This window comes from Electrona antarctica, assembly GCF_951216825.1.
Source record: "Electrona antarctica genome assembly, chromosome: 14".
Classification (NCBI taxonomy): Eukaryota; Metazoa; Chordata; class Actinopteri; order Myctophiformes; family Myctophidae; genus Electrona; species Electrona antarctica.
In genome coordinates, this window is record NC_136795.1 from 28,277,906 (window position 1) to 28,349,107 (window position 71,202).

Below are 71,202 nucleotides of genomic sequence, written 5' to 3' on the forward strand. Positions count from 1 at the left end.
ACAGCTGTGAATGCTGGACCCTGAAGCCAAGCCTGCAGAAGTCCCTTGACGGGTGCTACATGGTACCATAATGCTGCGTGCAGTACTTAACATCAGCAAGACTGTATACATGTTACTAACAAAACTCTGTATGAGGGAATGCCAAGGGTGAGCCAGAAAATAGCAGCCAAGAGAATGAGACTAGCAGGACACTGCCAGCCAGCAAACTGGCTGGCAGTGTCGAGGACGACGAGGACGTCCCACACTAACATACGTGGATGTACTCAAGATCGATGCAGGAGCTCAAACTATAACGAACTGGCCATATGTATGGAGAACCGGGATGACTGGAAGCGACGATGGAGGGCTCATCTGAGGACGACCTAGAGAGAGAGAGGAGTTAAGCACTTCTGTGCTGGTTAATATTCAGCATATCTCACCTGCCCTTATTCACTTTCATTATTATTATTTTTGCTATATTTTCAACAAATCAAATGACAAAGTATAAAATAGGGCTTAAGTGGTTAATGAGTGGCGTAGTCTTTACCTCATACTCACTCATTTGCACAGGTGTGTTGGCAAACTACAAAATACTGTATAGGTAAGACATTCATAGTTTTATTTTTTAATTGTTCATTTAATCAAAGTTGTTATTGTTATGCCCATTTCAAAGTCAGATTGTGTGCTCTCAGAGGATCAGTTGTTTTTCACATGGACTAAAGGACTAACCACATGAGCTCACACTAAAGGAATGGATCAGTGGATAGCAATAGAGGGAGATGTTTTCTTCAATTACAATTACTTGTGACTTGCTTTCTAACATAATTTATGAACTGTTTTGGTTGTTTTGCAACAACCATGTGGGGCTATGGTCTGACATAGCCACTTAACAATTTCACCACAGAATCTTATCCGTGTGAGCCAAAGAATAAGAGGACTCTGGTAATTTGGCTGTTTCATCAATTAATATCGTAAATTGTGCATTTCTAGGTCTGATTTATATTCTCCTTTGTAAAAGCGTTAAAGGGATTAAAGCATGTTCTGAAGGGAATGGAAAATATTTCTAACTCTTAACCCATACATAGATCTGCTATTTTTGAAAAATTGTGAAAATGTGGCACAAATCTTTGAATATATATTGTTTCAGAGCGAACATTTTTAACTCAAATCTTTGCTTCTGGGGGGCCCCTGGAACAACATAATTTGAGATGGGGGTACTTGACATGAAAAAGGTTGAGCACCACTGATATAGAAACATAGGTTTTTCAGAAAACTGTCATGACATTTTGGATATTGTCAATACTCAAATTAGCACAGAGAATAAAACAGCTCATTAAAGCAAGTTTAAAATTACATTTTAGAGACTTATTCCCAAAGAATCCTTCAAGGTTCATGTTGAGTTTGCTCCAACAAATTCCAGATTCGAGAAAATTGAGGGGGGGCAGCTCCAAAAGTGGTCTTTGGTATACCACTCTACAAAATCTATGGAACATTATCTGAAATCCCAGTTGAAGAGAAGTTTGTACATGAAAATTGTGTGTTTGTGTGCGTGCGTGCAAGCGTGCGTGCGTGCGTGCGTGCGTTTGTGTGTGAAATATTTAATGTCATTGACAATGAATGGACAATGTTGAGTGTTTGTGTAAACGCAAACATTGCATAACACAAACATTGAAGACGATGGTGAGGACGCAAATTCTGATTGGCCGGAATGAGATGATAAGAGCACCCCTCACTTCACACGGGTGTGATTTTCCATTTATTTTTTAGCGGTGCTACCAGCTCCAACATTTGACCGCGTGTCTTTGGGTGTCTATTTATTATAACTCTGCACCCTGTGACATCATATGGGATCATGTAGGTCTATATACATCATCATCATGATAAAAGGCACCGCTCACTTCACAAGTTCACATGGGTGTGATTTTTATTATTTAATTTACTATTTTTTGTTTTGTTTCATTTTTTTTGTTGGCGAGCCCAGTGAGTCATTGTTGTTGTTTTTGAGTGGCGCTAGCCCCTCCTATGCCCTGCAGCTTTGTGTGTCTGTGTGTACCATGGACATTATTTGATTGGTTGAGCATGGAATGTGATGTATGATGATGTATGATGATAAAAGCGCCCCTCACTTCACACGTGCGATTCTTTAATATATAGATTTTCCTCTTTTTTGAGTGGTGCAAACCACTCCAACAACTGGCTTTGTACCCGTGTTTGTTCGTACCAAAAAAATGAGAATGGTTGCTATGGTTAGCAACCAAAAAAACGAGCATGGTTGCTATGGTTAGTATGTGACGTCACAATAAATGTAACAATAAATGTGTAGTTGCACCACTCAGTTCACACAGGTGCGATTTTTTCTTTTTGTGTGCTCTTAGTGTGTGTGCACAAATTTGTCCTACACAAACATTACATTTACAATAAATTGATTTGACATCATAGTGTAAACAAACATTGCATAACACAACCATTGATATGTTGTATATAGGAGGCTTTCAACTCTCAACTGTGAGTAAGAAGTTGATGATACACCGGAAGACATATTTTCATATCATAATACCGCATCAGGGAGAAAGGGAGACAGAGAGACAGTGATTGTGCACTCTGTAGCTCTCGCCATGTTCCAGTTTAGGGTGAATTGGATAGTAAGGTTGAAGCCAATTAAAGGGAAACATTACAACACTCAATATTTGTTGAGGCCAATTAAAGGGAAACATTACAACACTCAATATATGTCATATTGATGACACCATGCAGTCTTGACCAGGCTTCAGAGCAGGGTTGGAATAGTGAGGCCTCATTGGCCTGGCAGCATGCTAAACTACATTTTGAATCCCACAATGTAAAGCAGTGGTTGACATGTTTCTCCAGTCACTGCTGAACTCTCCACCCACACAAGCATGGATGGAGTGTGTAGGACAGTGGTTTTCAAAGTGGGGTCCCAGGACCCCCAGTGTGGTCCTTAGGGGGTTCTATGGTCCTGCAAAATTATTGCTACTTTGGAACCAAATGGAGACGCTTGTTTTGCTTTCTTTATATCAGTAATTGTCTTGTACTGTTCATTGTTGTTGTTTTTTGTATATTTGTATTGTCATTTGTGTGTAAAAAGGAAAATAAATATATTGTTGAAAAAAAAAATGGAGACGCTTAAGGGATCTGTAACTCCAAGGGCGTACAAAATGGTTTCAAACACTTTCAGAGTTAAATGACCACTTCACCACTTTTCAACATCTCTTCATATAATTGTTCCTCACTAATGTTCATGATAAAACACCACCATTTTTTCCTACTCAGTCTGTGTCTCATAGGAGGGCTTTGGGCAGTTCGGACACACGTCCACCAGTGACATCATCATTAGGCAGATTTTTTTTAAAACAAGATTTGTTTTAAAATATATTTAGATTTTTATTATCGTGAGAACGATGGCTTCAAGTTTTGCATTGCAACTTTTCAGGAAAAGAAAGCCTGCCGTTTCTATTAGCTTGGATTCACCATTGATGATGTCACTGGTGGACGGGTTTCTGAACTGCCCACAGCCCTCCTATGAGACACAGACTGAGTAGGAAAACAATGTGGTATTTTATCATGAACATTAGTTAGGACCAATTATAGGAAAATAAGTTGAAAAGTGGTGAAGTGGTCAAATGGGGGTCCATGGCCTAATGCATATCAAACTGGAAAATAATTGTGAACTACTGGTGCATGGCACTACAAATCTCAGACTGGAATGCGTTCGTCACTGATAACGAACTCCACGGTCTCCTCCTCACAGTCATCCATGTCGCCATACAGTTCGGTGTCCACACCTTCTCTCAGTTTGAGGCGGAGGTCCCTCTGTTCCCAGTACACCTGACTGACCTTCTGGCGGTACAGCCGATACTTCTCCACCATGGCCCTGCGCCTGTCCACCAGCTCCTTGGAAGCCTTGGACTGGCTCAGACGATCCTTCTGCTCAAATACCTTGGAAAACCTCTTCATGTCCTTGCTGATAGCCTTGATCTGTTCATCGCTCAACAGGGTGGCCGGCCGTGGTCTCCAGAGCAGCTGACAGAAGCGCTCCTTGTTGTTCTTCTGGAGCAGGCGGCCCTGGGACGTCCACAGCCAGTAGGCGTTGTCCACCTTGTGTCTCCACCAGGACACGGAGGTGACGACGTAGCGGCCCGTGGGATCCCACTCCACGTCGGTCGCAGCGTAGTGCTCTGCCGTGTTCATCATAGTGCAGTCCGACGTGTCGAGGAAGGCCAGGGCCCCGTTCATACTCTTGAGGCCTTGATACTCCTCGTCTTCTTCCTTCTTCCTGAGCCCAGCCAGGACCAAGAACCGTCCCTGAGGGCTCCAGAAGATACTGTTGACCTGCTGATTCTCAAACGTTTTTATGAGCTCGATCTTGCCGTTGTTTTTGATGTGGTAGATGGAAGCGTTGTATCGACCGGGAGACTCTGCGTGGACGACCGCAAACCTGCTGCCGTTGGGCTCCAATGCAAACGCTACAACACTCTCCTTCATTTCTACCACATCAACCGGGGCCAGCTTGTCTCTCATTCTGAAGATCTCGAAGTTAGTGACCACACCCTGGGCTCCCTTGGGGGTCCTGCCCACTTTCACACAGAGGTAGTCTCCGTTCCTCTGCCAGTGCATTTCGCAGGTGACCAAGTTGAACAATAAGTTGTGATGCCTGATCTCCTGACGTGAGGGGATCTGCATCAGGGTTGTTCTGGCCGAGATGTGTTTGTCCTCTGGTACCCAGAACGCAACGATGTTGTCACGAGGAGACCATGAGAAGTCCTTGATTCCAATGATCTTGAGACTTTTCTTATCAAGCAGGTCCATAGACGGAGTCTCATAGATGCTCAATTCATCCTGTGTCATCCTGGTAAAAAACATCCCATCGTGGCTCCATTTGAAGATGGGCCAGTGTGTACAGCTCTCGCAGTGGAATCCCTTGTTCTGACCAGATTTAATATCCCAGATGATGACGATGTGTTTGTGGGTCTGTGGGTCCTCTTTAGTGTCCATTGGCGGACTGTAGGTAACCAGGTACCTCTCACAGGGGGAGAAGTGGGTGCGGGAGACTCCCTGGTGGTTCAACCTCTGAATTAACTCAAGCTTCTCACTGCCCCACAATGCGATACCTTTCTGGTGGAAGGTCTGCAGGTAGGTTCCTTTAGGAGACCAGTGCATGTAGGTATCCCTCCACTCTTTCCTCTCCATAACTAGGATTGGCTCTGTGGCGTTGTTGGAGAAGACGGCCGCCTTCTGTCCTGATTCGTACATCACACTGTACTGATCGCAACAGTCTGGATCTAAGAGCCAGTGGTGCAGGCTACCGACGTCTTTGAAGGGCTTCTCCTCTGGAGGCTCCCAGTCATCACTCATGTTCATGCACCTGTCAAAACCGCTAACCGTGGTGACCCTGAGCGTGTGCTGTTTGTCCAGTTGGTAGCCGTCTCCTCTCTGCACCGCCTTCAAGGCCTGAGCAGGAGTAGCGTACTCCATAAAGGCATAACCTTTGGTCATGCCATCCGCCTCGGGATAGAACTCGGTGGTGATGTCGCCGAACTCGGTGAAGATCTTGTGAATGTAACTTTTGAGCTTATCCAGGCGCTCTGGGCCCACCTGGGGAACATTGTCCACCATCACACAGATGCCATTGACTTCCAGGGGCGTGCCCTGCAGTAGGTCACTCAGAAGTTCATCTTCAATGTCGTCCACAAAGTCCTCTGGGTCACTGAAGGAGGGTTCCCCCTCGTACACGGCCATCATATCTTGCATTTCAACACAGTTTTTGGGAGATAAAGCTGTTATTCAAAGTGATTCGGGGTCTGCAGCAGTTTTGGCACAATTGCAGACTTGCAGAAAAGTGTGCTCTTAAATACCCACTCTCTCCACTGAGGCGTGGCCTATATTTTACATCTGTCATTCTGATGTCATGTGATGTCAGAATGTAAAAAATCACACCCGTGTGAACTGAGTGGTGTAAGGTCTTATATAGACTGATCAACTGTGTTCTGGCGTAATGTCTGACGTAATGAAATCACACCCGTGTGAACTGGGTGACCATAGCAACCATGCTCATTTTTTGGTACGAACAGACACGTAAACTAACAAAGCCAGTTGTAGGAGTGGTTTACACCACTCAAAAAGAAATCTTAGCAAATAATCACATGCTGGAATGTAATAACCATAATAGTATTGCCGGAAATCCAAACAAGTTATAACAGGGATGCAATTAAGATCTTTGGATTTAATATGGACTAGTGAACTGGTTCTAACATAAGATCTGAGGACCACCAGGGGACCAAATGGACCCTTGAAGGATCAGTAACTCTGTCTCTGAGAGTGTACAAATGGAATCAAATGGACCCGTTCCATTTGTACACTCTCAGAGTTTAATTAACTAGAGCGGTGAGGACTGGCCAACTTGGAACGATACAAGTTGGAAATGAATGCCCCACCCAGTTATGTCTGTGTCCCTTTTATGACCATATATGGAGTTCTTTGTCAGGCATGCCCAAATATGGAGTCTATGCAGATGTCAGAATGACCCGTTCCACCCATCTGTTTGTGTCCCTTTTATGACCATATATGGATTCCTATAGCCTATGGGCTATATCTTTATTCCTATAGCCTATGGGCTAGATCTTTATTCCTATAGCCTATGGGCTAGATCTTGTGCCACCCCTTAACCCTTATCCCTAAACTCATTTGCCATTTTTTACTAATTTAAAAAACCTTTTAAAATAGTTCAACAAGCTCCCAACAAGTAGATGTAGATCGGCTAGTTGAACTATTTTAAAATGATTTTCAAAATAGTAAAAAATGGCAAATAAGTTTAGGGATAAGGGATAAGGGCGGCGCAAGATGGAGCCCTATATGTAGTTCTATGTCAGGCATGCCCAAATATTGAGTGTTGTGATGTCAGAACAGGCCAGCTCCATATATGGACCCTGGGCCTGTCCAGAGCCCGGGCAAATGCCTTTTTTGGCGGTTCCGGACAACCATAAGTCCGCCTGACTCGACACCGGGCACTGCACTCCCTGTGGGGATGTGGAACGTGTGTGTCGAATTTGAAGTCGGTGGGGCGAACGGTTCTCGACTCGAGTTACGTGCATTACAGACGTACACAGACATGCAGAGACGTGGTGCATTTATAGATAAGATTTGATTTTACAGCGTACTCTGTCTTGGGGTCTCAGAGATAACAAATGGTATCAAATAGGTGTTCATGTTCTAATGCATATCGACACTGTCAGGTGTATTAAAAACCTTGTATGTCCAAAACTGTTACTTTTCAGAAAATGAAACAAAGAACCTGAGATCCAATGGATCAGTCCATGTAGTTATTGTTATGTAGTCATATAACATACACTTTTACTTAAAATATTTTCCAATAAGTTGACACGTGCACTTGTAGATCTGCTATTTTTTACTACTTTTGTGTGACACTACAGTATGGCATTAATTTATTGCAGAAAAACAAACAAACTAACATTGAGAAAAAACAAAGTTGAAATATGGAGATACATAGTTTCTGACCGACAACAACAAAATACACAAATGTCTGTTTCTGAATTAATATTGATGGCAATATGTGCCCATATACTGATGACATCAGGATCTCCATATATGGGCATAAAGGGACAAGGACCTTTATTTAATCAGGGAAGACCATTGAGAGCATGTTCTCTCTTTTGCAAGGACACCCTCCGTACAACATGATCACAATATATAGGCTACAAAAACAACAAAACAATTTTACATAAAGTGCAATCATTTCCACATAATTTAATTAGATTGATATTTGCGACCGTATTTACTATGAAAACCTGCATTTCCGTGTGTTAGAAAATGTCTTTATAATGCCAGTAAAGACTGCAACTTGTTCCTGTTCGCAGATGACTCAGCACTGCTGGTCTCGGACAGGGACAAACTGCAGGTTGAAAATGCCCTCAGCTCTGAACTCGGTAGAATCTGCACCTGGCTCGCTGATAACAAACTATCTTTACACCTGGGAAAAACTGAATCCATTCTCTTTGGCTCTAATAGTAATCTCAGCAAGGCAAATGGCTTCTTGGTTAAAGTGGGTGACAATGTTATCACACGTAAAGATGAAATTACCTACCTAGGTTCCATCCTGGAGGCTAATCTTTCCGGTGATAAAATGGCCACCAACGTAATCAAAAAGGTCAACCATAGAACAAGATTCCTTTACAGGATCTCCTCACTGGTCAACAAAAACACCTTGAAGACCTTAACAGGAGCCCTTGTACAGGGTTTCTTTGACTATGCATGCACCTCCTGGTACCACAGCACCTCAAAGGCCCTTAAAACCAGGCTCCAGACTTCCCAAAACAAACTGGTCAGGCTCCTACTTGACCTTGCCCCCCGAACCCACCTCACCCCTGCCCACTTCGACAGGCTGGAATGGCTTAGGGTCGACGACAGAGTACAGCATCTTGCAATGGGTCTGGTCCACAAGATTCGATACACCACCAAGATACCCATGTACCTGTCTAGATACTTCCTTAATGTTAACGAAGTCCACACCCACAACACCAGAGGGAGTGCAACGAACCATGTACAACCCAGATTCGGCACAAACAAGGGACTAAATTATTTTCGCTCCTATGCCACCAAAATGTGGAACGCCCTACCAACTGTCATTAAGACATGCGAATCCCTTGACTCTTTCAAAACCGCTCTCAAAGGGCACCTATGGACGGCTGCAATTCGAAACTGGCCCCTGTAAAATCGGAATCCCTCAAACACGAACGCAAGGACAACACTAGAGACGGTCGCGGCCACACAGCCAACTCAAGGTATGGCCACTGAGCCAACTTGGGGACCCAACGCAGCTCCTCCAAGGAAAACAAACAAATTAACGGAGCTGAACGTGAATCCCCCCCACCGCCCACCCCTTTTTCCCCCTCACTGTATATGTTTCTTTTCCCTTTTTACCTCCTTTATGATGAATTCCTGTTCTGTCTATAGAAGTGTCTATTTGTACGTCTCTAAATGTTTTGATGATTTGAACATGGTGGACCCTATTGGAAACAAGTGTAATGCTTAATTGTGAGTTTGTGCTTGAAATGTACTGTAATTCTGCAAACTGTTAATAAATTCTTCAATCAATCAATCAATCAAAGCCTTATACTAAATATTATGTAAAATCTGAGACTACTACGCCCCCTGGTGTAAACTTTGAAAAAAGGCAGTTACGCCACAGTGATTATTCTACATTTTTGGCCAATCGTAAAAAAATAAATTTAAAAAAAGCGTGCGGGCGTCTGAAATAACTAAGCGATCTACAAGCTCACAAACCGAGCTTGTAGATCAGCTATTTTTGGCGCGCGACACCGACGTACGACGAAGCGTCGGGCTTACTTTCCGTAGGCGGGACCTTATATATACAGGCCCAATCCCAATTGCCTCCCTCAAGCCCTGAGCCCTGAACCCTCATTGACTTTAGTGACGTCAGCTGTAAGTGCTTGAGGGTGAGAGGCTGCGAGGGCTCCACATTGTTGTGAAGAAATGGGACAGCACTTTGAAGATGAGTCCGCCATTCATGACACTTTGCATCACTTTATTCACAGCCAGTGCCTACCTACATGCTTTGCCTATTTAGTATTTATACATGTCTATCACGTCTATTTTAGAATTTAAGCTGATCGTTTTATTATTAGTTTCATAAATACACTTTCCTGTGTGATAGGGGTTGTAATATTAATATATAATAATATTCATTATAAATTGCATTTCCATATTATTTTACTTTGCTCATTTCTCATCATGTTTCCCTTATTATTATTATTGTTATTAAATATATAGCATATCCTTCCATTCCGTCTCCCTTTGAGAACAGTGAGAAAGCACTATTGTGTTTGTTGACATTCTAACTGCGATACATAACTAATTTGCATACTTAAATGATTGACGTTCGGAGGATCCCCCTCATTCCCCTGGTAACGCTATGAACTGTGGGTAATTTATTTGCCAAAGTCAGCTAAAGTCAGCATCGATGCTGACTTTGGCAAAGGGCACATAAAGGGGCGGGGCTGAGCCCTCACTGACTTACCGATTTCAAATGGGACATCCCTCAAGCCCTCGCAGACTTCACATGAACGCGCAGCTAACTCAGTGAGGGCTCATTGAGTCAGCAAGGGAGCGGATTGGGATTGGGCCAGATGGGCGGGACCAATCTGGACCGGCGAGGTTGTGGTTCCTGGGTCAAAGTTTGTGAAGAAAGAAACGTCCATGCTGTTCTTCACGTGTTGTTGTTTTGTAAATAAAGTGTCAATGTATTAAAGAATAACATGGGGAAGAATAGGACTAAACCCAACGCGCCGCCAGGAGAACAAGTAGCTGGCAAAGCCGGACAACAACATCATAGGTAAGGTTTGGACGAGGAATAAAATGAGGTAATATAAGCCTGCTGCTAGCGCTATGTCGCTGTTTAGGTTGACACCACCACACACAACCACCACAGAGCTTACCCATTAATGTCAGCCTACCCAACACCAACATGACTTCAACTCACGTTTGGCATTACAAGCTAATTGTGTCTCCCTTTTGCTAATACGTTATGGGATGATCACGTTAACTACTAGCCATAAGAGGGTCTTCAGGGTAGCCGCAAGCATAGATGCTGATTGATAGCATATAAGTGCGGACGGTCCTGTGGCTATAGCTGCTTGATTTATCGATTGAATACTTTATTAACAGCTTGCAAAAAGGTACAGTGAGTACAGTGGTACGATTATACAAATACTAAAAGTATAATACAAAATGCCCTAAAGGGCTTGTTTGTTTCCATTGTGGTCCTGTGTAGTAACTATTCAATTCATTGATTGAAATATTTATTAACAGTTTGCAGAATTACAGTACATTTCAAGCACAACTCAATACAAAGACTATTAGTGTTAACTGTGAGTTTACAAGAGGGTCCACCTTGTTCAATTCATCAAAACATTTAGAGACGTACGAATAGACACTTCTATATAGACAAAGAACAGGACAGGAATTCATCATAACGGAGGTAAAAAGGGAAATGAAACATATACAGTGAGGGGGAAAAGGGGTGGGTGGGTGGTTTGGGGGGGATTCAGATTTTACGTGGGCCAGTTTTGAATTGCAGTGCCCCTTGAGAGCGGTTTTGAAGGAGTCAAGGGATTCACATGTCTTAATGACTGTTGGTAGGGCGTTCCACATTTTGGTGGCATAGGAGCGAAAATAATTTAGTCCCTTGTTTGTGCCGAATCTGCATTGCACATGGTTTGTTGCACTCCCTCAAGACATTTAAAGGCATACAATACTATGTAAGACATCTCATTCACTAGTAGCACTATCAATACAAAATTTTGTTATGGTCATTGCAGCTTTTCCCTCAATGTCGAGCAATGATCTGGTACAGTACTACCCACTTATAAAACAAACATGGGTAAATTCTCCTTCTACAGCACTGCCACCCAAGCGTCCAATGCCCTGACCCCCTCCGTCAAAAAATGCAGTGCACTTGCAACTTTTTAAAACAGGCCTGAAATGGTCACTTCTCCCTTAAACAGGTGATTCCCCCCCCTTCCTTTTTCTACATATAGTGTTTTCTTTTTTCTAATGATATTGAATTTAGTTGTTATTTTTCATGTCATGTCTATGAATTGATTACGTGTACAGGTAGGGCCTAAAAGGAAACAAGACTGCAAGGACCTTTTTTGTGCTATCCTTTTTAGACTAAGTGTTTCACTGTACTCTGTTGCTGTTTATACATTCTGCCTAATGAACTATTCAATCAGTCAATCTTTGGATGATTGTGTGCACACAGCAGAGACGGTAAACCAAAGCGCGATGGGAAACCCAGAAGGGCAGAGGACCACATCAATGCCATCCCCTTCAGGCTCCGTGAGATCATCAAGAGCAAGGAAAGAATGAACATGGGAAAGAAGTCAAGGAAGAAAGAAGGTCAGAGCAGCGGAACTAGAAGGGTTGGGATCCGGAACCCTCATCTCTTGTTGGCGTGCAACAGTTAATCGAACAAATCACTTTAATCGATTATAACAAATAATCAATGATTTTATAAACAAATCAATTCATAATCAAACCCTATTCTGAGCATGTCATTATAAAGGACATTCAAAATAGTGAATATAGCTGCTCTACAAGCTGACAACGCATTGTGATGTGACACGTTGTTAGCAACAGTTAGCATGTACCATAGATCAGCAATGTTTGCACAACACTGGTGTAATGTAGTAGTATAATATAGTGTTGAGTGGTTAACCATAACCCTATCTATCTACTGTATTGTACGGAGTCGCTCAGGGCACTATGCTAGTGTTTTTCTGTTATTGTGGGGAAATCTTTTGCTGAAAATTGCCGATCGACAAGCTCGTTATAATAACGCGTCGCGCTGCCACTCGTAAGCTTGTCGATCAGCTATGTTCTGCGAAAGCTTTCCCCACCATAAGGATGCTGGGGTTTAAGTGGTTAATCGATTTGTTAATAATAATATAATAAAATTATATTAAAAAGACGCCTCCTGATAATTTGAATAATTGAAAAGGTAATCGATAGAATTATTGCTATGAAAATAACCCATAGTTATAGCCCTAGTCAGAGCAGAACTATGTACTGTATCTATCTGCCCAAACTCATCTCTTGTCGGCTCCATCCTTCATGCAGCCGCCCTCGCCAAAGCAAAAGCAGCATCATCCTCCCTGGCCGGAGACATCCAAGTTCCACATTTCAAAAGAGGACAAAAGGAGACGGAGAGAGCGTACGTGCGGCGCATGGAGACCGAATCACAACATGTGCTCTTCCTCACAAAGAACCAGCTGGACCGGAAGCCTGAGCTGGAAGAGGAGAAACAAGAGAACCCTGCATACAAGGCCAAGTCTGAGAAACGAAAGGGGTGAGTGCTGTAATACTAGTAGTTTTATCACAATTTATTTCAAACTTTTTCCACGGTTACAATTACTGAATGATTATCTTTGTGTGTGTGTGTGTGAAAATAATGTCATTCCCTTAAATACATTCCATGCTAGCCCACTAGTGGGGAGTGTTGTGCAGGTGCCAGAGAAAATGGAAAAATAAAAGGACAAATAAGCATGCGCGCATGCACATCGTGTGCACATCAGATTAAAAAAGTACAAAAAATACAAACTAAAACGTTCTTGGCACTCTTTGTGTGTTAAATATACATTTGTTTGATTTATAGTATTCAAGTATCATGTATGTTCTCCACGTGTCCCCTAGCTCGGCCTAGGGTAGATATCTTCACAAAATACATGCAATAGTCCTGGTCTCTAAACTGCCTCCCCCTGGCCAGCCGGGGCACCTGATGGAGGGAAAAAGGAACTGGTTGGAATAATGTGTTCCTTTCAAGTGCTATGTCCAACCGGGAAAACTGCCTCTGTCAGGTGAAATGAAGCGGCTTGGATTCTCATGCATTGAAGGAAACATGAGGTCAGTCTGTTGCTCTCCCCAGGTTGGCAGAGGGAGTGTAGTGCCCAGGATTACACTAGACAATTGACAAAATTACAATTACAAAAATCATGGGATAAAAACTAAAAACGAAAAGGTATCAAATCAGGCTTAACTGTAACTACAGTGACTTCTCTTTTACAAAGGTATGGCTCCGTTATATTTATCATTTGGTTCTCTTCTGTCTTGTTACAGCCATGATAAAGTGAGACTGCAGAAGTTTAAGGAGAGGAAACAAGGCAAGCAAGATGACAAGCTGGAAAAAGAGATGCGTATAGGTAATAATAGTTTTGTTTTATTGAACTGTCCTGTACAATGTGTATACACAGTATATAACTGTCTTTCATTCATATATACATAGGGTTCAGACATTTTCTTACCAGTAAGAAATTTTACTGGTAATTTACCGGCCAGTAAATTGGCTATATCTGTAATATACATGCACAGCGTGTGTAAAGCAGAAATGCATGTGTGCAAAAATGCATGTTTAGACTACCGCGACAAAGGCAAGCTAGTTGTCTCTCTTTGTGTGATTGTTGTGTCAGTAAGCCTTTCACTAATACATATTCAGTCAGTCCGACAGTGTGCTGATAAAAAAAACATTAAATGGTTGCTTGTTAATATACATTTTCATATTTTTGAAGGAGCCGAGATAGCCAAGATAGAAGATTTATGTAATTTCTATTATATAATATCATTTAAATTGTACTGGGCCAGTGGAGGGTGCCAGCTAACCAATTCTCTGATATACATACTGTTGCGAAGGCTCTCAAATGGATCTCCATATATGGGGATAAAAGGCTGTCACTTGGATCTCCACATATGATGATGATTTATGGCCCATATGTGGAGATAATGGAAATATCCAATGCTGACATCGGATTGATGTGGGAACCCCATATAGGGATGTACACGTGTGTCATCGTCATATGCGATTGGATAGCATTGTCATTATGACACACATATAACTAAAAAGTATAAAAGGATTACAGTCAGAGACTTAAGGGGGCAGAATATCTTCTAATATCTTTGGCCTGAGTCAGTTGGATAGGACGGAATATCTGGCCAAGCAAATTATAGAGCTTTTCATTGGAGGTTTCCACATCCCGGTTAAGTTCGTATCGAACACCACTGTCGTGGGTCCTAACTAAATAACCAGCACTGGTTCGAGCTATTTTACATGGTCCATTCGAGAACGGATTAGGGCGTACGGCAGTAACAGGATGTCGGAGGCCTTAGAGGATGGTGGTGGGACGGATTCCCCAGGAGCCAGGAGGTCACAACACCAGGTGGTATAGCTTGTGGAGCAGGTGAGTTTCAACAATCATCATTTGGGCCCAGGGCCTACGGGCTCTGGACGTTTGCCTCCAGAGTCTATGGGCTCTGGAGGTCCTGGGCATCAGTTGGTTAGATGCCAGGGACCCGAAGTGGTGGGACACACTTCGAGGTTCTGGACATCGGTTGGTTAGATGCCGGGGACCCGAAGTGGTGGGACACACTTCGAGGTTCTGGACATCGGTTGGTTAGATGACGGGGACCCGAAGTGGTGGGACACACTTCGAGGTTCTGGACATCGGTTGGTTAGATGCCGGGGACCCGAAGTGGTGGGACACACTTCGAGGTTCTGGACATCGGTTGGTTAGATGCCGGGGACCCGAAGTGGTGGGACACACTTCGAGGTTCTGGACATCGGTTGGTTAGATGCCGGGGACCCGAAGTGGTGGGACACACTTCGAGGTTCTGGACATCGGTTGGTTAGATGCCAGGGATCCGAAGTGGTGGGACACACTTCGCCTTCGGAGCAGGTGGGCTCCGGAGGTTCTGGGCATCAGTTGGTTGGATGCCAGGGATCCGAAGTGGTGGGACACACTTCGCCTTCGGAGCAGGTGGGCTCCGGAGGTTCTGGGCATCAGTTGGTTGGATGCCAGGGACCCGACGTTGTGGGATTTCCATGTCCAGCAGAGATTGAAGGACCCGGCGTAGGACAGGAGAGTTCATCTTCAAAACGGCATGGGAATTGATTCTTGGGACAGCAGAGCAGGCTCGGACATCAAGACTACGATGGATATACCACCGATGGCGGAATCTACCGAGGAGCAGAAGATACAGCAGTCGAAGAGGAGCAGGAAGATACAGCAGCCGACGAGGAGCAGGAAGAAACAGCATCCGACGAGGGTCCAGCTCACCAGGAAGACACAGCATCCGACGAGGGTCCAGCTCACCAGGAAGACACAGCATCCGACGAGGGTCCAGCTCACCAGGAAGACACAGCATCCAACGAGGGTCCAGCTCACCAGGAAGACACAGCACAGCATCCGACGAGGGTCCAGCTCACCAGGAAGACACAGCATCCAACGAGGATCCAGCTCACCAGGAAGACACAAGCATCCGACGAGGGTCTCGTTCACCAGCAAGATACAACACCCGACGAGGGTCTCGTTCACCAGGAAGATACAACATCCGACGAGGGTCTCGTTCACCAGCAAGATACAACATCCGACGAGGGTCTCGTTCACCAGGAAGACACAGTTGGTGAAGGTCTGGCGAGACGCTTGGATGCCCTCAATGGGGTGGCCTGAATGGCTGACGTTGGCAATGTGGCGATATCATGAGAGCATTGTCTGAACAGCATGATGATGCAAGGGCATCGGAGCTATATCAACCCTCCCATAGATGTTGGAGCAGTCGGAGGACGGAAGCGGAACGCTCTGGTGGATATCATGAGAGCATTGTCTGGACAGCATGATGATGCAAGGGCATCGGAGCTATATCAACCTTCCCATAGATGTTGGAGCAGTCGGAAGACGGCAGAGGCTTTGTTCACCGATAGGATATCGAGATGAAAGTGCAAGCTGACAGACCAGAAGTCCAGGTTCATAGGGACCGAAGTAGTCCAGCAAGGAGGCTGGACGGTCACTCTTGCAGAAATGACCATGAGCATAACCGGAGACGAACAGTCATCATGCATGGTACGGTAGTAGCACCCCAAGGGCCAGGTACGCTCTTGATGCAGTGGCTCGAAGAGCCAGGTACGTCTTCGATGGGGTGGCCCAAGGGCCAGGTACGATCTTGATGCGGTGGCTCGAAGAGCCAGGTACGCCTTCGATGGGGTGGCCCAAGGGTCAGGTACGCTTTCGATGGGGTGGCCCAAGGGCCAGGTACGCTTGCGATGGGCGAACTGTTCAAGCCTTCTTGATATTTTACATATTTCCATGGGAAATCTGGGGGTGGCTGTTGCGAAGGCTCTCAAATGGATCTCCATATATGGGGATAAAAGGCTGTCACTTGGATCTCCACATATGATGATGATTTATGGCCCATATGTGGAGATAATGGAAATATCCAATGCTGACATCGGATTGATGTGGGAACCCCATATAGGGATGTACACGTGTGTCATCGTCATATGCGATTGGATAGCATTGTCATTATGACACACATATAACTAAAAAGTATAAAAGGATTACAGTCAGAGACTTAAGGGGGCAGAATATCTTCTAATATCTTTGGCCTGAGTCAGTTGGATAGGACGGAATATCTGGCCAAGCAAATTATAGAGCTTTTCATTGGAGGTTTCCACATCCCGGTTAAGTTCGTATCGAACACCACTGTCGTGGGTCCTAACTAAATAACCAGCACTGGTTCGAGCTATTTTACACATACAGTATTGTGTATACAGTATATATAAAGTGTAGTGTATCCTCAATTCTTGAATCTGAGAAAACAATCCACAGCAACAGCTTTTGACAGCCGCATCCCATGTTTGACATGGTGAGTTCCTCCTGCAGCAAGGTCGCTTGCGGTGGCTGTTCAGCGCACTGTGGCACTTTATTTAATTTAACCTTAATGTAGTACTGCAAATAAAGACTGACTATAAGTGACTATTAATATACAGTACATTCTTCTGCCTCTACTGATAGATGACGTTGCCTTTGGTGAAGTTGCAATGGCCCCGCCCTCTCTGACTGTCAAACCCAGATGGGCTCCAGTTAAAGGCCAGGTTAGTATTCCACAGGAGGACTGTATAACACAGTTAATTTAACCCATTAATACAGATAAAGCATTTGTTTTATTTCTGAGGTCTCTTTCTTTTCCGCCTGTCGATCACTAGAATGCACCAAAGGCCCTGCTCCTCAACTCTCTCCTGGGCCATACAATGTCCTCCACAGCCAAGGCTTCCATGGCCAGACAGCGGATGTTGGAGGAGGAGCGGGTGCGAGTGGTGGAGGCCTATCGTCACCTGAAGAAACTCAAGCAGCAGCAGCAGCAGCAGCAGCAGCAGCAGCAGCAGGGGGCAAAGGCTGCAGGTGTGGAGAAGCTAAAGAACCTGTGAAGAGCCTTGTTTCATTGAGCCCCTGTTCATTGTTCATTTAAATCTTGGATACATTTTAATGTGTAACCTTAAAGGAGTAAAGTAGTATATACCCCCCAAAAGACTTATTTTCTATCAATTACACCCCATGTAGCCTTGAATTCATGATTTGTATGCATTCCAGTATCCGGTAGGGTAGGAGACTCAATTCAACTCAATTCTTGGCATGAGAAAACATATGTTTACATTGTCATGTCATGTGTCAAAATATAATAAAAATAGTTGAAAATGGGTTGAGTATAGTGTATATACTCAAAGAGTCTCCTACTGAGTCTCCTAATGACCGACGATGACCGGTCATCAAATTGTTGGACAAAAACAAAAATAAATGCCATGAACTCGAGGCTTCATGCGGTGTGTAATTGATAGAAAATAAGTCATTTTTTGGGTGAACTACTCCTAACTACTGCCCACCATTGTTAATGACTGTCTTATCAACTCTTTAAATGGGAACTGATACATCACATGAACTCTGAAAAGAGCAGCTTACTACTTGTGTTGTTATTGTACATGCACACCCAATGCCTGTCAAAGGCAGCTGAGCACTGGTGTTTGCTCAACTTTGCTGTGTATTTTCCCATTTGTGTTGCTTTAAGTTCAGTCACAGGAAACATCAGGAAAACTGTTGACTAACAACATTTGCACCAGAAGGGAGAGAGATCATATCTGGTCACCACCAGGCTTCAAGGCTTAAGTTGAAACACAACAGGACTTTCTGTTGTCAACTTTTGCCTGTAATGTACATTGTTGACCCACTAGGTGGCAGTCCAATAGAAAGATAAATGTATACCCTTTATAGTTTATGGTATTTGTATGGAAAGCTGTACTGGATAAAACCTATTGACTTCATTACATTGATTATTATGAATATTTATCAATAACTTCCAATGTGACTGTGTTCTCTTTTTCTTTTTATAACTTCATTGTCTGGTGCTAAAGTTCTAATAGGGGCCTTCTGAATTCACTCCATTGTTGGGTGCTTTGTCTAAAAAGCAGTTTCTCTCTTGTATACAGTATACATTTGGGCATCACATTTCTGTTAGCTATTAGCCAGAGTAAACTAAGTCACATACGGCTTAAATACAAAACTCTTATTAGAGCTTGGCACTGCTATTTACATTTGTAATCCTTTAAAAGGCTGAACCTCTCTACTCATTCCAGGCATGAATGAAGGCTTTGTTTGACTATCGACTGCATGGCCAAACAATGCTGTGAACCAAAGTCATTTCAGGTTGTTTGGAATTATTCTGAAATGTTTTGTTTTTTGGTTCCAAATGTTCTGGAATTGAATTATTGAATTGATTATTAGCCTTTAATAATGTGTGTCTTGCTGGTTTATTTCTTTGAAGAATTAATTTCAATATAATAGTTTTACAGCTGAATCACTCTGGCGTCTATTTGACCAACTTGTGACTACGATGACATATTTGTATGTCCAAGATTGTGTACATACTGCGTTGCCAAAGTGACGAGGAAGTGCAGCGACTGGGAACAGATGCTTGGGATCAGTAGGGACGCCTCTTCTGAGCCCAACCACTCCATTGGTCAAATAACGACCATGTGCACAAGACAGCTATGCGTGTTATATATTGATTTTAAGTTGTCTTGTGAATTTGTGAGTGAGTGTTTTCATGGGCCAGGAACAAATTCCTCTCATCACATGATTTTTAAACATTCACTGTGTGTAGGTGGAATGCTACCTCAAGAGGAAATTGATCAGTTACCTATTGATGATATAGTGAGTGACTGATGGTATGGGAAGGGTTGTAATGGGTGTACAAATTGTAAACAGATGGACCCACCAGGTTCCATTTGTTTACATTTGTACACAGAGTAAAATCAACACTCAGGATTTTACTGTGTAGCTGCTGATGATGGGACAGTGTGTCCTCGGTCTGCTGCCAGGCAGCCAATGCTCACCCACAGGATTTGTGTGTGTGTGTGTGTGTGTGTGTGATGACAAATTACATGTGAATAATTTTCCCTGTAGAGCATGCAAGGCAGATAAGCAGAGGACCGTCAATGCCCAACACTTATCTTGTGTTCTCCTTTCATGGTAGTTAATGTGTTGAATATATTGGACAAGAGAACATCAATATCATAGAAGTATTTCCAAATCTTACTATAGTTAGCCAACCACAATACTGTGCTATATATACACATACTAGCACTGTGCCGGCCAGTTCTCAATAATAGAATATGTCAATGTGGGTGTGTGTGCACTTTTTTTATTTGCAGCCCACACAGCTTATGTAACCAAAGTGTATATATCCATCAGTTGCTGCCACTGCTATTTAATTTCAATAACTAAATAGTACAAAGTCTACACTGTCGTCCTGGTGTGGCTGAGGCCATTAGAAACCCACACATGGACTCATTGGTTGCACTGGCAATGATCAATGATTTTTATTGGTTGAGTCTAAAACCAAACAGCAACATTAAAAGACACTTTGTGTCATTAGGGCTGGGCAATTAACAGAAAATCTATCAAAACTGACATTTGGAATCAATAGGTTAATAGGATCATTACTTTTTTGCCCGTAACATTTTATATAACAAATCGACTATAATGCATTTTGATAATCTACTAAATGATCACTTCACCCTGTATTATATTTTGTTGTACAATGTCAATGTAAAAAAATTGAGAAAATAGCCGATCTGCAAGCCCACAATGCATCGCATTGAGCTTGTAGATTTAATTGTAATCAAGGCAAATGTTTTAAATGAAGTCATATCGCCCAGCCCTAATGTGACATTTTTCATCTTTAGCATCTGTGTAAAACCATGCACCATAATAGCAATCTGTCAGGTCCCTACAATAGGCAGCAGGCTTATCAGATGATGTTTGACCAGATGAAGAGCCTTGGCTCGAAACGTCATCAATAAACTTATCCTTCGGAGCATATGAGTGTGCGGCTTCCTCTCTTTTCCTAGCAGGCTTATCAAGACCACATAAATTATGTAAATCACTGTGCCAGGAGACCTACATTATTTTCATTCGTGGCATTTCCTCTTCCAATATCCCACATCTGTCTTGAGCTCTCACCAACCCTTTACAATCCAAGGTCCAACAGCAATAGTTTGTTAAATAGCACATAGTTTTAATAAGCTATAAATTATTATGTCCCAGATAATCTAAAATAGAATAAAATAATCTCAAACAATATACATAACATTTTACAAGTGAACAAAGTACTTACAATAACCAATAGATTAACATTATTTACCACCAGTAGATTTGTGATAGATTTGTGAAAAGAAAAATACAGCTATTTACAGTGTTATTCTGGTGACTATATAAACAATGTAAAAAACATTGTTACATACCATACTCAAGAGATCATAGGATACGTTTGCTAGTTAACTATACAGTACATGCTTTACCGTGCCAAGTGCCCAAACATAATTTCACATTTGTCTATCAGCCACAGTTCACTTTAATTCATTATAATTTTTTCTCTCCAATAAAAACATGTGGAGTACGGGTCTGTATGGGGGGGTGGGGGGGGCTTTCAAATATTAAAATGTTTTGTTCTGTAATACAAATCCACATTGATAAAATCAAATAATGTCCATTGTCCTCTTGTTTAGGGGCTGTTGTTGGCATGTCCTAAGGTCACAGGGTCACAAATGTGAGAGGCAAGGGATTTTTGTTGGGTATAGTGGTATACAGCCCACACACTCTGCCCTCCAAGTCACTCATCCAGGTTGTCATACTGGCTTTGTCAGTGGCTTTGTCAACCTCATATGTCCAAAACGCTTACTTTTCAGGATTCAAATTCAAAAGTAGCAAAGAATTAGCAGATCAACAAGCTCAAAACATGTTTCGTGCAGCGTTTCGAACCTGTATATCTGCTACTTTTGATGCTTTTGTGTGGCACCGTTATGATCAAATAAGGCATTAATTTAAAATATGGAGAAAGGTTTCTGCCCAACAGCAACGATATTCAGCCAGCAGCTCTGGTGTACACAGTTCAGATCACATGGATCCCAGCGCAAACATGGCCAACAGATACAGGATAAAAAGGCGTTAGCGAAACAGGAACAGGGTCATGTTGTGGCATACTGCTGGAAATTCACCAGAATGCTTTCTTGTTCAAGCCATTACCCTGTGGAATGGAAAGGGAGAATCAGAATGTTAAACTTCAGTCAGTAGTGACTACGTTAGGTTTCCATAGGTGGGCATATGTTTTATCCCTGCTTCTAGTCAGACTGAATTAAATGCCTAACTTTTGGGGAAATTAGACAGTGACATATTTGATACTTTGATACTCTCATCACAGTGTGATGTGAGCTTGTAGATTGTCTATTTTCAATATTTGTTCTATGATGAAGTAGGCTATTGTCTACCTACGTTGCCTGCATGTGACAGTCCAGACGTGGGCAGGTGCTCAGGTGCTCGAGACAGGGAGTTGTTACTACTCTGGTTTACAGACGGGACTGATGCCCTGGGAAAGATTGTCTCCTGGGTCTGGTCCCTCTGAAGAAACAGAGACACACACACACGGTTATCATCACAAAGATCATTTCAGTGGCACAACAGATGTTATGATTTTGGGAGTGCATCAGTGCAATGTGTGAGAATGAACTCACATTAGCCAGACTCTTTGTAATCAGGGCTAGTTCAGTTGGCTGGTACACACAGCTTCTTAATTGACCATTATAGGCACCATATGGAGATGCAGGCTTCTTGTCCGCTAGCCAGGAAAACGGGAAGAGGAGAGGTTTTAATGACAGAGTTAACAATGGCATTTCACAGGAAAATCCTGTTGAAGATGATTTGGGGGTTTAAGTTTTAGTTCTCTGTATGGTGAGTATGAATAAAGTCAAACAAACAAAACGTCAGAAAAATCCTAAACTCAATGCACTTTAGTAACATCTGCCATTGTTTGAAGATAACACATGGACCATGATCTCTATGGCAACAGCTCATAAAACACAGTCAAGTCCACCATGGTCGCATGGTTAAATTGAAAGACAATTTGCTGTGCATATCAGGAACACATCACAAAAGCACACCGTAGAAACTTGGTAACCTATTATTGTCTCCACCAGGCCGAAGGCATGGGGAGAGAGTATGTTTTGCACTCCGTCCGTCCGTCCGTCCGTCCGTGTGTCCGTCCGTCTGTGACCAGCTAATCTCCGGCACCGATGCCAACGATGAACCTCTGCCCCAAAATTTCCAGAACGGCCTGTTATAGCGCCACCAGGAGGCCGCTTTGTGCAAAACAAGTTTTTGGACAGTACACCTACGGGGTGCACAGATTTTGTCCAAACATCACGCAAATTGGTACACAGTCTCTCTAGAGCCAGTCAACGAAACGGGTCTTTCAGATTTCTCAGACTCCATCCTGATTGGCTAAGATTGGCTTCCAAAGTTGTGTGCTCAGTTTCAAACAAAATGCTGCAAATCATGAACACATTGTGTGATTTCCGTGAAATTGTGCACGCACATTCCCACTAGGCCGAGGAAGAAATGCCACATGAACATTTTCAACTCAGCCTCATGGTGGCGCTATAACTGGCCGAAAAGTGTTTTTACCTGCGGATCTGTGGATAACTTTGTATGCCAACTCCCTAGAGGCCAAGGAAAAACCCTTTCCTGGCATTTTTCACATCTGCTCTTTATAGCGCCACCAGGAGGCCGACATATGTAAAACACATTTTCCACACACACACACACACACACACACACACCACCACCCCCCCTCCCCCACCTCTGCATTGGAGACCTCTGCCCAGACCTCTGCTGTGTTGGAGGAGCTGTGGTCTGACTATAATATCTATGTGTTTGACGGTTTATTTATGTATTAATTTCTTACTGAAGTATAGGACAACGGTGAGAATAAATATCATGTATCAACTCAACAAAACGTTTGGTCTGCAGTTAATAGAGAGCACACGTCTGAACAACCTCCTAACCGTCAGTAACCAGTAGTGCCAGAAGTATAGGGCTTTGGGCACTACACTACCACATTGTGGCAGCGGTGGCCGAACGGATAGCGGCGCGGTCTTGATACCGGAAGGTTCCTAGTTCGAATCAGCCGTCCGACACGTTAAAATTACCACCGTTGAAGTGCCCTTGAACAAGGCATTGAACCACTACGATGAAATGTGTTCTATGAGCAGGGCCTGGCTGGAAACAAGTTCTTGAGCTTAGCCCAGATACCCTGGGTAAATATAGATTTAATTTCATTTCATTTCACTTTTTCTAGTTTAGTTATGCGACAAGAAGGTCAGAGATTATAACTAGATTAGATTCAATCAACTTGGGCAACATCCCACTCTCAACCCGTTTCTCTTTCTAAAGGTTTTCCCCAATTATGTTAGATCATCAGACGAAGCTCAGCAAACATAGCAGGTAAACCCGATGCCACTCTGAGCTTTGTTTAGCCTGCGTCAACAGTAACTCTATTGTATTTGGGGTAGAACTGATACAATAAGATAGGCCAAAATGTTACTGATCCTGTCACTGGGGAAATTCAGGTGTCAGCAGCAACAACAGCAGTACGGATCAAACAGCATACTGGTAAGAGTAGAGAGATTACAGATATAAAAGTAAAATAGACTTAAGCCTGATTGTCTCCACCAGGCCGAAGGCATGGGGAGAGAGTATGTTTTGCACTCCGTCCGTGTGTGTGTGTGTGTGTGTGTGTCCGTCCTTCCGTCCGTCTGTTACCAGCTAATCTCCGGCACCGTTAACCCGGTTGATGCCAAATTTTGCACACACACTCCCTGGATGCCAACGATGAACCTCTGCCCCACATTTTCCAGAACGGCCTGTTATAGCGCCACCATGAGGCAGCTTTTCACATGTTTTACCTAAAACTGCACCGATCTGCGTCAAACGTTGACCTGCATTTTCCGCATCCGCCTTTTATAGCGCCACCAGGAGGCCGACTTTTGTCAAACAAATTTTTTTCTAGTTTATACTTTGTCTTACTGTACGACAGCATCGCTGAATGAACATTATTTGATGGAGCATAAATTATGCATAAGAGTCCGACATCTGCACTTGGTCTGTATACTCCGTTAACATGCAGTAATGCTCTACCAAAAGACATAAAAAAGTGTGACACCTTACCCTCCTTCAAAACCGCCATAAAAGAGCATATTTGTGCAAATAGTAACGGATTTATTAATACCAGAAATTAACCCCCCCACCCCCAACGGTTTACTGTACACATGTGTTTTAGTGTTGATGATGTCTAGGATATAATTTTATTGTATGTCTTTAAAATGTCTATGAATTGAATGGAAAAGTCCCGCAGGACTTTGTTTTATCCTTTTAGCACCATTGTATAATCGTACCACTGTGCTATTTGCAAACTGTTAAATCATTCAATCAACCAGGTGTATTCGATCAGTAGATATAATATAAGTGTACATCTATCACCTATGAATGTTATCAACAGTGGATAAGAAGAGACTGTATGCCAGCCTGTATCTGAATAACAATGCAGTCTTATCAAAGGTGAATATAATGAGTAGGCTACAGGCCTACTATGTAAAGTATATCAACATTGAACCTTTTTCGGTTGAGTAGGGAACATAGCACCTTCTTTGAGTGGGGAACATAGGGAGGACCCCAGAAGAGTCTCCGCAACTGTAATATGCTGCATGATGGAAATGATGCAGTTTGGTGGTGGTTATTATTAAAGGAAAACATCAAGCGATCCTCAAATAACTGTAATTGTGTGGCTATGCATCTGACCAACAGACTGTGTGATGGTGAAGAGGCAGATGATATTTGGAGATATTCAGGAGGCTTCGAACTATGAATGGTTCACAGAGTTGGGGGAAGTGGCCTAATGTGCTCACATGTCATTCAACAGTGATGGACAGGCCTGAACTGATAAGGTTCTGTCTGTATGATAAGGTTCGGTGGTCATTTGATGTACACCAAAGTGGATAGAATTTCAGGAATATATACAGCAGCATGTGATTTACATCAGTGTTGTTGCTAGGAGATAGTTGGTAAAAAAAAAAATCCATTAACAAAAATATAATAAAAACCCAACCCAACACCTGACTTGAGACATATGCAATTGTGGATATGACAAGAGTTTATGTATCTTTCCCCCCAATGTTTTTCTTTTGTTTTATTCTTTTCTCCGTCAACATTCTTTTGACTCTGCCATGCTATTGTACAGTGAAAACGTTTAGGTAGGCCAGCAGACATTTGCCCTAAAAAGGGCTTGATGTATGAATGACACAGATTCATTGTTCATCTTACTCTACTAAGGTCTAATTTTGAATTCTGGGACAGCAAGCTTAATTCCTAAACCAACACCAGGCATTAATCACATGGGCACTGCCAGAAAATAACACACAGAAACCAATTCATCATTTTGGTAGCAGGCCTCTGGTCAGGTCAGGGCCATTTAAATAGTCTTCCATGACTTTAGTGGGTAGGTGAACAAGAACAATAGTTTAAGACTCTTATGTTTTTGAGTGGTGTAAACCACTCCTACGACTGGCTTTGTTAGTTTACGTGTCTGTCTGTCTGTCTGTCTGTGCTCAAAAAATGAGCATGGTTGCTACGGTCACCCAGTTCACCCGGGTGTGATTTCATTACGTCAGACCACAGCTGATCAGTCTATATAAGACCTTACACCACTCAGTTCACACGGGTGTGATTTTTATTTTTAATGTCCCACTATTTTGTAACAATTTTTTCACCCACTGTCTATTATCTAATGTAATCCTGGGCTCTACACTCCCTTTGCCAACCTGGCGAGAGCAATGGACTGACCTCATGCTTCCTTCAATGCATGAGGAGGCCAGCCCTTCTTTTCCCCTCCATCAGACGCCCCAGCTGGACAGGTGTAGGCAGTTTAGAGACCAGTATTACTGCATGTTTTTGTGAGGGTACCTAAATACCCTAGGAGACACGGGGAGAACATGCAAACTCCACACAGAAAGGCCCTTTCGCCAACCCCACTTCAGGTATGGGCACTGATGACACGTCGGAGTGTCCCCAGCGGGAATCGAACCCAGGACCTTCTAGCTGTGAGGCGACAGCACCACCGACTGTGACACCGTGCCTCCACTCTTCACGATTCAATGCATTCCAAGTATTTAATGTAACACAGTGGTTCTCAAAGTGGAGTCTAGGGACTCCAAGGAGTCCTTGAAGGGGTCCCAGGGGGTCCCCAGCAAAAAGTGTCAATATAGCATCAAAACAACTTACCGGTAACCACTTTAACCTGAAGAAATAACCAATCTGTAGTTGTTATATTTTAAGATGAATGTTAACGCTTTGAATGTTATGCATATTCATTAGATTTTTCCTGAGAATACAACATAGAATGTCCTTTAGGGCAGAATGAAAAATATTACTAATTTATTTACTTTATAGTACCATTGAATTTCAAATAAACATAACAATGAATAATGTGGCGTACTGTACCTGCACTAGGTTCATCCACAGAGAAGGCTTTATTCTCCATATACACGTGCTGCTGTTCCTTGAGAATGTTGTCATAGACCAGGCTCCTTGCAGGGTAGACGATATCTCCATCATGGGGCTGCTCATGGTCTGGGTCAGCCTGCGTGGTTAGACAACAGATTTCTGGAATGGTGTAGAGAATGAGGAAGACCCACGCATTGGACACCAAGGCTACAGCGAGGGTAGGGTCATCCCAGCTGGGGTCACCGACAACCCGGTTCCCATGGACGTACATGACAATCCAGGCCACCCAGATGGCCATGGTGAAGGCCCCCGTTGTCAGGATGAAGGCCCCGTCTCGACGCCACTTCTTGTGCTTGTTGGTGAGGGATGGCACAGCTATTAACACCACAGCCACCAGCAAAGCCATCACATAGATCAGTGCCATCACAAAGTCCTGATTGGCGATGCTGCAGGAGAGATTGGGGATGCCAGTGAGGGGGCTCCTGGCCATGGTGATGACCAACCACTCTGTGTTGATGATGACCTCTACCAGCCAGAGCGCCAGGGCCCCCGCACACAGCATCCAGCCTCTGGGCCCCCAGCCCTGACGCTCCAGCAGGACGAGCCACAGCGCGTGCATCACCAGGCAGGCCAGGCAGCCGGCAAACAGCACCCCGAAGAGAAACCTCCGCGCGGCACACGTGGTGAAGTCCCGGCCCACGATGAAGGCAAACGTGAGAGCAAAAAGTCCAAGAGTGAAGACGACGACGCCGGCCTGCAGGGCCACCATACACTTCCTCTTCTTGTCGGTCACAAAGGGCAGGCTGGCCATGAGAATGATGAGCAGGACAAAAGACGTCACCACGCCAGCCGCGGCCAAGGCCTCCACCACGATCCCCCACACTGCAGCCAGGTCACACAGGTTGTAGTACATGGAGGTGACAGAGGCACCACACCCATCGGGAGCACGGGTAGGGTCGATGGCTTCCTTTTTTGAGTCCATGTTTACCTAACTTCTCTGCTGGTGCACACCTGGCTGGAATCTGAGACAAACACAACACTGACAAAACATTCAAGGTTATTTTATGTGAAGGAAATTATCAGTCCAACATGTCCAATGATGTACAATATTGATTCCACTTTAATTTCTTACATAGACTGCCCTCAATCAAAAAGAGAGAATGGATTTTGTTTGCCAACAAATCCAGTATAACTGGACTTTGTATTTGATGAGACTCTGCTTTCCTGTTATTTGACCTGACCTGTGTCCATTTCTTCTCTATTCTCTTTTCCCTATTCTAACTCTTCCTGTAACTGCAATGTTGAGAGCTTGCATAGAAAATAATTCCACCCACTCTTTTGCACCTGTAATCATTTGATGTGACAGATATAATGCATCCAGTCAGTGAATTTTAATAAACTGTATAGCTGTTCTGACATTCTGTTGAAAATAGATCCTATGAACACACACACACACACACACACACACACACACACACACACACACACACACACACACACACACACACACACACACACGATTTTCAAAATAGTAAAGGATGGCCAATAAGTTTAGGGATAAGGGAGGCGCAAGATGGAGCCCCTAATGCCCTTAGCCCTTATAGTTCCCTCAGTCCTATACGCATATTTCTCATGGATTTGGTTTCAACTAAAGTCCCAAAACAAATTTCACCATAACACAGGAACATCTACTAGGCCTAGATCATTGGGGGAGATATCATACAGATATTCACTATAATAATGGTTATTATTATTTAAGAATTAAGAATGTATTTCATTTACATTGCTTCAGTCATCAAATCAATAATCATGCAGGCGTTTAGCGTTTTAATAGCTGATTAAGCTGAAACTGTAGTAGGCTTACTGTACCCATCATTTTCCATTAATGCTAGTAAAGCAAGCCTGATAAAAGTATCAAGGGAGGACCCACACCCCCCGCATGGGGAGTCCCTCCACCCCCCAAAAAATCCTGGATTCTCATAGTCCAATGTTGGCAGACCTGGCGTCTCCAGTGACTCCAGTCCAGTCCTGTCCTACCTTTACCAAAAGTTGAAATGTAACTCTACTCTTCGCTTCAACACAACATGGGGTGCTCCAGTTCAGGTCAGCGGTCAGGTAGGCTAAATTAGCTGCAGAATCGAAAATCCATAAATAAGGAAATCTGTTCTGACGATGTGAGATTTCATTTGTAGCCTACCAAGTGAGAAATGCAGGCGAAGTTCTGCGCGATCCAATTTCCAATGTCAACTCAAGTCTGTCCTACTCGTCAGGATTAAGTGGGTCTACTGGTTAAATATTCTGTATTCTTTACGGATTCCGAGATATCATAGGATGATAGGCCTATATTCATATTCTCGATCCGCCTGCAGCTGCAGCCCCATCATTCAATCATTCACTTGTTGCGTGTTGGAGCACACCTCATTGCATTGCCCTCACCAGTCACCTCATTTCAAAGTGAACCCAACTCAGTTCCTAGTGGTTCCTAGTGCTTCAGCTTTGCATACTCATGCGATTAGCCTATTAAACCACCTTATTTTTCATAAACCAGCCTAAGTCCATAACAATAGCCACAGTATTACAAAAGTGTCCCATTTGTGCTGATTATAGGCTACACCTTTTTGGTCCAGCTTGTTGTGGTGTTTGTGTGACTTTTGTGTCATGTAAGGATGCAATGATTTAATAGGTTAAAATAGGCTATGAAAACAGAATGCTGTAAGAAATAACAACCTTCTGTTGATGGAATATAGCCCAGTTAAGTAAATACAATTTTTTTTTCCCCCTAAGAAGAGAACATTTAAACCACTATAACATAGTGGTTTAATACTTATATGGTTTAATACAAATTAAACCAACCTTCATCAGAGAATAGAGTGTAGAGCCACCTGGTGGGTGATACTGATATAAATTAAAACCAACACAAATTACAACAACTAGGCCTACATTTCATTCCCAATCAGTTGCAACTTGCAAGCCATTCATTTTATAAAGAGGAAGGGTGAATAGGCTATAAAGTCTTTAGTTTAATTATCATCTTTAGATGATCTACTCTCCATCATGGCCCATAGCACTTACCCTACCCCCCTTAGACAGCACTTCTTAGACTTATATAGCATTTGAAACAGACTTATAGCATGTCATGTAGACAGCACAATAAGTGCATTGTATGTAGTCATAGCACTTCATAGTATATATGTACAGCATAGTATAGCATATATGTATAGTTTATATGTATAGTGTCATTATATAGATATGTTCTAGTCACGTTCTTAGCTTACGCATATTTCGCGATAAATGCATTTTACATATGTGATGTATTCCCATGCTTTTTGTTCTTGCTTAATGTAAATCGCTCTGGATTAAGAGCGTCTGCTAAATCCCTAAATTGTAAATTGTACTCTGAAATACTATCATGATCAGGAGTGTTGTGCTGGAAGACTACCGTATAATATCTCATGATTAGGCAACAGTGAATACAGTTGTATTATAGCCTACTTTACAGCTCTATAGATTAAAAGCATAGTATAGCAGAGTGGAGCTCAACCTCAGATAATATCAGTCTAATATCTCCCTCAAAACATAAATAAAAACATAATTAAAGGTTTCAATCAATCAAATCATAGGGATATTCCTTTGGCTTAGTGGTTTCCACGAGACCTGGGTTTGATTCCCAGGTGTTACAATAGCACTTGTTACTATTGTTCTCAGTTATGCACTTTGTAGTACAGTTCTCAAAACGGTGCCGGTCCAAATGGGCCCATGTTATATCACTGTCTGGGCAGAGCGATTAGATTTAATATTTGAAAAGCATTAAAAACCACATGGTTACAGCATTTGAGGATTTTCACAAGAAAGTCCAGGGACTTATTTCCATTGAGGTCCTCTCACATTTAACAGATTAATAAGTTAAAAATGCTTTACAATACAAAAACATATGACAGAGTAACATATACAGTACATGTATACATAACATAAAACATGTTATCTATCCTATACAAATGACTATATACCTTTCCCAATAGACATGCCTTTTCTGCTGTTTAAAATACCTCAGATTCACTTTGTTAGTTTGACAAGTTTGACTGTCTACTGGTTAAATTAACTGCTAAATATAACATACATTTTTCTAACCCTTTTGATAGCAAGATGATTTTGTTTTTTGGAAATATACTCAATATACCTACAGAAGAACCAAAGTCAGTTATCAAACAGCCACCATCTGTAGCAATGGTTGATGGCTTAGGATTTTGCTGTGTACAAGGCTACAAGCACAATAACTTAATAACTTTATAGGCTTTCAGAATTTAAGGCTTTCAGCATTCAAATGTAAGTGCCTGCATCAAAAGCCTCTTCCTGTGGACCATGTTTTGAGGGCCTTGTTAACCACTTTTAACCTGCCGTCCCTATTATTTGGGGCATGTCATTATAGGCAGGAAGAAAAAGAAAGTTCCAAAATAGCGAAAGTAGCAAACTTGCATCATGTTGTGAGTTGTCGATTGGCTTTTTTCATTATTTGTAGAATTGTAGAAATTGTAGAAAGTACAACCAAGTATATAGGTGGTTCTGGTTCATCATGACCTTGGATTTGAGCATTCAAATAAGGTCATGGTTTTCACACCTTATTGGTGGTGGCCCCAGCATTCAGCATTCATGCTGCGTGATGGAGAACATTGAGGCAATCGATCCATCAGCGGAATTCCTCCCGAGGGGTGCTTTTACAAATTCGGCAGCTTGTCAATCCATTCCCCTCTGTTTGCGATCCTGTTTAGCAGTTGTCTTAGTAGAAGCTGGTCGCGATGGAGAGAGCAAAACGACCTGTCCTTGACCGTTGTCACACGGAAATACTTTAAAATATAAATGGAAAATTGAATTTTATTGGTCTGTGCCTGTTGATATAATGCAGCCCTTTTAGATGCATGGTGCTTAATGTACAGTATATTCTGTTTCCATTCAGTCAATATGTGACTATAGTATAACCACAAACGTATAAATAGTTTTTCATAGAGATACAGAATGTAATGATGTATTAGCTGGCGAACCTGTCCCATATCACAGCTATTATGTGATTCATATATAGGTCACGTATACATACTATAGGTCTACATGAATCCTATTCTATACCTACCTGGAGTTGACTGCCAGTAGTCAGGTTTCTTGTACAGTAGCAGGCTTCATTAGAGCACCTCAGCAGCTATCTGTCCTCTGAGAACATGTCAGGTTATTCATAGCAATGGCTCAGGTAAAAGTCTCACAGGAAATCTCTTCTCTTGCATTCTTACCGAATCCTAGCTGGCCTTAGGGCTCATGCTCAACCCAATTCCCTCTGAGATTATTCTGTCTGTCTGTCTGTCTGTCTGTCTGTCTGTCTGTCTGTCTGTCTGTCTGTCTGTCTGTCTGTCTGTCTGTCTGTCTGTCTGTCTGTCTGTCTGTCTGTCTGTCTGTCTGTCTGTCTGTCTGTCTGTCTGTCTGTCTGTCTGTCTGTCTGTCTGTCTGTCTGTCTGTCTGTCTGTCTGTCTGTCTGTCTGTCTGTCTGTCACACAATAAGTGAGAAAATAAATTTGTATCTAGATTTTGTATTGATTTATTATATTGCCATATGCCACATTGCCAATATATATAAAGCTTTTGATGAGGCTAATGGCCCATTAGCTCACATACAGTATCTAGTGACCGATGGCTACATCTTGTTTGTGTGATAAGAGTTTAAATAAATTATATATGCAGCATTAGCTTGTCCCCAACAGGGGGGACTTTAAAGCTCAGCAGAAATTAAAGGCCACTTTAAACATAATAGGTATTTGAGGTCAAGGTCATATTAGTGCTAAGTCACGTACCAATGTCATACCTGTTACCCCACTTTCAGCATATCCCAACTATAGGGTTCATAGGGTTCAACGTTGCTGTGGCTCTTAATCCGGAGCAGTTATAGTGCTTATTATTGATTGGCATTGCCCCATCATGGCAATTAGCATTTTCCCTGCCTGCAGCAAGCCATTAATTCCATTCCCAGTTGGTGCTGTGTTGGTGCGCAGCACGCATATTTATTTAGCAAAACTGCCCAAAAGAACATGTTGACACACACACGCACGCACGCACACTCGCATGCGCGCGCGGCTGTTGCCAACGTTGCATTATAGATTACTATGTATGCTGTTAAAAGGGACAACTGAAATCTCTAATCCTTAACTGCATTATGGAATGATCATATTGAAGAGATGTCAATACAATTGTGGTTTTTGGGGTAATTTTACATGATTAATATGAACCTTCGAACTGTAGTCGATTTGTCTGTTCGTTTTTAATTTCCTTATTTTGAATTCATATGTCAAATTCTTCAAGAACATTATATGCTAATTAGCACACACAAGGCCAGGTATATTCTGGTTTGCCACCCCATTTTCTCAAAACCTCAACTAGCCAGACTTAGAAAATGAATTGTGCCAATTTAAAAACATCTCATAAAATGGTTTTGACTCAAGAATAAAAGCTGACACGGACATTGAGAGCCTTAATTACTTTTCGGCAAATATTCTCTATGGTACACTACAGTAATTAACGGACTAATTATAAGTCATATATTCCTCAACTAGGGATCAGAGAACTACTTTGTCATGAGTGCAATGTCAGCATGAATTTTATTCCTAAAGTATTCCTAAAGTAACCTAAGTAAATTATGCTTAAACGGTTAACCTCTTAAACCACAGGGGGGTCCAGGGGGGGAAATCAAAAATATCGGAGTTGGAACCTGAGACCTTGACCAGCCCCATTTACCCACTGAGAGCTGTTCATGAGGTGGACAGCCGCTGCCCCCGCCGGCTTAAACCTAACCTTATTCCTAACCTTAACCTCAGTAAAACTATGCCTGAACCTAACCCTATACCTAAACTTAAAAGAACCGCGGCACCGAGCGGTCGGCGTGAGGTCGGCGGAAAAGATCGAGGGGCGAGATGGTTTAGGGGCGACCGTACCTGATACCAAGGTGAAGACCATGTGTGGGATTTGTCTATTTTTTTCCTGTCTTATGCATTGACTACCTGCTCCTATGCACCTGTCCTTTGAAGTAGGTGCACTGCAAAAGGACCTTTTTAACTAGGCATGACACAAATACATTTCATCATTAACTTTACCTAACCATCTCGATATTTAAACTTCTCCACAGCGTTGATGTGATCCATGTCTCCATCTGGCCCAGTGCCACCGACCAATTCCTTGCAACATCCAAAAAGGGAGAAATTCAAAATCAAAGCCGTCGTCATGGTAACGCCCCTGCCAGCTTCCACCAATCAATGGTGTCCCTGAGGTTGCGATGATGTGCTGAGGGAAAGGCCAGCGTCCTACATAAAGAGTGTGGGACAGGGAGTCGGGCACCAAACATACCCGACGAAAGCCACGGCAGCAAGGACACAGAGCACTCGAATACTAGGAACAGGACACGGATAGAAGAGAAGCTGGGAATAGAGGACAAGGCATGGCGCGCTCATGCGAACAAGGAGGCTCTCCCTGGGTCTACGCCGGCACCCTGCTCATTTCACTCTACTTCCACTCTGTTGCAGTTGGAGGAGGTAAGATGCTGCATCAAAAGATCAGTCTGTGTCCATTTCAGGGATTAGATTTTGTCCCTCCTAGCACTTCTTATGTTGTCTTCCATTGCAAGAGAAGAGCTGTATTGTTCTATTTCAGTCCAGCTTCCCCCCATATACTGTCAGTGGGCAGTAGGGCACACAGCATGAGTGCTCAACCAGCCTCAGGGCGAGGGGGGGGGGCATCTACTCTGTTTTATCCTGTCCTCATCTTTCTCTACTGTGTGCAGGGAAAGGCAGTCCAATCTATTTTCTGTGAACCAATTCTGTGATACTGCACAGCACAGTGGTAGATTAATGCTACGGAAAAGGTTTCTTCCTCCATAAAAGTCCTTTTTGACCAGAAAGACCACATACATAAGTGTAATCATATCATAGACATGATTTCCTTTGGAATACCAGCAGGTCTAGTGCTATAATTGTAGTACAAAATGTGTAATTTAATGGTTACACTGATCTGAAGAGAGACTTCTTCATAATTCATTTTCCTGCATTTCTATTTCATGGGGTCTGGGAGGAAAATGCAATTTGAATCATATACCTGATAGGTTCACCTTTTCCCTAAGAATGAATGTGAACATGTTTTCTTTATGGCTGAACCATAAAACTTGAATGTCAAAGTCATTTGTCATTGCCCCCAAAGCTCAGCTGGCTCAGGGTGCCCTGGCTTTACTAATTGGACAAAGGTTACTTTGAAGACAAGTAAGGCATCTTGATGGTGGTGGAGATATAAGCACTGGAATCCAGCCCAGGGAGTCAGCAGTGCTCCCCCTGTGTCTCATTATACCCCCAGCAGCAGTTCAATAAGGCTGCTGATGGCTGTGGCAGCAGAGGATGGAGGAAGCAGCTTCTCATGCTGGCTCTTTCATGTGTGATACTCCACTCCAGTATCTCTGCCACATGTACTTATGCTCAACAGCATCAAGAGAAGCAGCCACCGTTGTGTGTCAAAACTTGGATCATTTTGAAACACCTAGCATCTAATCATGCTTTCAGAGCTGGCACCCATCATTTTTTCTGTTTAGATACAGTAGATGGATAGATAGATAGATAGATAGATAGATAGATAGATAGATAGATAGATAGAACAACCAAACATAATAATAAGAATACACACAATAATCATTTGGCTACAGTACCCCACCCTACGCTTAGACAAAAAAGAAAGCAACCAGTATACAGCATATATGCCAATAGCCTGCATTATTCATAGCAAAAAGGCATTAAAGTATCTGTTCCTATGCTTCACAAAACAAATGTATTGAGAGCACAATTGTAACCTGTGCATATCTGTTTTACTCTGATGTAGTGTCACTTTTTAGCTACCCTAACCCACTCCTGAGCTGATTAACACAACAGCCTGTAAAAAGAATGGATTAATAAATGTGTAATTAATTGTCAGTGCCAAAGTAGACCAGCATATCAAACTGCTATGGTTTAAGAAGTCTATGCAAGGCTCACTGGTGTAGCGGTCCATGCACCTAGGCTACAATGTAGCCTGACAGCGTGTTGCGGGTTCGAGTCCTGATCCCGACGGCCTTTGCTGTGTGTCACTCCCCATCTCTCTCTCCCTATTCCCTGTCAGCCGATGGTCCTATCTATAATAAAGGCATAAAAGCCCCAAAATAAATTTATGCAAGCTAATGTGTTTTATTAAGGTCTGAGGTATAAATTGTAAAATAAGCCAAAGACTTCAATAAAATCGCATGAGAGGTGAATTAACCAGCATGGGTTTAAGTTGTAAATTCACCAAATCGTTTTGTAGAAAATAAGCGATCTACAAGCTCACAATGCATTGCAGTTTGACATGTTTCTGATCATGTAGATCAGTTATTTATTTTTCTCTGAATGTTCGCCTATTATGTCATGTCCAGAAAAGGGACGCTAGGGCCATGTGGTTAAAATGGACTTGATACAAATTTCCCAAATAGCAAATTACGAGTGGTTTCTACTCAAACACAAGACAAAAGTGTGAATACTGGCAAACATGTGATATTGATGATGCTGTGCGTTGTTGCAATCTCTTCCACAGCTGCTCTGAAACAGGAGGCAGTGTTGGAGAACAGTCAATATGTGCTCAACCACACCATGACCTTGGTGCAGCGTATGGACTCCCTGCTGACCTTGGGAAATGGTAGTGATGTCACACTCCGGATACAGACCATCAGCACAGATGAAGTTAAGGTGATCCAGGCCCACACCCTGGTGCTCTCCCTGCAGAGCGACGTGTTTGAGGAAATGCTGCTCAACCACAACGCCAGTGTCCTCGTTCTGAGAGAGACTGCGGACTGTGCTGCCGTCTTTGACAAGTTTGTAAGGTGTGAACAGCAGGAAGCAGTCTGTCTGTCAGTCAGGCTGGAGAACAGACAGTGATAACCACTACACACACATGCATGCATGCATGCATGCGCATGTGCGCGCACACACACACACACACACACACACACACTAGTCTAAATCTGACGAAATCGTCTTGGAGTGACTCCGATTTAGGGTGAAAAATCCCACAGCTGAATATATCACACCCCATAGATATTATGCTTGTGTTTTGTGACCATCTGTGACTGTTCCGGCCTTTTTACTCCCTGCAGGTATCTGTACTGCGGTGACATCTCAGTGCGGGTGGATCAGGCGATTCCTCTGCACAAGTTGGCCAGCAAGTACCATGTGTGGGGCTTGCAGCACGGTCTGACCCAGTATATGACACAGCATCTGTCAAGCGATTCTCCCACGGGCCACGTGGTCTGCTGGTACCAGTACGCTGTGCAAATTGGGGACTTGGCCCTTCGGGACAACTGCCTGCAGTACCTGTCCTGGAACCTGTCCTCTGTGCTGCAGAGTGCAGAGTGGGGTTCAATCAGCGAAGACCTGGTACTGTCCCTACTCCAGCGCTCAGACCTCATTCTGCAGAGTGAGCTGGAGCTCTATGAGGCTCTGGAGGCCTGGATAAGCCAGAACCAACCTGCTAGCTTGACCGTAGAGAGTGCTCTGAGGGCGATCCGGTACGGCATGATCCCTCCTCAGCACCTCTTCCGTCTGCAGAAGCAGTCGGGTCTCATGGTGAAGTATTACGAGTCTGTCCGTGATCTCCTCTATCTGGCATTCCAGTTCCACTCCGCCTCACCCATCCAGCTGGCCAAATTCTTTGACGTCAACTGCAGTATCTTCACCCCACGTAACTACCTGTCATCGTCCTGGGGGTCTCCTTGGATCATCAACAATCCCACTCGTGACGACCGCAGCTTCAGCTTCCAGACACAACTGGGGCCCAGTGGCCATGACACCACTAAGAGGGTGACATGGAATGCCCTCTTCTCCCCCCGCTGGCTTCCTCTCAGCGTCAGGTCCACCTACACCGAGGTGGGGGCCATGCTGCCCACCCGTACGGATGGTGGCCGCCCTCGTATCATTGTAACTCCTGCCACTTCCAGTCCAGAATTTGCTGGTGTGAGTTTCCAGAAGACAGTGATTGTGATGGCAAAACAGCAGGGAAAAGTGGTGGTGCGCCATGTGTACAACTTCCACCAAAGCACAGAGGAGGCCGGGGATTTCCTTGTAGATGCTGACCTGCAAAAACGGGCATCAGAGTACCTCATTGATAGCTCCCTCTATCTCCATATTGTAGTAAAACCTCTCTATCATACCCTTATTGTTGCCAGGAAGTGAGGGCAGAATATCTGTGTCTATACCTTACCTTACCTTCCGCTGTCCACCCTCTGCTTGCTCAGCTGACACAGTCTCACACACACAATCCAGACCACACTCATATGTCACAACTCCTGATTCTTGGCAAGACCGACATCTTCGGGCGTCTGGGTGGCTCAGGGTTAAAGTTCCTGCCCACCACCGCTGAGGGGTTTTATTCCTCTGCGGTGCATCCGGCTTGGCCAGGCGCTCCAACAAACACAATTGGCCGTGTTTGTGGGTGGGAAGCCGGGCAGGGAGGGCGGTCTCTTCACTCGGTGGGGAGGGCGAACTCTCTCTACACGTTGTTAGAGCACCTCTCAGTGGGGTGTGGAACTGAGAGGAATAGCAGGTTCCTCCATAAGTATTAAGGCCTCCCGGTGAAACTTGTCACTGTCAGGTGAAAAGAAGCTGCTAGCAACTTAATGTGTATCAGAAGATGTACATGGTTGTCTACACCCTCCCATTATATGACCATGACAAACTACATGAGAGGGTGAACAATAGGAATTGGCATAATGACTAAATTGGGAGAAAAGGAAGGGGAAACATTTATGAAAATGATTGACTACTACATTGTGGATGGCATTTTTGCAATAGTGTTTTGTCTTCCAGCAACTTTAGCAAAGCGACAATTTGACTTGCTGACAGCAATTCAGAAAATAGCAATCACATGATTTTTTTCTCAACATAAATCTTTTTTCTTGGTTGATTGTGAAGTTTGTGTATGTGCTGTAGTTTTGTTTTTAAATCTGCAATTTATTTCATTATAATCACACTTACTGTTACAAACACTTATGCATGTCAGAAAAGGTGCCTATCCTCCTGTTTGCATTCTACAACATGTTGAAGTATCCTACAATCATATTTACATTGTTCCTTTGAATTCTATACAGTCAGTGTAATCTCATAGTTACTTTTTGTTTCAATTGCACTGATGCATAAGCTATTTAACTACTGTCGAAATTGTATTCATTTTGTGCTATCCTCACATTTGTCCTCACAATGTTTCAAGAAATGCAATAAAGTGAATAAAACAATGAATTATTGTTTGTGGATTAGACGAAAATCATCATGATTTCACCACAATAACAAACATAAGCCTATGCATATGACAGATTTAACACAGTGGTAGCTGCCGCATAATACTGGACTGGCATTTTCCATGGCATAATTTGTCATTTTAATGTAACATTGTTTTATGTCAAGATGAGCAGCACCTCTGGGTGCGTACAGGCATCTAGACTCATTTTCAATCAGTTAAAGTAAGATGTTATGGCCGATTGGCCACATTTATTATCTACATGACTGGAGCTGTGGGGGTGAACGTGGTTTTGTGATGAACTGATTCTTGTAGCTTGGGGTCACCTCTTAAGAATTCAAGAGGGTGCCCAGTGATATCCCTTGAGCATTTTTAGTTATTAACCCCTTAATGCCCAAAACACAAAAAATCCACCAAAAATAGAGTTTTATGGTATTTCATGCAAGACTTTGCAGTATCCCTGTCCTCCTGTTCCATCCAGTGGAAACGACTGCGGGGGTGCTTGGTAGCTGGAGCATCCCTCAAGAAAAGAGGAACACAATATAGCACCCCTGAGCTCCCCTCCCCATGACTGGGGTTTTTGTCATGTAGACACACGACTCACACCTTTACGGGGGTGGTGGGGGCTTGGGCCACTGGGCGGTGGGCGTTGTCTGTTGTCTGTTCACAGAACAGGTATTCAAATGTTAATATGGTGGCTTTTGTCTCAATCTTGGAGCAACTCAGGTCCAATGTCTTCAGCGTCTCTTGCTTCAAGGTTATTCAAATAAGGACCTCATGAAGGTGAATTCTATGAACTGTTGGTCCACTGACCATTCCATGCTCCAGCAATGGGTGGTGTCACATAAAAAGACCTTTTAACATGTAGAGGTAGCTTTACATGTAGTAGAGGCCATAACATCAGATGGTGAAGGCAGTCATCTCATGTTCAGACTAGATGTATGACATCAGCAATTGTAATCTGACCCAAGGCTCACATCAGGTCCTCTGCCTATGGAGCCTCCATCAAGAACATGCTCAGCCGCATCAACTGCAGGGCACGCACACACATTCTGAAGGAACTTCTTTCCCATTCAACATCTTGGCAAAAACATCTGACAGTCACAGAACACCAGAAAGCCCACTTTTAGCTAACAGTGAACCTACTGTAGTAGGCCTATAACAAAATCATCAAGGCATGCATAGCAGGAAAAAGTTACACATGTATGAATTGTGGTTATTATCTGTAGCATTGAATTGATAATAATTAATAATATTTGTGTTCTATATAGACTATTATTTAATGGGGTTAAAGTTCAAAACATTGAAGATGACCACATGTATGAATACATCTTGGAGAAAGTAAATTTGATGGTTTGGATATAAGTAACTTTGCATGAAATAAACTATTCATAACCCTATTTTTGTGGGAAATGTTCGGTGGATGTTTGGTGCAAGATGCTCAAGATAGATGGCCTGAAAATGTTAATATGTAACCACCTGAAAAGAAATATGCTACAGTTTCATTAATACAGATTGTAGAATGCAGATTTGATACATTTCACTTGATTATTGTGCATATAATCTCAAAAGATATTTTTTATGGGATTTTGGGGTTTTTGGGCATGAAGGGGTTAATGTGCATTAATTAATAATGCATTAATCATAAATCATAATACAGTACATCTCTACATTCATAAACACTGTATAAAGCTATTTATGCATTTAGAGTAGACCAAGTATCGTGCATGAAATAGGCTACCATACAACTCTATTATGGGTGGATTTTTCTGTTTCGGGCATTAAGGGGTTAATAACTAAAAATCACACCCGTGTGAAGTGAGGGGCGCTCTTATCATCTTACAACATGATGTAATGATGATTTAAAACAAACGGTGTCAAAACAAATATTAAACTTTAATGGCGTTTAATGTTTGTGTTAGTGACTAAACAAAAATTTAATTATCTTTATTGTCAATGGCGTTTTTAAAACAAACATTGACCTAAAAACAAACATTAAACCTGTATATAGGCCTCAAAAATGCCCAAGGGATATCACAAGGCACCCTCTTGAATTCTTAAGAGGTGAGTGGTGACCCCAAGCTACAAGAATCAGTTGAGAAAAAAAACTTTATTTGACGAAACCACGTTCAGACATCAGCCTTCCGCTCCCGGACTATTAACTATTAAGCCCTGTTTTGATCTGTAATTGCGATGCGATGTGAGCTTGTAGATCTGCTATTTTTTGCAACAGATTGCTAAGTTTTACTTTGTCAAAATAGAAAATAAAAATAAATAGCCTACTAAATAGGCTAAACTGGAAAAAAGAAAAAAGTCCAAATGGGACATTAATGAGTATTTTATTTGATAGGCCAACTTCATCATGCCAGTACCTTTGTACTTTAAATCAAGTAGAACTTTGAATACATGACATTTAGGTTACTTGTGAGTGACAGAGTACTACATGGCATTCATGTGGTAGGGTAGGAGGCCTACTTTAGTACTTCAACTGATGTTTTGTTAAGGCATAGGTAAGATGGGCGGAAATACCTATTACCCGTCATGCACTGGTAGGTGCGCGAAAAGTGGGCGGGTATATCGTATCGACTTCGACTACTATCGAGTCTCCGTGACTCGTGAATGTTGTTGTTATGTTGTTGTTGTTGGTGGTGGTGATAAAAAAATATATTATTTAGCTCAGTTTGCTACTTTGCTTGCTGCTTTTCGTGGCTCGGGAACTTAGAGGGTGTACATGAGACGGTAGTTATTGTAATTGTTGCAGCAGGCCCCTGTACTAAAATACTTAACCGTAGTTGTGTGTAGGAGAGAGAAGGACATAGATATTTAATTTAATTTAACACGATCCGTCCAACACGCAACTGCCATGGCGGATTTTGCCGCGTCCAGTGTGTGCGTCTCAAAGAACATCATCGTAAAAAGTAAGTTTTGTTCTAGTTTTTTAACTACACTATTTGAATAATCTATTTTAACAACGTAAACCTACCTATTATGCTTTGCTGTAGTGTAGGCTATGTCAAACGTTAAAATAGCCGAGCTACAACAACACAGTGCAAACTTCTTGATGTATGTTTTGCAGAATGTTTTAGTGACTAATTATGTGGCACCTGGTTATACGTGCAGCTGCAGCATCATGCACTAAATATCTTGCCAGGTTGCAATTGCAACTGGAGATTTGCTATTTTCGACGAATGTTTGTCTAATGTATATAATGATAACTACTTTTTATGTATGTGATGTATGCCATGCTTTTTGTTATTGCTTAATGTAATTCGCTCTGGATTAAGAGCGTCTGCTAAATGCCTAAATTGTAAATTGTTCTCCTAGGTTCCAGGGGGCCCCCAGCTCAGTTCAAACACTTTTCCTTTTAACCTTCAGCTAAGATATTCGAAACAATTTTTAACACAATTCTTGTAACTTTAAGGTAGGCCTCTTTATACTTGGAGTATTTCCAATACTTTTGTATCTCACTCAGAGGCTAAAATTGTACTTTTACTCATTTAGTTAGGCTACTAGTTACTTTGCGAATACGATATACATTCTTATAACAATGGCTATACACTTGCCCTATTTTAGTAGTAGTAGGCTGTTTGGAAATAACCACGGTTGTTGTGCTATTTTCATTTGGAAATAACCACGGTCGTTGTGCTATTTTCAAAACATTTTAGTACTTTTGGTAGTATATACTCAGGTAACATTTAGAACACATGTGTTTTACTTGTCACCGAGTATTTTTATATTACATTTACTTAAGTAAAATATCTGAGTTACTACTTCCACCACTGATTATAACACTGGCACAAAAAAAAGAAAAAAAGCTCAGTGTTCTCAGCACACTATGGAAAAACTACAAAGCCCACAACTGTTCCATGTGGGGCAGGAAATACGTCATTGCGTACCACTCCGTCGTTGTAGGATCCTCCTTCAGCTGTCAGACTTTGGCCACCCTAAAGTGCAGCTTTTTTGTTAGCAAACTACCTTTAGAGCTGCATAATATCCAAGCGCTCGCCTTTTATTCAAAGTCGTGCATCGATCAGGTAATCGATCCGTAGCCCTGGTGGATTAGTGGGCAAAAGTGCGACGATTGCACGGGAGATAAAAAAGACAATCTTTTTTGATCGTTGCTAGCTTCTTCTTTTTCTCTCTCTCTTTTTTTTTGCACGAAAGCAAGCAAGCGCAGATCCTGAGCGGGGTGTAGAGGGTAGATGCAGGGAGGGAGGGAGTGAAAAAGGCAAAAGTCTTTGTGCTTCCCTTCCCCCTTCATCAAAGCAAAGGGGAAATGTCTCTCTCTAAAGGAGGTAAGGATTTGCTACGTTCGCCTGCTTTTATTGTATTTTAATTCTTTCCCCGTCTTATCATTATATGCATTTGGAGCGCGATTGTGTGTGTGAGGTGGGAGTTAGCTATCTGTCGCTGTAACCTTATACTACCAGGTGGAAATAAACTGCACGTTGTCGCTGCTGCCTGTGGAGAGAGCGAATAGAAACCAGGTCTTTTAGTTTTGTTGTATTCCTGCTTCTGTCATCACCACGACACGAAACATCCCGGCAGTGAAACATCCACCTCGGAGCATGAGGATTATTATTGTAACACTGTTAAATGACATGTACTACAGCCATTCACGCTGAGAGTGTGCAAAATGTTACATGTAATAACTCAGGGTGTTGTTGCTGTGTTGTACGTGTAGTTCAACACGTGTGTGGATCGTATTTTTTCCGTATTCAAGACATGTTCTTTTCTTGTATGGATATAAATAAGTGTATTATTCAGCCGGTAGCACTGTACCTTGCTGCACAGCTCATTTAGGTCTGTAATAATGGTTATAATGGAGTAGGCTGCACAGTGTTACCACAGGTGTTTTTCGGCCTTATGGTTGTCATGACTCATTGACTGGGTGTTGGGTCCTTGTGATTGGTCAAGTTAGTCAACAATTTATTTTTAGAGTCGCATCATCTTGAAAAATTGTCCACACCTGTTAATTGAAATATCTCAAAATATGTCTGCTGGCCTTGGCAGCAATTCAATCTATAACACACCTATATCACACACTTATTGCTGGTTTAAATGTGGAGAGAGAGGGAAAAATTGCATTGTTTTAGAAAATCCACACCTTGGAAAATCAAGGTCCTTCCCCTGCGTCAGACATAGAGGGCATGATGATGATGTCAATTTACATTTCAAGTTCACCGCGTGCTATTACACAATCATACTAGCGTTACCATGGTCGGGAGTACACACTGTTTTGAGAGGGCTGTGCAGATTGGCTGTGTGCTGTGCTCAGGCAATCATAGCCTTTGGCCTACCATGGCATGTTTTGACTTGCATTCCCAATGACTGCTGCAGACGTTCACTGTTGACACTTAACTGGCTGCAAGCAGTCTGGCATAGCTGCTACGCAGCTTCTATACTGCTATTGTTGTGTAGATGAGACCAACGCAAACCACATTTCTGACCATTTACAGTTAAGTTGGGGCTTTGGTTCATAATGGGCGGAGAACGCCTAAGTGCAACGCAATGCAATTTGCAGCATTGCTTTGGCATGTTCAGAGATTTGATTCCCCTAACGCCGGTGATAGAGTTGTGTGGAAGATTATCTGTGCGTGACTCATCATTGTCCATATACGGACTTGCTCCGGGGCCCCGAAGCTTCCTGATGGTGACTCGCCACACAGCTATTGACACTTTGATCCCATGCACAATCCAGAAATACTTTGTATAGTTCTCTGCATTCACAACTTGTCTTCTGAACACCGGCGTAGGCCCCAAGTCAATCGGCACGTGTCCGCTCTAACTAAGGCCGTTTAGTTTCATAGTTGCTCCGGTTCAGAAACTAAGCAGGTCTTGCCACAGAATGCTTACAGGAAAGCCTCAGCCCAATGAGGACAGCAAGCAGCCTGTCCAAGTGAAGTGACATCATATTTCCCAAAGGGTCCTGACAGCTGTTGTGTTCTGAGAGGATGTGTCCAGTGTGACAGACTGAGTCATCTCCCACTTTGCAGCCCCAGACCACAAACGGACTCCACACACGTGCCCCGTCTGACCACGTATGACTGGCACCCTGACCCCACCTGCTGCCTGCTACCTGAGAGAGCAACATGCCGTGGGGTGTCCAAGTCAATTGTGGCTGTAAACATGCACAGCTTGCTGTGTCCTGTAATCGTTACTTGGATGCATGCCGGTGTCTCTTTCAAAGCGAGATTGAGTTGAAAATGTGTTAATTACAGACAAATTATGGATGTAACTGAACGTGGCGTCCTGCATTGCTCTCCTGCGGTGCCAGAACATAGCTTTAGCTCTCGAAGAGCTTTGACATGCCATGCTGTGCTAGATTAGATGTCTGTCGTGTATTTAAAGTATGCAAACTTTTTTTCTTCATTGCACCCCTTGACAGAATACAGAGCCTAGCAGTATCGGATTCAGCTTGTTATCTGATATAGTGGATTGAACAAAAGGCTGCTGTATTTGTCACATCATACTAGGGAGGTTATTATGAATGCTCCATATTTAGCTATTACAGGGGAAATGCTAATCTATTTTTAGTGACCATGTGTGATTAAAGCACACGTGAATCTTTGTTGCACAGAGAGATGCAATGGAAGTGCTCTGTGTTGCCTATTAACCCAATGAAGGGAACAAACACCAATATCCTTGTCAAAAATAATTTGTTGAGCTGTTGGGTTTTCTTTGTCTTCCTGGTAGTTTTAGTTTCCCGCTAGCTGGGTCATTCTGGCACGGACCCATGGCCCCTTGTGGGAAGTCCCAAGGCTAGGCCCTGCTGGTAAAACATGTTTATGAATGGACTGCCACTACTTTCACTGAGCAAGGTCCCAGAGCTCCAGGGCTTACACTTACAGCAACATGTGTAGTCTTCCAGAGATTGAGAAATGTAATATTAAAAGGTTGAGATTCTGAAAACATTAGGTATACTTGTTTGCAGTGATGGCAAATAAAATGTAAGACAGGAAGGGATTCAAGGAAGCCTTTTTATTTCCTTGGGGTCCCCCCTCCTCCATTTCTCTCCCTCTGAGTCATCATTATCATACCAATGAAGATTAGTCATTTTCACTTTACAGTACGTTGGCTTCCCTGCCGTCTCTCTCTATTGTGTTGGGACTCAACTTTGAGTACACCCTAATCTGAATAGATAGCAAAGCAATGTAAATAGTGTTTATCCTAAATTCAACACATCAAAACCTCCTAATTCTTTGAATGAAACAAAACAATTATTCACATGCCCATAATCCCATTTGGTTATTTTGAGGTCAACCACAGTAGTTATAAAGCCAATTTGCAGATGAACTTAACTTTAGATCTTAAACTTTATATTCACAAGCCTTTCACCTCTCTTGCAGGGAAGAAGAAGAGCCCTGGACTGAAGTTGTCCAAAGAAGTGTTTGAACAGCCCCCACCAGCAGTAGCAGCGTAAGACCCTTCTCTGTTATCAGGGTGGAAGCAGAACTATACCATCTGCACACTTCATACCATAAGTGTTGTAATCGCAAAATAAAACTGTTATCGCTTTTCTTGTGGAACACCTCTATAGGAGAATTTGTGATTTATAATTGTACACTGGAAGGAAGAGAGGAAATGTGCCTTAAAGGGGCATTCCACCCATTTTCAACATTTTGCTATGTCATTAATATACCTTAGAACTGTTGTGTGGAAATAATAAAAAGTCCCCCCGATTCTGTGTTTCCTAGAACTAGAGGTCTGAAAAAAATCATTAACATGGTGAAACACATCTTGATGATGTCATCAAGATGCGTTTCACCATGTTAATGATTTTTTTCCATACTTACAGTTCTAGGAAACACAGAATGGGGGGACTATTTTATTATGTCCACACAACAGCTCTAAGGTGTATTAATGACATAGTAAAATGTTGAAAATGGGTGGTTTTCCCCTTTAAGCACTTAATCCCCAGCATCAATATCATGGGGATCCTTTGCAGAAAATTGCAGATCTACAAGCTCACAATGCGTTGCGATGCATTGCATTCCGCCCTTGTACACTGAGCTCAACAACGTATGGGACTTTGTTAATTTTGTTGATGAAGACTAAAGGTACTGGTAGTTAACTTTGTTCATCAAAACTGTATTGAGTATTCCAAAATAAGATTAAAAAAATGCTTTTTGACGGACAATGACCCGCTCTACTTCTCTAGGAGGAGTTTGCTCATATCTCGATCTGGATAGCATAAATATTAACTGGTGTAGATGGTGTATATATATATAAATAAATATTGAGGTAGCGTGGCATATGACAGTGACACAACAGTGTGTTGTCTGTTGTTGTTTCATTTTGGTCAAGATGCTGCGTTTGTTTCCGGCTGGGCACCGAACCACAGACTTGGTATGGCCATCTCCTGGTATGGAGAGTTATTGCACGGGATTTCCTCTGAGCATGCGCACATAATTTCCGTGTGTCATCGGCCGGCTGATTAAGTGCCCAGTCTGTTGCAATCTGTGACAGTTTTAACAAGTATTTGACTAGTCTGAACAAGACTGTTGTTTGGTGGAGAGGGACCTTAAGACTTAAAGACTAAGGTTTTTGATATTTAGTCGACTAAGACTAGACTAAGACTAAACCATTTCAGAAGACTAAATGGACTCAAATTAAATGGTGTTATTTAAAAGACTAAAACTAAATCTTTCTGTCAAAATTAACATTGCATTAAGACTAAAAGACTAAGATTTTGATATTTAGTCGACTAAGACTAGACTATGACTAAACAATTTCAGAAGACTAAATAGGACTAAGACTAAATGGTGTTATTCATAAGACTAAATCAAAATCTGCTGAAAAAAATTAACATTGATTGATTGATTGAAGAATTTATTAACAGTTTGCAGAATTACAGTACATTTCAAGCACAAACTCAATACAAAGGCTGTTAACTGTGAGTGGACGACCCAATTAAGCATTACACTTGTTTCCAACAGGGTCCACCATGTTCAAATCATCAAAACATTTAGAGACGTACAAATAGACACTTCTATAGACAGAACAGGAATTCATCAACACTGGTCTGGTATGGGATTTAAGTGGTTAAATGACTATTGACCTCATATGTATTGTCTTGTGGCAATATTTACTTATAGTTAATATCAATTATTACAATAAGCTTACAGAATGTATTTGACAAATCACCATATGCAAATATCCTGTTTGTGCTCAATTTAAATTTCCTCTCCTACAGGCCCCCTCGAGATCTTGACTCTAAAGCCTGCGTCACTATTGGAGATAAGGTAACGAATGGCCTGAAAAAAGTGAAAATGTATTCTTTCCAAATGGTAATTTGTTTAATTGAACAAATGAATTAAACTCTGAAGGTGTTGTACTCTGTCGAACGACAGTGTCCTATGCCTAAAATAGCCCATCTTACAATGCGTTGCATCACGACTCGTTGTGAGCTTTTAGATCAGCTATTTCTTGCACAGGACACTGTCTTACGACTAAGTATAAATCAGACTTACACTCACACTTTCACTGTTCTCTCTCTCTCTCTCAATCTCTCTCGTATGCAGAATTTTGTTGTGAAGGCAGATGACTTGGAGCAGATTTCCGAGCTGGGACGAGGGGCATATGGGGTGGTGGACAAGATGAGACATGTGCCCAGTGGAGTTATCATGGCTGTCAAGGTAGGCACACTGCTCAGGTTACCTTGACTTGGCTGCACAGTAGATGTACAACTGTTTTTAAAATAGTGCTGTGAGTCATCGATGTACTCAACATATGCTCTCGACTTGGAACACTTCCGGATCGATTCTGTGACAGAACGGCTTGGAGTATCTTTAGAAAAGTGTATATGGAAAAATGACTATTTCAAGGCTCTTCCCTCGGTCCTGTCTGTTTTTTTAGCATCAGGCTACTTTTAATGGTGCCTGAGTCTCTTGAGAATGCATCAGTGATATTGAAATGTAAGCACGAAAACAAAGTTGGTTGTTAAATGCTTGTTTCTTTTGCTCACTGAACTCCAGAAACTACTAGCAGTATTTGCAAGATCCCACATGCAAAATTGCAACCTCAATCAATTTTATCTATGCCTGACAAAGCGGAAGAAAACTAGCAAAATGGGAGAGTCTCTAATAAAACATGTTGCCTATGTTGAAGGCCAGGAATACAAACTGTTTTACCCTATTGCACAGTGTACGGTTTTCATGTCTCTAAAGTCTTGCTTTTAAACCAGAAATTCTTCCATTCCAGTAGCATCAATGCAGCTTCAGTATGCATATACTAAGAAGTTCACAAACTCTTTCTTAATGGCGATTAGGTGCATGGGCATTGTTGTGTCTGTGCCTGTTAATATTAACATAGCACCATTAACATAGCACATTAACATTTAGCACTTTTAGACACCTTGAGGCGTAGCGCTCAATGGGTTTCAAAGGGTTGTTTATCTTTTGTTTTGTTAAGTAGGGCGGGTAGCCAATGAGAGATGACAGTGTCAGATCGGACTTAGGGTGTTACCTCATCTACATATAGAGGTAAAACAATCGATGTATGTAAAAAATTCCTTAACAAAATCAATCGTTAGTATACATTTTACTTGTCATAAATGTAATCAAACCAGTCTGAATTATCTGAATGGCATCTTGCCAGTAGCAGCAAGTTGCAGAGACTGCATGGGTGCTCGCACTTGCACGATCAGTTTTCTATTGCTCATACTATGAGCATATTATGCACAGCACGTCAATGATATCATGTCACCATGTGGGTCAATTAACCATGGCTGAGTGGGCACTTTGATTCTAGTTTGTGAGCTAGTCAGGCCTCGAAAGGTCTCCCACACAGAAGTACGTGATGGGGGTTGGGTGGGTTTGACCCACTGGAAGCCAGAGGCAGGGGGAATGGGGGGGGGGGGGGGTGGATATGACTGACTTGTGTAACGGGTTGTGTCTGTCTGTGTATTTGGTGGAGATGTCTATGGTGTAGAAGTGATGACACGGCCACACAGAGGACTTGCTCTCAATCAGGTTGTCTTTACTTTGGAGCTCCTGGTTTGAACACACTAAAGTATGACACTGGTCATCAACATTAACAGTGCAGCAGCAGCATACAGTACACAAATCTGCAGCACGGAAATCATTTCCTCTGCTGAGGCCAAGTACACTCATGATGTGATCGTATAGTGGTAATTCATTTATTTATTTATTTATTTTCATAGACCACCTAACCCAGTGAGAGCTATTTTTCTATTTAACCCATTTTGGGCAGGAACCCTTTTGGTGTTTTAAACATTATGTTATAATTTAGATCTACATACGAGCTTGTAGGTCTGCTATTTTTGAAAAATCGTGAAAATATTTATTTCAGAAAACTGGAGGATTTAGAAGATTTTTTTTTTAATTTTGAGGTCAGGCCTAAATGGGTTAAGGCTTGCAGAATATTCCAAAATTCCACAGATGGAGCATAAAACGACAGACAATAAAAACCCTCATCCCTTACAAAACACCCACATTCTGCTGGAATTACAACACAACAATGTGTGACATTCAACAAAGCCTACCTGGTTTGAACACATTTAAGTATGACACTGGTCATCAACAGCACAGCAGCAGCATACAGTACACAAATCTGTGTAACAAAGTGAAAATAATTAATATAAAGTACAAAAAATGTATTTATTGTTTGCAACGGAGGTCTCATGCACCTACCTGCAGCAGGGAAATCATTTCCTCTGCTGAGGCAAAACTGTGGTGTGCAAAAAGGGACACTACACACGCAGCTGCACTGGTCATCCACCAGGTGGCTTTAGTACTCTATGCAATATATTGAAAGGCAAGCGCATTGAATTTGTAGAAATTAATACAAGGCTATTTCTAACTCTGTTACACTTGGTTACTTCTGTTATGACACTTATTTTTGCCCAGGGTGCCATGCAAGCTAGAACAGCTAGTAGGGATGCTGCGATCAAAGGTTTTGAGGGGCACTAGCCCCTCCCATCCACAGCTTTCTGGGTTTGTGGTAAACGGTAAACACAAACATTGAAGACAAATGTGAGGGCAGAAAAGTGAAGACGGAAAAGTGAGAACGCAAATTGTGATTGTTTTTCACTTCCGATCCGATACTGATATGGCAGAATCGATACCGATCCGATGCAGATAACCGATCCAATACAGCACATATTTAAGTCTCTCTATGTCTGTCTATTGCTGCTGCGTGCTGACTAGCTGCCTGTGAATAGCAAACACTTTTATGATCACGTGGCCTCTGCATGCTGCTGCATGCTGGATCTGCTGAGTAGAAGAGCTGGAGTTGACTCGGAGCGTTTGATCGGTCATCTTTGCTGCAATCCAATAAAAAAATGTTTTGGCTGATATTGGGCCGTTATCCGATCAGATCGCAGAATCCCTAACCGCCACTAGAACCTGGCAGCCCAGATCAATGATATAATATAACTTCGTCTCTGCAGAGGATCCGGGCCACAGTCAACACCCTGGAGCAGAAGAGGCTACTAATGGACCTGGATATTTCCATGAGGACAGTCGACTGCTTCTACACTGTCACGTTCTACGGTGCCCTCTTCAGAGAGGTCAGTAATACCCTATATACTTTGTTAACTCGAATCCTGCATGGTTCTATCCATGCCCCCCTGCGAAATATTAGACAGAAATATAAACAGCACGAGGTACAGTCAGACATTTGAGCTACATTTGACCACAAAAACATCCTGGGCACTTATTTCCATTGTGGATCTATAAGCTCACAACACGCCATGAGCTTGTAGATCTGCTATTTTCACCGAATGTTCGTTCGCCAATTATTTTGACATGCCCAGAATAGTGTTTTTTTTTTTTTTTTAATATATATTTCGAATCCTGCACTGAAATATTTGGATGTGTGTGCACCTCTTGACCATTTAAAAAAATATATATAACAATGTGTAGGATGCAGGATAGGGGGCACGGTGGCACAGTCGGTAGTGCTGTCGCCTCACAGCTAGAAGGTCCTGGGTCCCCTAGGGTAGGTACCCTCACAAAAAAACATGCAGTAATCCTGGTCTCTAAACTACCTCCACCTGGCCAGCCGGGGCGCCTGATGGAGGGGAAAGGAACTGGTCGGAATAACGTGTTCCTTCCACGCGCTACGTCCGGCCGGGGAAACTCTCCCCTGTCAGGTGAAAAGAAGCAGCTTGGACTACTCATGCATAGAAGGAAGCATAAGGTTAGTCCGCTGCCCCCCCAGGTTGGCAGAGGAAGTGTAGCGCCCAGGATTACATTAGATAATTGACACTGGGTGAAAATCGTGGGATCAAAAATATTAAAAAGAAAAAAACAATGTGTAGGATTTAGACTCTAGCAGTGGCACCGCTGGGGGACGATATTCGAGATCGAGAGTTGAGACTAAAGAGCAACTGGTCATTGTGGCGAGGGGCAAGCTTGCAGCGGCAGCCAATACACAACGACGATTGTGCAACAAAATGGGAACGGTGCTAAAGAGACCACAGGCACCGGTCAGGAAAATAAATAGACCAATAGTGGGGGGACATTCAAATGACCTATGGACTCTAGATCCTACACATTATGAGTATCATCTTTGTACCTTCCACGATGATTTAAATTCTTTATTAGGACTATCCCCATGAGCAGCATCTCGTGGCGGTCATGTCGATTATGACCATCATCATCACTTAACACTTGTTCAACGCTGTGTTCTCAGGGGGATGTGTGGATATGTATGGAGTTATTGGACACCTCTCTGGATAAGTTCTATAAGAAGGTCGTTGAGAAAGGCATGACCATCCCAGAAGACATCTTGGGAAAGATCACTGTAGCAGTACGTCTATGACTTCTATCTCAAAATGTTTCTTTTCTCCCACATTTATTATTTAATTCAATTTGATCGTGCTGGATATAAAAGATATTTAATAACTTAAACCCTGTATGCTTCGTTGACTTAAACAACCCTATATACTTTGTTTAGTCCACTTTTCATGCCAATCCCTGGTTCATGATCCACTATTCTTCATCCTTGTGACTTTGCAGATAGTTAAGGCATTAGAGCACCTGCACAGCAACCTGTCTGTAATACACAGAGGTAAGGAGAGCGCTGTTTTTATTTATTCTTTTGCAGACAATTTATCCTCACTTACAAAACATTGCATTGTCATACATTGCCTGTTGCTGATCTTATCCATTCTCTCATCTCTTTCCAGATGTGAAGCCCTCCAATGTTCTCATCAACACTCAGGGCCAAGTGAAGATGTGTGATTTTGGCATCAGTGGCCACCTGGTGGACTCGGTAGCCAAAACAATGGATGCTGGCTGTAAGCCCTACATGGCGGTAAGCAGGCCGAGGGAGAATTGGGAAGAGACTTGTAGCACAGACTAGTTGCTGACTTGCTGTAGAACAAATTGAACCCAAAACACTTCTTAGGGGTCAATACTTGGTCACCTTCTCTTTTCCAACAAATATTGTCTCCCAAAGTAACGGATGTACGGAATGTTCGCCTCAGAATAGGGATGTATTGCTGCGTTCACACCGGCAGATTCACAGCATATTTGTCACGTTGTATCTTTGCACAAAATGCATTTTGAGACCCCACAAATTCCCCACACAATCATTGTACAGTTGTGGCCCCCTGCTTAATCCAGTTGAATACCCCTGCTTTAACATGTTTGAAAACGGTACGAAAAGAACAGTTACAAAACTATGCTAAAAGGAACACAAAATTCCCCAAGGTGCACCTTGGGGAATCTATTGTTGTCCATAGCAGCGTCAATTATTTACTTATTGTCAAAAGGAATATTGCTGTCACTTATTGTTTATCACTGTCCTGTTGTAGCCTGAACGGATCAACCCTGACCTCAACCAGAAAGGCTACAGTGTCAAGTCAGACATATGGAGTCTAGGAATTACTATGGTGAGTAGAACTGTAATTCAACTCTCTACCAGCTTTCAATGTTTTTGTTTTCAAAGAATTAGCCACAAGTCCTATATACTTCTCTTACGTCAGATATTGAAGATGGCAGATCTACAAGCTCACAATGTGTTAATAATGTGATAATGGGGATGCTACTTAAAAAGTTAAAAGAAAATCTAACTCAATTATTTTAGATGTTATAGAATTCAGCAAAGAATTAAACACTGGATAGGTACAGGAAAGAGCAAAAATAAAATTTGATTTGTAGTCCTTTGTAGTACGAATTTCATATTAATTTGCAAAAGCAATATCCTATTTTATTTATTGTTTAATTTTCATTCCTTCCACTCCCTGATATACTGTATGTATTCCACTCATACATACATCAGGGGTTCTCAAAGTGCCAGGGGGTCCACAGCAAAATGATTGATAGTTAGGAACCAAATGGACCCTTACAGATGTGTAACTCTGAGTGTACAAATGGAACCCATTGGACAGTTACGGCTCCAATGGGTTCCATTTGTACACACACTACTCCAGAGTTTCTGCATACCAAACTGGGGGTCCTTGTAAGGAAAAGGTTTGAGAACCTCTGGCATACATCATGGAGGCAGGAGCCATAAATGAAACCTTCAAATCCAGCTCAGAAATGAAGGTGTGGTACAGTTTACTAAATGGAATCATTTTGTATCTGATTCCCCATTTCTTCTTCCTAGATTGAGCTGGCCATTCTGAAGTTCCCCTATGACTCGTGGGGCACGCCATTCCAGCAGCTCAAGCAGGTGGTCGATGAGCCATCTCCACAGCTGCCTGCCGACCGCTTCTCCCCAGAGTTCGTAGATTTCAGCTCCCAATGGTGAGTGAGCAAGCCTCTGACTCACTCAACTGTACATAACTTTGTTTTGCTTCCTGCTGTGGTGTAAAGGCAGTGGCATCCAGTGTCCACCAGGGGACAGTGTTCTGCTCTCTCTTTGCTTAAACATGAGGCATGTCGGGAACATTTTTATATAACAGCTGTTAGTGTTACTACCTTTTTATATGCAAACATTGATGATTGATTATTATTTGGTAAAAAAAAGTAAATGCAATATAACATACCCAGGATAGACACATTGTAATGAAACACTTATGTCAGTTGTGGTCCTGTAACATAAATGCTGGTGAATATTTTGTTTTAATTATTATTTTTAAATTCCCTCCCCATCTTAACAGCTTAAGAAAGAAGCCAATCGAGAGACCAGCCTACACAGAATTAATGGTACGTTTGAATCTGAATTATTATAGGATTGGGTTTGAACTTTTTTGCCTTTTATGGCTCTCGCTTTTGTCCACAAGAGGCCAGGCTTACACAATGAATGCATTTGGTGTAAAGCAATACACCCATTTAGTGTTCTAAACATTAATCCCTTGTGCCGTGGACAGTAACCAGTTATGTATTTGACTACAATTTTGAGGAATTCTTTACTGCATGTCCATTTTTCAATACATCTTGGAGGCAAATATTGTACTTTTGACTTCACTACAATTATTTGAAAACTTTTGTTACTAGTTTCTTTGTAGATTTAGACTATTATCACAACATTAACCCCTGTTAACCATCCATAAAGCTATGTTTTATGATTTGTTCAATTCGAAAAGTGAAAGCTTGTAAAAACTTGTGTCTATCTTCACGTTTTCTTTCACAGCAACATCCCTTTCTCATCCTGCATGACTCCAAAGACACAGACGTGGCCAGTTTTGTCAAGGTGGTGCTGGCCGACTGACCGGGGCTTCCCTCTCAACTGCACCGGGTCACCGTTCAGGGTAGGCGGACGGGGAGGCCTCTCCATCAGCGGCCCTACTGCCTTACCTTTTCAACTCACTGGAATGACATTACGCAGACTGTCAATTTGCCACGCGCACGAGCACACACACACACACACACACACACACACACACACACACACCCAACCACACATGGATGGGGGGTGGGGTGAACCCAAAGACTGAAGCCAGCTCTTGCTGCACTGGAGCGGGAGTGTGGTGGGTAATATGAACTCAAGTGGTCCAACCGACTGGAGAGGTTTAAATTTGCACCCCCCACACTTCCCTGTGTGTGTGTGTGTGTGTGTGTGAGTGTGTGTGTGTGTGTGTGTGCGCGCGCTCAATTATCCAATTTGACAGATATTTACTGAATTCTGACTCTCTCTCTCTCTCTCTCTCTCTCTCTCTCTCTCTCTCTCTCTCTCACCTGAACAGACAGAGCCAGCCATTATTTCTTTGTCACATATTATGCTAAATATGAATTTCATCTGGAAAAAAAGGAGAAAAAAAAGTTTTGTTTCTGTGTAATGAAAACTATGTACATTATGCATTGGTATGTTTTCTCATTATACAGTTTTTTTATTTTTAAATACTGTATTGCAACATTGAGCGTGAATTGCAATGACCCTTATTCTATGTAGCGGGTGAAGAGTCTGACCTCACTCTGCAGAACGGATGGCTCAGTACAAGGCAGCAGTTGTCATATATCGGTGGTTCTCGACAAATGGCTTTTCCTTTTTCTTTTCCCCCAAGGACCCCCTGTGTTGAGATTTCACGCTGGGTCAAACGAAAGCATTTCGTTCAGAGGGAGAGAGTGCAGTTTTTACCCCGATCAGTGGTTCTCTGATTTTAAGGGCCCCCCAGTTTGATGTATAATTAGTTTTAATCTCTGGGACCCCCCAATCTCAGTGTTAATTTAACTCTGAGGGGGTACCAAATGGATCCAAATGACCTTAAGGCTCCTTTTGGTCTGAGTTACAGACCTGTAAGTGTCCGTTTGGATGGGATGTTGAGAACCACTGTCTTATCTTAGATGTCTTGAACAACTCTTAACCACATGAACCCTATTCTGGGCAGATCATTATGCGAAAATGGCAGCTCCGCAAGCTTGCCACGCATTGTGAGCTTACAGAATGGGAGGGGCCCCCGTATGCAGCCCTGGGGCACGCCGGTCAACTACGTCTATAGGGTTTAAGACAGTGGTTAATGCAAGGCAGCAATGCAAGGAATCCATGTCATCTGACCTGATTTCGCTCCAGGAAGAGACACCTGTGGAAGCTGCATCTCTCTCCTCTACCCCCTGGCTGCGGTATCTAGTTGGTAGCGTTAGCCAGTGTTGTTACCTGCAGTTGTTAAGGGGTTGTCTATTCACGCTCATGGCTTCATCTTCTTCACTGTGAAATACCTAGCGTTAATTTAACTCTTGAGAGTGTACAAATGTAACCAAATCCATTTGGAACTTAATATCTACCATTAGTATGTATATAATGTACTTATATTAATACATAATAGACGGTATCAGCTACTCCTTTGTTGTAATAATAGAGCTGATTTGATACAGTATTGGCAACAAGGAAGGCGTCCAGACAGAATTGAGCTTTAGCCCAGCGAGACGTCCTCTACTAACAACTTGCATAGTGCAACTTGTTCAGGATGTACAATATGTACATCATACAAGGACGTTGATATTGCAAATACTTGCTAAAACGTAATGTACATTATGTGGTCAATTTGTATTGTATTTAGGTGAGAATGGGAAGACTTAATACTATTTGGAGTGTCAGAACTAGTATGAACCGGAAAGACGAGGCTACTCCATTCAACATTTATGCAGAGTATACATTTAGGGCTGCAACTACCCGATTATTTTATCGATTACCTTTTTTGATTAATCAAATAATCAAGAAGCGTGTTTTGTTTTTAAATATTTTGTATTTTTTTATATTTCCACCAAGATGAACCACTTAAGCATTATTGTATGCTTTATCGCACACTGGTGTTGTGCCAGAATAGTGAAAATGGCAGATCTACAAGCTCACAATGCGTCACAATGTGTTGTGAGCTTGCACATTTAACTATTCTTGAATTTGTTTTGTAATTTTTGTAACGAATAGTGATCAATTGTTTTATTATTTATTTTATAATGGATTCATTTGACTATTTGATTAATTGTTAAGCATTACCTGGGGTGAGGTGATAGGATTGGCTTGGGGAGGGAAACATTGTCATTGTCACAACCCAAATATGGTTACATTTGAACACTCAGTTACTTACCCAAGGGTCTGTTTGGTCCTATTGGTACACTCTCAGAGTTGAATTAACACAGATGATTTTACTGTGTTACTGTGCCATTTTGAAGATTGTTCTCATGAATTTATTGCATTAGTTGTTTAGTTTTTTTCCCCTCTTTTGGACTTGGTTTGGGCTACGTTTTGACTCGACTGGCAGCATTTCAATGTGTTTTGCTTACCTTTTCTGAATGAATGCTGGAGTCTTTTCTTTCTTTTTTTTTTTCATCAGAGGCACCTATTATTATTGTTTTGTTATTTCAGAGACCTTTATTATTGCCTTACACATACAGTATATTATTAGGGAAATAATTTATGTGTTGAAGATGTAAATACTATCTCTTTGTTTTTCTCCACGTAACTTGGCACTGTTGTCACCTGGCAGTGAAGAAGCTCCTAGAGTGAGTATTGGTTAGTTAGTTTTAAACTTTTAATACAGTGTGACACACACACACACACACACACACACACACACACATACAGGGCCAGCTGACTCTTATACTCCTATTTTGGATTGATGTGCTGTCAAGTTCCACCGCTCAGGTGTCTGTGCCCTGCTTTATATGGACAGTGACGGCCCCATTTTCCCCCCGGGCTGTTCTCCTGAGTGCTGGACTGAGAGCCTCTATCTGGGCCATAGAGGGCAGCCATTATCTCTTCTGTCTGACTGTACTATGCAGTGACCCTTAATGCCTGATTCATGCTTTGGCGGCATAGTGTCTCGTGACGCAGCGCTCGGTAAACCCTTTTCCCTTCTTTTTATGGAACATGTTGCATGGTACTTCATCGCCGGAGCATAAAACTGGGCTTTAAACTGGGGTCCACATCAAGAGACCCTTTGCTATGGGGCACTTCCCCCACTTCAAGTGTTCAAAGACTGTGACGGTGATGGTGACGATAGTGACGATGGCGACTGCCGCGTGTCCCTTTTTTACGCGGCAGTCGTTCACTCCCTCTCCAGTTTACACTGTAGTGTGATCTTTATCAAAAGTCAATCAGAGCGAGGAGTATTTATAATTGTGAATAATAAGGGAAAGCTAGCAACGCCACAGAGAAGCTGCTGTAATGATATTGTTTTCCCAGTAGGTAGGCCTTTGAATGGCCATTCCCATAGTGTGTTTAGGGTTGTTTTCTTTCTTTTTTGTTTTGTTTTTTGCTCATCACAATGAGAATGGAACACTTGCTCTACCTCTTAACTCCTTCACTCTATTTTCCACCTTGTCATTGGGTGGGACTGACAAACTTGAACTACGGGAAGATAAGAAAAACTAAATAAAAATAAAGGCTTTATTCTTCAGTTAGGTTGTATTGTGTTTTCTTTTATTTTTTACACCATACTACCAGGAGCTACTGTATTCCACACTGCAGGCTGTCCGCTTGTTGCATGAATGGTTTCCCTATTTGTTAAACATGGTGGAGGGAACCTTACTTGTTAAACATGGTGGAGGGAACCTTACTTGTTAAACATGGCGGAGGGAACCTTACTTGTTAAACATGGCGGAGGGAACCTTACTTGTTAAACATGGCGGAGGGAACCTTACTTGTTAAACATGGCAGAGGGAACCTTACTTGTTAAACATGGCGGAGGGAACCTTACTTGTTAAACATGGTGGAGGGAACCTTACTTGTTGCATGAATGGTTTCCCTCTTTGTTAAACATGGTGGAGGGAAACCTTACCTGCATAATTGCCTCCCCTTAAAAATTCTAACCAGGTGCCCACTTGGACTAAACTCTTTTACAGCCGTCTGGGTGTAATTTCCTTAACCGTATCTTATCCTTAACTCCATTGTGGGTAGAGGAAAGATGAGTTTGTTTGTTCAAAAGCTTTTGGAATGTTCTGCACTGATCTCCGATCCTCATGAGAATTTATTCAAGTCTATAAGACCAAGTTTAAATAATCAAATTGAATAAGTTAATGATTAAATCAATAGTTTGATCAAAAAAGAAAATTAATCATTATACAAAGACGTTTCTGAGGCTCATCAACCACCCCAATTTATTCCCCTCGGTCCAAGTGACATGGTAAGGCATGAAGACCTATTTTGTCAGAACGTCATGTGCGACTTTTCCACAAATAGTCTTTGGACGTCACCCCAGTCCGACCCCGATCAAAAATCATCAATCAAGATAATTTATTTATTTTTTTCAACGGGGAGAAACCGGGTGTTGAGTGTTTTTATGTGCAACACTTTGAATTGCCTTGCCTTCAAGTTACAAATGGATATATTAACACATTGGATTAGATTTACTTTCAAGGCTTTCAGTGCAGCCCATGAAATTACTGAGACTCTTGTCTTCAGCTAGGTATTCACCTAACTCTCCTAACTCAAAAATGTTTGATTAAAAAAAGAGAAGAAAAAAACCTGTAGCCATTCAACAGGTCTCAAATCAAGCTGTAGTAGCCTATTCCACTTAAAGGGGAATACCACTCATTTTCAACATTTTACTGTCATTAATATACCTTTTGAGCTGTTGTGTGGAAATAATAAACAAGTCCCCCCATTCTGTGTTTCCTAGAACTGTAGGTCTGAAATAAATCATTAACATGGTGAATCACATCTTGATGTCATCAAGATGTACTTCACCATGTTAATGATTTTTTTCAATGAGTGGTATTCCCCTTTAATTCCCCGTCCAATTGAGACGTGTAAGGTTTTCTACCAGTGTTGGACAGTAACTAAGTACATTTACTTGAGTAATTTTACTTAACACAAAATATGCCTATGCCCATGGATTCTTTCAGAATAGAGATGTAGAGTGCCCAGCAATTTCGCATGTTTGTTTTTTTTTCACAAAAAATCCCAAAAACGTCCCCAGACGTTTTGGGCACCATAGGGGGTTAAAGACGTCTGGAGACGTCCTGGGCATACAATGTGTTTTTAAGTACATTTTTGGAGTAATTGTGTTCGCAAGCAGAGGTCTCCCAGGAGGGGACTCCTGGGACTGAAACAAAACAAAAGTTTATGATGAATTAAACACTTTAGCCCTACTTCTAAAGACATAAAGCAGCCAGCAAATTGGTGCTGTGTCAAAACCAACACACGGTCATGATCACGAAGCTGCCCCAATAACCGTACGTGGATGTACTCAAGAAAGATGCTGGAGCGCAAAGTACAGACGAGCTGGCCACATTTATGGACAACTGGGATGATTGGAAGCGACGATGGAGGGCTCGTCTGAGGACGACCCAGAGAGACAGAGATGGAGAGAAAATAGCCAATCTACAAGCTCACAACAACGTCGTAAACTGTGTACTTCGTAATTTGTACTTTTGATCACTTCAGGATTTACTTGAATAGATATGCTTTGTCCATTTTTTCTACCAGCAGTAATCGTCTCTGCAGACTTCTGCACAGACCTGTTTCCTATGTCCACTGGTGTGATGCCACACCATAATGAAAGTGGAACTGAAACAAGAGAAAGATGTGCTGCGCCTGGCCCAGCACGTGCAAACGCAAGCATGTATTGTAAGGTTCTGTACACGTGGATACCATGGCATGGAGATCAGTGCTCTCAAACTCGCTGCTTACAAGCTGTCAGACAATGAATATCTTTCTTTTATTTTCTTTCTTTTTTTCATAATTACAAATTCCAAGCTGTGGGAGGGGGGGGGGGGGGTGCGTGCGTGCGTGCGTGCGTGCGTGCGTGCGTGCGTGCGTGCGTGCATAGAGGACAAAGAAAACAGACAAAACAAGGCACTTCAAAGCTTACAGTTTGTACATAGTAAAGGCTTAATTGGAAGTTCTTTGATTTGGAAGATTTCAAAGAGGGCATCAAGTATGAATGAGGTTTTAATTGTGTGGAAAAGGAAGAGAATAAGCTATTAAAGAGTGTATATTGCAGAATTGTGTGTATGTGTGAGAGAGAGACTGTTCATTCACAGTTATTATGCGTGTGAATGTATGCACTGGATTTGAAGAGTCTGCATCGAAACAGATTGAAATATCACACACTCAGTGTTGTGTGTGTCTGAATGGGTGCACATGTAATAAAAGGGGTATGAAAACTTAAAAGCTTACCACATTTTCAGAAAAAAGTTTGTACGTTTCGGTATACTTTTTATAGTCTGAGCATAAACCATATCTGAATGGTTCTCTCATCTAACCTGTCTGATATCAAGTTTAATATTTTTGACAACATAAATGATAAATGTGATGTTGATGAAATGTTAAAATTTCCCTCCCTCCACCCACCAGTTTTAAAATGAAAATCTTATTTTGTCAAAAAATGTAATTTTCAAACAATCTTATATGTAAAGTATACATTTAGAGCCTACAGGTTTTGTAGCAATTGTAGAACTAAATTGTGAAATGTTCTAATCATGTATACTTTACATTACTTAAGACCGTTTTCCAAATATTGTATTTTTTTACATTTTGGACCAAATAGACAATTTTACATTGAGGTGCCCACTCTTTTAGTGCCTACTCTTCCTGTTACCCTGTATCCCTCAGGATTCTGCTGTGTAGCGTTGTCATCTTTAACACCTGCTTCTTTGCAGCAATGCTGCGGCGACGAGTCTATCTTTATGTAATGTGAGACAGAAGTGAATGTGCTCTTGGCAAACCACTAATTCTAAAGGCTCTGTATTGAATAGCAACACTAGTCCATCTCCGTGGCTCTTTCCGAGTGCTTTTTAACGTTAACAGAGAAGGTTAACAAAAGCTGCGCATGGACCACTCCGCGTCTGTCAAAGCCTTTATGCTAGGATGAGGAAACTCAATGACTTGTATGGAAGAGTTGACCATTCGCCAAACCAAAGATAGTCTTTTGAAGGAAAAAGGGCCTGTCATGAGAACTTACGTAACACCTCTAAAAAGGATTGCTATAGGCTACATGAGGAAAATGGCCATCAAAGTCAATATGAATTGATGTCCCTCCCAACACAACACAACTTTGAGGGAAACAAGAATCCACAACCCATTTGTGCTACAAAGAGAGATTTGCCCTTACATGCCACAAATGTTGTTCCCGGTCATACACTGATGGCTTCTCTGTAGCCTCCTACACAGTAGTAATTCTCAAGCTACAGAGGAAGGAATAGCAACCGTGACCTTTGCTCAAATAATCAATGATCTTAATTAAGAATTGACATTTGCATCAAAGATAGCAAGTGATCACTAGCTGAGAAGCCTGGAATGTCATCATTGATTGAACATTATTACTATTTTGATGTAACTTGTGTGCAACGGGGGAAAAAAGCCTAATGGTGGCCCTAGGGCAAAGGTCATTACATCACTAAAATCAGCAGGGGTCATTCTAGGTCTAGGAGCATTTATACAATCAGTTTCACGGCAATCCCGCTTTTGAGATATCTGGTGTGCAAGTGGAAACTTTGGCCTAATGGTGGCGCTAGAGGAAAGGTCATAATCTAACTAATCATTTTAGAGACCTCAAAATATGAGGAGGAAATTTAGATGGACTAGTAGTTATCATAGTTTATGTGCAATTTGGCTGAAATTAATCCCAGGGGTACCATTGTAAACATCAGTGGTTGTTTTTGTCGTGGTTACAATCTGAAACAGGTGTCAGAGAGGTCATACCAATGGCTGGCCACCATAGCTGGCTTCTGACCATATCTTAGCAGCCCAATGATTTATGCATTACTAGGCTTCTCCCGTACATTCTAGTGGTCAGTCTGCTTAGGAACCTGCTTACAGAACAGATTTGAGAAACAGTAGTACTCACTATTCAGTCACCCCATGACTGATCACTTGAGCAAGCAGTGATTGAATTCTTGCACTCTTGTATATGACTGTGTGAATTCAAAACATCAGGATAATATTTCTATTGACCTTTTTCACAAATGCGGGTGACATACTTATACTTTATAGCATGTATTTTTAGCCCCACAGTCACGATTCGCGATTTAGGAACACAGCAACTCATTAGCGAGACAACCAAGAGAGGATTCGATTCCACTGTTGGTGATAATTATTCATTGTAGATTTTGTATGGACAATATGAGGTGTGTGAGAGAAGGGAGGCCAACTAATTGGAGAAAAGTATTAACCGTAAACAGGGAGGGTCATCCCAGCCAGACCGCTGAGCCACCCCCACTAGTAGCCAAGCCCTCTGTCGTTTGCCAAGGAATGCTGAGCCATCCTAGTCACAGTGTCCTTGCAGGCCCCTCTCGGATAACTTGGCGTAGCCCCATCTCTTCTACCTAGCACCTCGATGGGATAAACAGCCAAACAAAACAGGATGTCCCCTGGTGGGGGATGTCAGCACTTCTGTGTTTGTTTGTTGAAGGTAAAAAAAGAAAAAGAAAAACTCAGATGATGGAACCAGATCTGAGGCTTGGTTGTCGGTGTGCAAGCTTACGCAACTCTTTGATGGCTCCCATTGCATGTTAACCACTTTAACCCTATATAGTGAACTTGATCTAGGTCCCCCCAGGGCTCTGTATCAGGCTGCTATAGGTCCACTAGTATTTCCCTCTCCTACACCGAATATCTTCGCCAAAAATAGCCGCTCTACAGGCTCATAGCGTGTTGTGTTGAAACGCGTTGTGAGCTTGTAGATCTGCAATTTTGCCAAATGTTAGCCCCAGAGTAGGGCTTCAACTGGTTTTGAAGGATCATACTGGTGGGCTGGCAGGCTTAGCCCATTCATTACAACTTGACAATAATGATGAACATTTTTCCAGTGTTTAGTTTGATTTGTGAGGAATTCAGGTATGGATTGTGTTCATTTCAGTAGAGATGAAGGTCAACTTGCTTCAGATAGGTAGTCCAACATGCTAAATATCACTGTGCAGTTATATTTGCATTATTTTAGATCCTTTTTAAGTGTGAATTGATTTCAAAAGTCAAGCTGAAAATAGCCCCTTGGAGATTATTTATTAAATGCAATGCAAAGGTCCTTGATTTATTAGCCGTGCAATGATGTTTAGACAACATTGACTTAATTATTCAGGCAGGTTCAAGTACCATGTTAATGACTGGTGAAAACACACGCAAAGTCTAAATATAAAGCCATTAACGAAAATGGTCCATGATTATGTATGACATAATGGGCAAAGCTGTGAATAGATTGTGACATGTATTGACAGCATGGTCCATTAAGGTTGGTTAAGGTTTCAGAGGGGATGTGATGGAAGGGGTAATGTGTGTTGTCACAGACATCAGCCATCAGGAGGAAGAGATGAGGTCACAACACAACACACATCATCCAGCGCTGCACATACTGTACAATTTGCTATTTAAAATAGTGTTATTTAAAATAAATGAATAAACGTATATTGCAAGTGAAGCTGAAGAACTATGTCTGAAACGTATTCTGATGAGTAGCTCATAAGCACATGCACATCCCTCCTTCTTTGGGATAATTTGAGAAATGGTCCTTGTAGTTGTTTGCCTGTCTTGTCTCACCCTTTTTAATTGCAATTGGAGTTCACCTGTGTCCTATTCAGTTCCAGCCAATCCCTGTGTTGATTGTTCTTTAGTTCACCTGTGTCTAGTTAGATTGTCTGTTTTCTGTAGCCTGGTCTGCCTGTTGCTTGTTTGTTCAGAGTCTCCCATGTCAAGTGTTTGGCTTTCTTTGCGTTTGGGTCCTACTTTGAAAATCCCTGACAAACTGTAGAATACAGCACTATAGACTATAGCGTTGCAGTCCCGCCCACTTTCAGAACGACAAGGGGACCAGGAAATAATTCCCCATTCATTTTCCCCATAGACGTTTCCCAAAGTATTTATTTCAAGGCATTTAAGCCCCGGACAAAGCCAACAGCCAAATCATGAGAATAAACACATTCTTTTGGGCCGAACAAATAATTAGAAAGAAGAAAAACACTAACAAAAAGTGTTGTACCCTGCCCTTCAACCTCCCTAAAATGTTCATGCCTTTCCCCATCAGGGGTAGATAAGAGTGGTCGGGACTCGGTAGAGAGCCGGATGGCTGTGAACTGCGAGGTTGCCGGTTCGATCACGGGCTCCCCCAGAGTTAGTGTCGAAGTGTCCTTGAGCAAGACTCTGAATCCCTAATTTCTCCCGATGTGCAGGTTGGTGCCTTGCAAGGTCTCCTCCGCCATCAGTGTAGGAATGGCCTGGGTGTGTGAATGGGTGAATCTAATGCACAATCTACGTAAAGCACTTTGTTGTAAAATACAACTAACAACTGCAGCTAAAACTAGCTCAAGTAAAAGTACATAAGTATTGGCATCAAATATTATTAAGTACCAAAAAAGCTTCTCAGAATTTGTGAAACGTATTAAAAAAAATCACACCCGTGTGAACTGAGTGGTGTAAGGTTTTATATAGCATGATCAGCTGTGGTCTGACGTAATGTCTGACGTAATGAAATAAGGTAAGGTATTATGTAGCCTGATCAGCTCTGATCTGACGTAATGAAATCACACCCGGATGTGATTTCACAACTGGCTTTTTCTGTGCAGAGAAAATGACCATGGTTGCTACGGTCATCCAGTTCACCCGGGTGTGATTTAATTACGTCAGAAATTATTTTGAACATAGCAACCATGCTCATTTTTTTCTGCACACAAAAGCCAGTTGTAGGAGTGGTTTACACCACTCAAAAAGCTATATAAAACTGTCTGCTAAATGCGTAAATTGTAAGTGCATTTTTATGAACCTCATCATCTTCTCCCTTTATATGAAAAGCATAGGAGGGAAAGTTCCTCTCAGGAATCAAATGTTTCAATCACAAAACCATGAGGTAAAAAATTCCGAAGACCTTAAAACTGTACCACAGTTTTTCAAGTCTGTTACATTTAACCCACTTGGCAACTGAAATTACACATCTTACACAGGGCATTAAACAAAAACAAGGAACTACAGTGTTTATCAAATGAAGGCCCAGGCTGTGTTAAATAGAGCAGTGCTTCTCAACTTTTTTGTTTAAATTATTCATTCATTCATTCATTCTTTATTTCTTCCTTTTTTAGAGTAGCCAATAATTATTTTCACCCCTTTTCTCCACAATTTAGTTGTTCAGTTGATTCCTCCCCACACACATTTCTGTGTTGTCACAGCACAGCTTCCCTCCTCCCAACACGGGCCAATAGGGCATTGCAGTGGGCGTGGTTTTCTGGCACCACTGCCCATAGAGATTTACAAAGAATCTATTATTTTACGCCTACAATCAAGCCATCCAGGATCCTGGTGAATCATGACCATAAAAACTTTGATATTGTGAGGAAAAATAAAAGCTAAACAAAGCATATTTGTTAAATGTAGTATATCATATAATTAAATATTCAAAATCATTAAATTAAATAGATCACAGAATCAAAGGTTTTATGATCATGAATCACCAGGATCCTGGGAGAAATGAATGGCAGATCTTTCAGTGGTGCCCGAAAACTACGCCCACTGCTGTGCCCTATTGTGTTGGTGTACTGTAGATGCCTGACAAAGCCGGATTTGAACCCATAACCTGGCTAGTGGGCAGGGACTTTATCACTGTGGCACCCGGGCGCAGTGGTAAACCCTTTTACCATTTATTAAAAAAAAGATAACTTTTTTTTGTTTTTTTTGTTCTGCTTTCAGACGAAATAGGCCAGGTGAAAACATGACGCACCCAGTTAGGGCAACCCTTTTAGTTTTTAATATAGACCCACAGGGGTCTATGCTATGCCCCCTACCTTTTCCCTAGACATATCTTTGCTGAAAATAGCCAATCTACAAGCACACAATGCATTGCGTTGCATTGTGAGCTTGTAGAACAAGCTTGTAGAACACCCCATAGTAGGAAGGGACGTAATAGGGTTCATGTGGTTAAGGGATTTCTTTTTTCTTCTGTTCTTAACCAATAATAGGAAAGTATCCCTGAGTATCCATAACAGTAGTACTTTACCTCAAAATACCCATAGGGGAACAAGTTGAGAAACACTGGCAGAGAATAGAAGCCAAAATGGGAATTGTGAGTAGCCTGCGCACATTCCACACGTGAACCTTTGTCGTTTTGTTGGACTTGGGTGTTTCAAATTGATTATCCAGCTTATGAGTCTCTTTTCAAATGAAGTTGGAAGGTGGTACTCTGCTCAAACCATTGGAAATAGGCCTACTCCTAGCATTACAGGCTCATAATCCAGTACAGCATAGCTCAGCTTCTCTCGGTGGCGTTGAAACAATCGCTGCCTTGAACATCGTGGATGCTGAAGGTGATAGCCTGGGTAGATTAGTGGATTTGATAGCCGAGCCTGGACCAAAGTACATCGTAATTACACCCCGAGACGCCAGTGTCAAACACCATCCATCACAAATCACCATGCCAAGGCAAATCTGCCCCTATGGTGTTTCACGGAAATCCACAACGCGTGTGTGTGTGTGTGTGTGTGTGTGTGTGTGTGTGTGTGTGTGTGTGTGTGTGTGTGTGTGTGTGTGTGTGTGTGTGTGTGTGTGTGTGTGTGTGTGTGTGTGTGTGTGTGTGTGTGTGTGTGTGTGTGTGCGTCTATGTCTATCTCTCTGTCTGTGTGTGTGTGCCTGTGTGTGTCTGTTTCCGTAGGTGTCTTTGACCATGATGAACCGTGCGTGTGTGTGTGTGTGTGTGTGTGTGTGTGTGTGTGTGTGTGTGTGTGTGTGTGTGTGTGTGTGTGTGTGTGTGAGTGTGAGTGTGAGTGTGAGTGTGAGTGTGTGTGTGAGTGTGAGTGCCACCAGAAAGCAAATATTTGTGATTGAAACAACAGATCGTCGTAAAAACCCAATGATGACAGTGTGTTTCATCACATCACGGAGGGTCATGTTGCTTCCTGACACCGTATAGCAGCACTGTTGGAAACACAGCACGACAATGTAAATACAGGCTCTCCTTTTGAACTTGGCCTCATAAACATTATAGGATATCTTGTGGGGGGTTTCCCCCCACTGGTTTTGATGCTCTTTATCGTGCCCTGGTTTAAATAAACAGGTCACTTTGAGATCCGGGGCCACGCAGAGGGGAACGGGTGACACCGTTCTGCACTGGTTGGCATTTGTAACTCAGCACTTCAATGGAAGAACTTGAAACCCTGCAGAAAAGTTAGGTGAGTCTCGGTCATGCGATGGCTGTTTGTGGATATACTGTACCACGGACGGAGGATGGCGTGAGCCATGAGCAAAATGTAATAGCTCCCATTAAGCCTTGCCGACTTTGTCGTTTGCACGTCACCGTTATCAGTTGGAAATCTGTTATTTTTCTGAAACCGACACTGCTGTAAGTATGCTATTATAGGCTTCATAGGGCTCAGTCATGGCCTATAATGGTCATAAACATTTGACTGGAAAGGCAATATTATGTGACACCAGCCAGAGTGAATAAGTGCACATGTTCTTTTTTTTAACTGAAAATTCAGGCTATTTTAAAACCCTGGACAGCCGAAGAAAGTGAAATGTAATCTCTCTATTCATTGCCTGAGGAGAACTCATGGCATGGCAGAACAGCTGCAAATTCATATTGGCATTAGGGCCTATATTTAAACCCACCGCAGCTTTGAATTTCTGCCAGATGTCCAGTGCGATATGCATAAAGGGCATAAAGAGGTAGAAAATGATTTTTGGAGACCACGCATCTTCCATTCGCCTGATTACATAAATGTGTTTCCATCGATGACCTCCAGCATGACTGACCCGTGTCTATTGATCTACCAGCGATGTTGTGGTGGGCAAAGTGTAAATAGACCACTCACACAGAAGTCACAGGAATGTTCTGGAAACGTATGAATGAATGAACGAGGGTTTGGGTTGATGGTTGACGCATGACCTGACATGCCTCAATCACACCTGCCGCGGCTGCAAGAAATAACTTTGGGGCAGGCCCGTCTAGAGTTTAAATGGACAGCCTGGACAGGTATCAGTCAAAAGGGAGACATCGAAGAGGAAGGATGGATGGGGAAGGATCAACATATGGAATGTCAGAACATGTTCTGACATACTGTATATCCATATACTAATATTGATGACATCAGGGATCTCCATATATTGGCTTAATTGCGACAGCAGGTCACATTTACATACATGGGGGCTTTCCCCATGTATGGGGATTTTGAGTGATACACTGACTGACATGCATGATTCCATAGTTCGCAATAATGACGGGAGTGAACCATAGTCTTCAGGTGTCTAATATCTACCCTTATGTCATGGTTACATGTTTAGACTTTTACCCTGTTATTGCGACTGTAGGTCGCAGTTTACTATGATGAAAACCTGCAAAACCTGTCAGTCAGTCCGTCCGTAAGCCATGCCTTGTGACACACTCCATATATGGCCAATACAGAATTCATTCTATATGTTGATCTGACCTCATCAAACACTGTACACTCAAGACACTGCCCCCGCTGCCACCCTTAGATCTCCATATATGGAGCTGACCTGTTCTGATATTCCATATGTTGATCTGATCTCATCAAACCTTGTACACTCAAGTACGGGAGACCCGAGTTCAAATCCTGGGTGTTACATTGGTGCCGTGACCCGATCGAGTTTCCCTGTGGGAGGTCAAAAGGGGGGTGAGTGTAGCAGAAGTCTAATATCTCCCCCAATCCATAGGGATATCCCTTTGGTCTAGTGGTTAAGATGGTGGAATTTCACGTGGGAGACGTGAGTTCGAATCCCAGGTGTTACAGTTGCATAAAACAAAGATTTTTTTCAACAGAAAAAGTTCAGTACAGTAGTGGAGTATAAATTAGCCTTTAACTCAAGCTCGTATTTCCTGCAGGCAGTACATTTAGAGCCCAGCTGTTCCATTATGGAAACATCCGCT

The 71,202-nt window shown here is 42.3% G+C and overlaps 5 protein-coding genes and 1 long non-coding RNA gene across 13 annotated transcripts; 4 read left to right on the top strand and 2 right to left on the bottom strand.

The window, feature by feature from the left end:
- Positions 1–3,693: 3,693 nt before the first annotated feature.
- Positions 3,694–5,736, bottom strand: LOC306937133 (eukaryotic translation initiation factor 3 subunit B-like; the record flags this gene model as incomplete). Its single annotated transcript, XM_079520800.1, has 1 exon — positions 3,694–5,736. One exon carries the CDS (start codon positions 5,734–5,736, stop codon positions 3,694–3,696), a length of 2,043 nt encoding a protein of 680 aa, XP_079376926.1.
- A 4,434-nt stretch (positions 5,737–10,170) lies between these two features.
- Positions 10,171–18,673, top strand: ccdc137 (coiled-coil domain containing 137). Of its 2 annotated transcripts, none has more exons than XM_079519844.1 (6): positions 10,171–10,366; positions 11,795–11,931; positions 12,652–12,880; positions 13,648–13,730; positions 17,373–17,452; positions 17,564–18,673. In XM_079519844.1, exons 1-6 carry the CDS (start codon positions 10,290–10,292, stop codon positions 17,783–17,785), a joined length of 828 nt encoding a protein of 275 aa, XP_079375970.1. In that variant the 5' UTR covers positions 10,171–10,289; the 3' UTR covers positions 17,786–18,673. The 2 variants fall into 2 exon arrangements, with proteins under 2 accessions (XP_079375970.1, XP_079375971.1); XM_079519845.1 differs by having other exon boundaries at positions 11,798–11,931.
- A 1,334-nt stretch (positions 18,674–20,007) lies between these two features.
- Positions 20,008–21,071, top strand: LOC306936679. The gene is made up of 2 exons (XR_013791520.1): positions 20,008–20,656; positions 20,765–21,071. It is a non-coding gene; the product is annotated as an uncharacterized lncRNA (long non-coding RNA).
- Positions 21,072–21,272: 201 nt separating this feature from the next.
- LOC306936678 (G-protein coupled receptor family C group 5 member C-like) lies at positions 21,273–29,706 on the bottom strand. 4 transcript variants are annotated; one of them, XM_079520275.1, is made up of 5 exons: positions 29,440–29,706; positions 27,240–28,281; positions 22,421–22,524; positions 22,182–22,307; positions 21,273–21,936 (listed from the first exon to the last, which is right to left on the bottom strand). In XM_079520275.1, the coding sequence occupies exons 2-5, from the start codon at positions 28,222–28,224 to the stop codon at positions 21,904–21,906; spliced, it is 1,248 nt and encodes a 415-aa protein (XP_079376401.1). In that variant the 5' UTR covers positions 28,225–28,281; positions 29,440–29,706; the 3' UTR covers positions 21,273–21,903. The 4 variants fall into 4 exon arrangements, with proteins under 4 accessions (XP_079376401.1, XP_079376404.1, XP_079376403.1 ...); XM_079520278.1 differs by having other exon boundaries at positions 22,178–22,307; XM_079520277.1 differs by lacking the exon at positions 29,440–29,706 and adding an exon at positions 29,280–29,328.
- btbd17b (BTB (POZ) domain containing 17b) lies at positions 29,212–39,547 on the top strand. Of its 2 annotated transcripts, none has more exons than XM_079520274.1 (4): positions 29,212–29,345; positions 34,399–34,801; positions 36,852–37,137; positions 37,411–39,547. In XM_079520274.1, exons 2-4 carry the CDS (start codon positions 34,708–34,710, stop codon positions 38,483–38,485), a joined length of 1,455 nt encoding a protein of 484 aa, XP_079376400.1. In that variant the 5' UTR covers positions 29,212–29,345; positions 34,399–34,707; the 3' UTR covers positions 38,486–39,547. The 2 variants fall into 2 exon arrangements, with proteins under 2 accessions (XP_079376400.1, XP_079376399.1); XM_079520273.1 differs by having other exon boundaries at positions 29,214–29,357.
- A 2,547-nt stretch (positions 39,548–42,094) lies between these two features.
- On the top strand, positions 42,095–59,796 carry LOC306936137 (dual specificity mitogen-activated protein kinase kinase 6). Of its 3 annotated transcripts, XM_079519607.1 has the most exons (13): positions 42,095–42,463; positions 46,895–46,964; positions 47,853–47,894; positions 48,742–48,790; positions 49,070–49,183; positions 51,958–52,077; positions 53,205–53,321; positions 53,531–53,582; positions 53,701–53,828; positions 54,331–54,408; positions 55,125–55,264; positions 55,621–55,666; positions 56,094–59,796. In XM_079519607.1, the coding sequence occupies exons 1-13, from the start codon at positions 42,409–42,411 to the stop codon at positions 56,169–56,171; spliced, it is 1,089 nt and encodes a 362-aa protein (XP_079375733.1). In that variant the 5' UTR covers positions 42,095–42,408; the 3' UTR covers positions 56,172–59,796. The 3 variants fall into 3 exon arrangements, with proteins under 3 accessions (XP_079375733.1, XP_079375734.1, XP_079375735.1); XM_079519608.1 differs by lacking the exon at positions 47,853–47,894 and having other exon boundaries at positions 42,096–42,463; XM_079519609.1 differs by lacking the exons at positions 42,095–42,463; positions 47,853–47,894 and adding an exon at positions 43,485–43,840.
- The last annotated feature ends 11,406 nt before the right edge of the window (positions 59,797–71,202 follow it).

Coding starts and splice junctions, on each gene's coding strand:
- ccdc137 (XM_079519844.1), top strand. CDS start 10,290: ATGGGGAAGAATAGGACTAAACCCAACGCGCCGCCAGGAGAACAAGTA. Junction 11,932..12,651: donor GAAGTCAAGGAAGAAAGAAG/GTCAGAGCAGCG, acceptor TCCTTCATGCAG/CCGCCCTCGCCAAAGCAAAA. Junction 12,881..13,647: donor AAGTCTGAGAAACGAAAGGG/GTGAGTGCTGTA, acceptor GTCTTGTTACAG/CCATGATAAAGTGAGACTGC.
- LOC306936678 (XM_079520275.1), bottom strand. CDS start 28,224: ATGGACTCAAAAAAGGAAGCCATCGACCCTACCCGTGCTCCCGATGGG. Junction 22,525..27,239: donor TGTGGATGAACCTAGTGCAG/GTACAGTACGCC, acceptor TTTCCTGGCTAG/CGGACAAGAAGCCTGCATCT. Junction 21,937..22,181: donor GACTGTCACATGCAGGCAAC/GTAGGTAGACAA, acceptor TCCATTCCACAG/GGTAATGGCTTGAACAAGAA.
- btbd17b (XM_079520274.1), top strand. CDS start 34,708: ATGGCGCGCTCATGCGAACAAGGAGGCTCTCCCTGGGTCTACGCCGGC. Junction 34,802..36,851: donor CTCTGTTGCAGTTGGAGGAG/GTAAGATGCTGC, acceptor TCTCTTCCACAG/CTGCTCTGAAACAGGAGGCA. Junction 37,138..37,410: donor GTCTTTGACAAGTTTGTAAG/GTGTGAACAGCA, acceptor TACTCCCTGCAG/GTATCTGTACTGCGGTGACA.
- LOC306936137 (XM_079519607.1), top strand. CDS start 42,409: ATGGCGGATTTTGCCGCGTCCAGTGTGTGCGTCTCAAAGAACATCATC. Junction 46,965..47,852: donor CCCCCACCAGCAGTAGCAGC/GTAAGACCCTTC, acceptor ATTTTGGTCAAG/ATGCTGCGTTTGTTTCCGGC. Junction 55,265..55,620: donor GTAGATTTCAGCTCCCAATG/GTGAGTGAGCAA, acceptor CCATCTTAACAG/CTTAAGAAAGAAGCCAATCG.